The 72089-nt window shown below is 32.0% G+C and overlaps 1 protein-coding gene and 2 non-coding genes across 3 annotated transcripts; 1 reads left to right on the top strand and 2 right to left on the bottom strand.

Annotated features, from left to right (window-relative positions):
* Positions 1–39078: 39078 nt before the first annotated feature.
* Positions 39079–39160, bottom strand: TRNAL-AAG (transfer RNA leucine (anticodon AAG)). Its single transcript has one exon. It is a non-coding gene; the product is annotated as a tRNA-Leu (tRNA).
* Positions 39161–43345: 4185 nt separating this feature from the next.
* TRNAI-AAU (transfer RNA isoleucine (anticodon AAU)) lies at positions 43346–43419 on the top strand. The gene has a single exon. It is a non-coding gene; the product is annotated as a tRNA-Ile (tRNA).
* Positions 43420–46691: 3272 nt separating this feature from the next.
* On the bottom strand, positions 46692–60200 carry LOC137921757 (uncharacterized). The gene is made up of 9 exons (XM_068764575.1): positions 60083–60200; positions 59296–59451; positions 57566–57676; positions 57031–57164; positions 50671–50815; positions 49937–50202; positions 49481–49606; positions 49126–49413; positions 46692–49055 (listed from the first exon to the last, which is right to left on the bottom strand). The coding sequence occupies exons 1-9, from the start codon at positions 60198–60200 to the stop codon at positions 46692–46694; spliced, it is 3708 nt and encodes a 1235-aa protein (XP_068620676.1).
* Between the last annotated feature and the right edge of the window lie 11889 nt (positions 60201–72089).

Genomic DNA, 72089 nt, shown 5'->3' with positions numbered 1-72089 from the left:
AATTAGTATAAAAATATACTTAATGTTTATATATACAGCTTTCATCAACATTTTACTTACTAAATCAAAATGCAAAATATGAATCCGTGCAATGAGGCTTCGATTATATTGTTGCACTCCGAAGCTCGTTGATTGATTTGAACGTTAATTAAAATATCAAACGAGACTACCTTGTTATTGAATTTGATTAATGATTGCATCTAGTAAACAATAACAGAAAGAATAAAAACCGACGAGCTTCGACATCTATCGTAACAGTACTCGCACGTTTTTGTATTATTTTCCAATGATACCATTGTCTTTTGATTTATTCTAGTGATGTGCCTAATGTTAGATTATTTATTATAAAAATTATCATAGACATGACGAATTACAATTTTTTAAAATCATGTAACAGATACATGCTGCTAATACCAATATTAAACTTTTATTATAAATGAATAATGTCATTTATAATAAAAGTTTATATATAAGTTTAGTTGATTTTAGTTATTCTTTTTTAATTTATTTACACAGTAGTTTATTGTAATATTATATACAGGATGATAGATAATAAGTGTAAAAGGTTTAAATAGGCGAATGCAAAACTCATTTGCATGGAGTCTGAAACAATAAATAATACAGTTAGAAAAAAATTTGAGTCACTACATATTAAAATTAATCATTGTTTAATATATGACTCTGCAAACTACACTGCCAAAAGTTATTCCTGTGTCTCATTCCAATATAACAAATGAACTATATATTAAAGCTTAACCCATAACCAATCACCACGTATATAAAAAAACAATCAATATTTGTACACGGATATGCAAATTTTCATCCTAGTCTGTATTCTGTACGTATTTTAAATTGAGTAAAATATTTAGTTTTACGAAATAGAAATCGGATGAACGAAAATTTAAATTACTATTTATACTGTGTTGATTACAAAACGTTTACAGGTTCATTGCACAACACTACAAGAGAGTTATTAAATTCTGCCATTGGGATTGGCGTGTGAACGTTGGTTTCATCGTGACGTATTAACGGGGGCAATTGTGAATCGGTTGTTGGGCCCGGGCCAGAGACGAGGTTCCCATGGTAGCACACCGATTTCGCAGAGACACGTGACTTGGCGGTCCATCACTTAAGAAACGCTTATTACTTAGCACCGCAATCTTTTATCGATATGTTGATTACGTGGGACCTGACGATATTATTCTATATGATTGTTTTAGAAAGGATAAATATATATTATGTAACTAAATATCATTTAGCAATGATTTTTGAAAAATCCTTTTATTATGAGGAGAATATTTAAGTGACAATATGACTTGGTAATGAATTGCTTTCCAACGGTATTTAAGATGTAAAAGTGACCACAAACAAAATCTGTCTGAGTCTGTTGTGGGCTCTTCTAGCTTTAAGAAGAAGGATGCCAATATAGTGAAGTTCAAACATAAATGGTTTGCAGGGATTTCTCGAGTAGTTTGGTTGTCTTGAGTAAGGCTAACTTTGACACAGTGGTTCCGGAAACCAGGCCGCATAGACAAGACAAGAGAAGACAAAGGGGAAATCTAGCTAATTAATTCGAGCTTCTGTCACATTGGATTCCTCTAGCATGGACCTGATATCAATGACGTACTCCGGTGGACATGATGAATAAAAACTTGTTAGCAATATAAAGGTTTTTATTCGAAATGTTTCTAGATAATAACATACTTGTTTAATGGTTTTTTCCCAATGTTAGAGAAACGCATTGAATGTTAAGACCTATTAAGCGATCTAATTTTAATTATACAGTGTTTCAGCCTTATTTCATAGGTTGTTTATTTTTCTTTTAAATATTTCATTCGAATTCGAAATAAGATAAAAAAGCTTGATAAGTTTTTAAATGAAAAGATTGTACGTATAACTTTAAATTAATGTTCGTTACAGTGTTTATTATGTTACAACACCATTAAAATATTTATGCCAAGAGATTGTTAACGTTTGGAGTTTAAATATTCCTTAATTACTTGATGTCGTCGAGTGTGTATTGCTACTTCAATGTTTATTTTAACGAATAATTTTCGTTTATTATATCGGCGGTGGAATCGACAAACGAGGTTTTATATGTTTTCCAGTAGCTGATAATTTACAACCATTGCATGTTACGGTTTGGGCCATCGATAGAGGGAAATAAGTGTTGGCAGCCGCCGTAAAAGTAAGTGACAACTAACTTTATTTACCGCTGCAATCAATTGACGCGATACAGAAGTGAATCGTCTAAATTCGGTTGCGGCCAATTTAAAATTGTTGACATTTTTAAAACCTCAATAAAAGCGAATACCCAGAATATCGTATTTTTAAGCCTATTATGAATATAAATATTCAACGTCGATCCCACCGGAGAATTGATAAAGATATTATTTACTTTACTAAATTTCGTGCGTTTTCTATAAGCTTATGTTAAAAATACACAGGTGTTTGGTTATAGGTGTATATTTGTATCTTTAAAGTTTAAAAAATTTACTTCCAGAAGTTATTAGTTACAGAGTGATTGCAAATAATTGTAAAAACATTGGAGCTTTTCGCTGACAGTGAGCTAAACATTTAGATAAGTAATATGAGAACAGATTTCAGAAAAAAATCACCATTGTATTTTATTAGCAATAAAAATTTTGTTACAACGTTAACAAATGTAAAATAAGGCCAGAAGTTAACTCTGTAAATTTATACATCACGGGAATTCCAAAATCTATTTTATTATGTTTGGAATGTGTTAAATCAAATATAACATTTCACAGGTCAATGACAGAGAACTTAATGAAGGCGCTACGACGTGAATGGTTCTGATTAGGGCGGGTCACACATTTAATTTTTAACGTGTTTAGAAATACCAATTTTAAATTACACTACAGAAATCCGTGTAAACTCCCGGAATGATAAGTTTTTTAACGTGAAATTTCAGGTGATGTATACACCTAAAATTTCCCTTAAGAAATCAAACATATTTATTTTTAAAACCCAAGGGAGGTTTAAAAACCTCCCTCGCCCTCGTCGTCACTATTACACTTTCTGTGATCCCTGCAAATGTTACATCATCACTACGTCACAAAAGTAAGACCTCTCTCTGAAAATGACATACAAAATTTTGATTTTTCAATAACAACCAAATTTAAATAAATGTCTAAATAAAAAAATACATATCTAAAATTAAAAGTTATAAATATTTTTTTATTGCCCCGATGTTCAAATTATTGTTTTGATGTTTAATTATTGAAATATTTACGAGAATTAATGATAGATGAAAAACAAGGCCAACAAGACCATAGATGGGCAGTATCTCAGGTTAGATATCTTCCTCCCACAGATATTCCCGACCTTTATGTACATATTGAAAGGCAGGGGAACATTATAAAGACTTGCCTAGCTCAGGCTTGGGTTATACCAGGTGATGCGGTACGTCCACCTTGTTTAGTACCAGCCACAGTTTCCCCCACGATGCTTTTCTAAAGTCAACAAAACACACATAGAGGGTGACGGTGAACTCTTGAGCCTTTTCCAACAATCGTCGCATTATAAGCCAGCATTTTCGGGTGCGATCTCTTTAAACAGATACGCTTGAAGTCTTGTATCACCAATACTAATTATGATATTACTGGCGTGGGATATAAGAGAAATCAGCCGGTAGTTACGGCACTTATGACATCTATAATAAAATTTAAAAATAAAGTGATACTATTTATATAGTTTATTTATTATTTTAGCATTTAAAATAACGCTAATAATTTTTTTTTGAATAAAGCGAATATGGATACTATTTGGTAATACACTTCCAATTTAAAAATGCTTCGACTACATATTAAAGGTTTAAATATTTACTTATCATACAATACACATAAATTATGTCAGCTTCTATAACATCGAACATGTCATGTCATTTAAATGAATGAAAATTCGACTTTTTGCCTCGACGTCTCGCTATTATATGAAGCCAAATGTTTGGTCAAATTTGTATTGGGCATTGTATAGCTCGCCTCCGCAAAGCGGTACATTAAATAATTTTATAATATACAAAGATTACATTTAAATAGGTGTTCTATAGAGGACAATGACCAACGTCAAGCAAGTCTCTCGACGTAAATATTTGATAACTAGAAATATTACGATTCTCGAAAGGTTTTTATGCTATTTTTAAGACGCATAAAATTAATAATTTAATTGATACTTATAATTTTGTATTATTTCGTAAAACGACAAATGCGGAGATAATTTAGAAAAGCGAAAAAAGATACGACGGAGTCAGTGAAGACGAAACAACCCAAACGGAAAAAAATAATAAATAAAGAAAGGATAATTAAGCGCAGCAAGTGGACAAGCAGACTAATCGAATAAAACATCAGCGCTTGTTCGTCAAGTGGTCAGTTTAAACCAACGTAGTTCAGCTGTGCTCTCCCTGTGCTCTTGGCAAATCTAGTCAGTTCCGATAAAATTAGTGCTTCCCTCTGATCCCGAACCTTAAAGTCGAAATAATACTATTCTGCAAAACATATAAAAAATTTACTTTTCTCAGTTTTGAAGATCTTGAAAAATGAATAAAAATCTCGGCCTTGAAAAGCTTTGTCGGGATCGATAACAAGTTCTTAATTCATTCATACCATCCTATTCTCCGCTTCTGCTTTCCTAAAGAAAGTAATGAAGAGTTATAAATTTGACTTAATCATACCAGTAGGTCGCCTTTCCATACAACCCGTAGTTTGCCAAAAATTATCTGGTTGTTTGCGATGTGGCCATTATAACTCAGCTAGCATATTATGGAAAGTTTGGTTTTAATCCTGAACTGAACTGAACTTTTTTTTCATTTCATGTATTAGGTAGCAAACCAGTACGGCGAAGGACAGTAATATTAGTATTGTAATATTAGTACGACTTTATAAAGAAATTCAAATTTTCGAAATAAAAATAAATAAATTTAAGTCTATATAGCTTGTGTTAACAACTTTATAGCATAACATCTTTCTATATAAATACTCTTTTGTTATATTTTAGACATGAGACATTGAAAAAAACGGTTCTGTTTATGACTTTGGAACTAGCTTATAAAGTAAAAATTTAGTAAAAGAAAGAAGAGACTACTTTTTAGTATTGTCACAATATATTTTTCTTTATTTGAATGTAATATCGTCTGTTCACGATTAAAATAAAAAAAAATGTCAGTCCATAGAGACATCTCTCGAACAGTTTAATGTTTATTATTTAATATCATAACTCACTATTAAATCCTCGAGTAATCCGCAAACTAATGCGTTTACAGCAAAAATACGAAAGTATTTTCTGCTTCGTTTTATAAACTCCGCAATTTCGCGACGCCTTATTTCAATCGTTTTAATGACGAATTCGTTTCGCTTTTGAATTTTGTTACGTGTCATTATTACCAGTGTTCGTGTAACGGACATGCGGGTCTGAGACCGACGGCATCAGTTCGATTCCTCCTTCGAAAAGTGGTATAATAGCTTAGGACATCGGTTCTTAAACTGTTAGTTACATTTGATCATGAATGTAAATCCAAGCTTCAAAAGTCGCAAACTAAATCGAGATACAAATGTAATTGTACCTATTAATATAATTGTTTTTAATTAGTTTAAGATGATAGGGTAAGCTTGCTACTTATTTGATAGTGAATTATATGTTATCCGCATTATAATAAGATAGCCTAGGAATAAATAAAATAAAATAGAAATCGCTCGCTGGTTGCTCGAGAAATGATCTTTCAGTACACTTAAACTGCTTTTGAACATCACTTAAAATACTTTTGAACGATGATAGGTTTATTTGAGGTACTGGAGAAGAGATCATGGATCAATAAACGATCTTTTTAAGCTCTTCAGACACTGGATGAAGCCGCTTCCATCCGATCCTTTTGGAATTGGGGGAGCCGATGTTCAGTAATGGACGTCCTACGGCTGAATTGATGGTCATCATGTTAGAGATATATAACAGAGCAAATCATAATAATTCTTACTAGTTACTAAGAATAAGCCTTACTTTGGTGTGACTATAAGTTAACATGACCAATGTTAAATGAACTCTATGAAATTTTAATGATTTTTTTAAATGTAAAATTCAAAAAGTTTGAGAAACACTGGCTTTTATTACACACGCACTAGATCACGACACGTGATGATCGTGGCGTCGCTTGCAAATGATGTCCGTGATAGCTGAAATCTCACTGTATTTACATGTATCTATATAGAAAAACTTATTTCGTGTATATATAATTACAATTAAAAATATAAATATATTCAACAATTGAATGGTGAACTGAAATATCGATCACCTGTGGTTAACTATGTAACAGAAAATAAATAAATTTAGATTACTTAATAAACGTTTGATTTGTGAAGGTCACAAATATCTTGTTATTGTAAAATTACTTAAAATTTCCAGTTCCAGTTATTTACAAACTTTACTGTAAACGGTTTAACTTTTTTTTACGTGTAACATTATAGTAGTTTGTCGTTTCAGCGCATTGATACCTATGTCCCCCATAGGATATACCATAATCGCCATGCTTGGCAGGCGGGTCAGCGATCGCTGCGTGATGTTATGGTACGCAGAGGACGCTGCTGCCCTTGTTCTGGAAACTTTTTTCGGAAGCCGTGGCATTCCTATAATTAATGCACAAAGTGTGAAATAAAGTTTAAAAATAATTAAGATTGTATCCCGGGAATGGAACTCGCGATCGAGGACCGCAAGTCGTCTATTGCTGAGCAAACACTGCTCTCATATAGTTATTTAGCTGTGCTTAATACAAACAAATACCCCTTTATGAAACTTAAAAAGCAAAAGTATGTTATAAATGGGGTATAGTTTTTTTATTATTCTTCATATCTTCGATATAAGATCGTTTGTATAAAACAACGAAATATATTCATATTATCAAGATAAAAACAAGATCAGTTACCTCGGAATCCGATGAATTTTATCTACACTTTACAAAGAATCACTATTAAATAAAAAAGTTATATTGTTAATATTCGAGGATGAAACTTGGGAGTTAGCCTTTTTATAGAGGTCATGTATAGTAGACAAAGTGACAAAGTGATAAAGTGACAAAGTGACAAAGTGTGAGAGAGAAAGCGAAGTAATCCTTCAATCGCTTTCCTTGGGAGCCTATCACGAAGTTACTGAAAACGAGAACTGGAATAAGCGCTTTCTGCGTTTGACCTTTCATAAAAAAAATGTATCTAATTGCTGTCTATTTATTGACAGATATATAATATATTCGTCTTTTACATTTTCCAAAAGTTAAAAATGTTATTTCTTTTCAACGGAATTTTAAAGTAACTAACTGTGAACAAATCTACTGTAGTTTTTACCAGTCAGATCAAAAATAACAAATCTTCATTATTTTATTATTATGTATTATAATTTAAACCTCATAAGAAAAAAAAATAATGTAAAAAATATTTGTAGCTAAATTATCTATATGAATAATAAATAAGCGTATTACATTCCGGATATAGGAGGGTCTAGACCTTTTATAGTCCTCATTAACTTATTATAAAATGCGTTATAGTATGATGCCAAATTACTTGACCTCAAATGAACTATCGAAAACATAAAAAACGTTATTCGTAATGAGACGTTCAAAGAAGCTTTCATTTGATTTTACTAATAACTATTTACAGTATGCGTAATGAAGTGCCTAAAAATTGATTACGTAGCCGTGAATCTTACCCGTTAAATGACTTTTTGTTATTCTCACAAAAAGATAAGTATTTAATGATGGTTGATTTCGTCAATTACTGATTTTAAATTGACATAAAGATTTATCGAAACCATTCTATTTTATTATATTTAAATATTTGTATATTGAAAACGGACAAGAATATTATTAGAATTGTTTACGTTATGTATCTTATGCTCGTCTCATAACATGTCAAGTCTCATAATACATAAGGTGTTTCGAAAAAGAACATTTAAACATTCCTATGTTAACGCAAGTTTTAACACTAAGTGTAAGTAATAAGTGAGGAACAAAATAAGTAGGTTTAAACACACTACACTTAAAAGCATCGCTTTGTTTAAAGTCAAAAAATTAAAACCTAAAATCTCATATTGAATATTGTTTTAGTTACTGAAATCCCTCCAAAGACATTTTAATTTAATTTTACAAGTCGCGGCACATCAAAAATTTTGACATAAGCATAAAAGAAACCTTATACTAAATGTTAAAACTAGTAATAACGTTAATAATAAATGTGGACAAAATTTTATTAATATTATGAAAACTAAAACCGGTTTTCCTAATTAATTCTATAAATTAACATTTTCCCATATGAAACTAAGCCTACTTCTTTCAAAATATAATAATTTGAGTATAAAGTACAGGTAGAATAATAAGATATACGTATACGAAATATGGTTAACTAGTACTGACTTATTTTAATAAAATAGCATAGTTCAAGACGAAAAAGAGATTTCGTGTAGTGAAAAAGCTTCATGGAAATGGTTCTGTAGTATTTCACGTTGCTTGTCGCCCTTTTTGAATATATGCAATATCAGCACTTTATCCTATTCTTTTGAAAAAATATCCAAAGCAACAGATTAATTAAACATGTAAGTTCCGGTTTTTTATGATAATACAATATTTAAAAAACAAATTGAAAAACTCTTTTTTTAGATGTAATGCATACGTTTTAATGTGAAATGTGAATTCATGAATATTTGTCTCACCGAGAAAGTCGCATGAAACAAATTAGAGAGATCAGAGGCAGTTTTAACAGTAGATTAATTTCAAGCTACGCGACTTGGTGCATGTTCATAAATGGCGGTTTATAACATAAACCTATCTGAATAGAAGTGCACTCGCTAATTCTGTAATTAAGTAAGATTGCTGGTCTCTACCTCTAGGCTCCATTAGCAATCTTACAGTCGATCAACGAGCCACGGAAAGGGGTTTGCTCGGGATTTCTCTATAAGGAGATTTGTAGACGAACCAAAGTAACCAAGACGGATTAGCGGATTGTCAAGATGGTGGGCAGTCCACATAGCATGCAAATTAGATTGCCGCTGGTGCCTTAAGGTTCTGGAGTGGAGACTATGTACCGAAAAGCTTATTGTAGGATATCCACCCATAAGGTGAATAGACGACATAGTTAAGATTGTCGAAAGACGATATCTCTGAAACTAATCATAATTTTATTCGAAAAGATGTTTAAGTTTCTAAAAGTCCTTTTACTTATAGTGCTTAGTTAAAAATCGAATCAGTTGTTTAATGTGATCAGAGGGTGGGCTGGGCTGCCTACATCAACTTCCATTAGATTTGCAACTAAAGAGCATTAGGCCCGTGACCTGCAAACTAATCTAAATGATAAATGATAATCAGACCGCGCACTGTATCAACATACCTTATGCATGATGCAAGCGAGGACATTGGCACTCGCTTGCTTTCATTACTTAGCTATCTATCAATAAGACATACCAATTGGAAAGTCTTTACTTTCCAAAGTTGCTAGCATCTTTTCAATATTTATGTTAATTTTTTTTTTTGACGCAAAATAAGCGCATTGCTTCTTGGTTGCGGAAACCAGCCCGCTGGGACAAGACTGAGACAAAACTATATTTATATACAGACAGACTCCCTTTACTAGCCATTATGTGATCTAAGATCGTACAAGTTAAAAAATCTGGGCTAAATTGGCACCTTGTTAAGGACTTTGGAAGACGCTGGATGCAGGCTGCTTCCTATTAGATTGATGAAAATGATGAACAGTGGGCATCTACTAGCAAACGTGATGATGATGATAAGACGCTGTTGTTATATAATGAGTAAAACATAGTTTGCAATAACATATATTATACTTACATTCTTGCTTCCTATTAAAAAAAAGTTTCTTCGAAACGATTATATGAATGACGTGGTCATATAAAAATAAGAGAACATTTTAAACTATTACTGTAAGTGAACCAAAAACACACCACTATCCAAAACAAACTGGATAAATTCGAAAGGATACGTCAAACCTTTCTTTGTAGCACATAACCTAGGTTTACCCGAGGCCGGCAGTAGATCACAAATGTCTTTAACCAAACGTGGTTAGCACGCATAAGTGAAAACTTCCAGCGCTTGGCAAAACAAACGACGTGTTAACATAAGGGAAAGACGTGAGTGAGAAAAGTTATGACCTCAGAGGTAGATTAACTGGCATTATTCGCAATGTAACCGCTAGAAAGAAATGCCGCAAAATGATTGTTTTTTTTTTAATACAATAACAACAAAGTTTAAAATATATGTATTTTATGTGAGATAATTTTTGTTTAACGTTGTACATTTTAAAAAGGAATACTTATATTTCTGACTTAATTAAATCTTTCTCTTTGAACTACGCCTTTACATTGAGTGTAGGAATTACAGTGTAGTGCAGGATGTGAAAATGTGAAATCTATTCAAAATCGTTTTATCGTCTATATTTTTCTGTGAAATTTATATCTATCAGCGTAACACTGGTCGTCGTGACAGTGGGTGTCAATGGACTGCAACGAGGAAACTACTACATTATAATGCATAAAAAAGTTAAGCTGTTAAAAGTAACTTTTATTAATAACTGGACCAGGCAGGCAAATCAAAATAATTTTATAATGACAAGTTATTTGTGACTTTCACAAACGAAACGATTATGGGCATGCTTTGCAGTAGGAGTCTATTGGCCGACATGATGTTTAAAATATATATCTATAGTTTTCAACATTGTACTCGTATAGTTCAAAAGTTTTTAGTTTTTTAGGCAGAAATGTGAAAAATCAACTGATATTGGAAACCGTAACCATGTCGTTAATAATAATCATTATTCATCATTAGTTACAAGACTGATAATATAAATAGTGTAATTGCTTTAAAAATGTTTGGTTACATTTAAAGAACGGTTCATTATTGCTTAGTTTTAATAATATCATAACAATTGATGAATTACTATTTATACTATATAGATTCATAGTGCTAGTACATTTTGAAATAAAATAAAAAAACATTTGCTCCGTATAATTAATGAATAAGTAATAAAAAAATATTTACATTGAATGAAGTTAAAATTCCATAGATAAATGTAATTGAAAAAGTTGTTATCGTTGAATAGTTGCTTGATTGACGTATCATATACCATTCAATACACTAGAATTTAAAAGTTTGCAATTGACTATAATGATTACATTCTTTTGTTAAATATCATTTTGTTACGCGCACACATTACATTCGATTGTGAAGAATGACAGAAGATAACTGGAGATTAAGGAAGTCCAAAAAAAATGACCCGCATCGGTGAACCTGATAGAAAACTATCATGTATTCAGTGAACATGATTTTAAAATAAGTAATATTTTCTTTTGTTGTGAGTAACCAGTTTGTAGTAACCAAACACCTTGATACTGCTAACGAGGCTGTTGGAGAAGAAAAAAGATTAAAAAAGAATTGTTACAATAAATATTAATATTGCTTCTTATTCAATGAATAAAACAGTAAATTTTATAACGAAAAATATTATGTAATGTGTACTAACGTTTGTAAAATGTTTTTAGCCGTTTTAAAAAAATAATACTTAAGTTTTATGAAACTGTTACATAGTATGAAATCCTTTAAAAATATAACAGATGAATTAAATATATTCTCACATAATATTTATTTATATCTAGAAATAATCATGTAGGCATATAAACTATTGTATGATATAGCTTTACTTGCATCCAGAAATGACGTGGAATAATTCGCAAAAGCGTAATAAAGGCTCATAAATTATAAGGTATCTGACAATTTCAAAGCAAAATGGAGTCCACCACCAGCGAACATCACAGATTCATTAGAGCTTTTAATTGCAATTAGTCTGCCTCCGCCGTACGCCACGATAAGTCGGATAGGCATAGAAGTGACAATTAATGGTTTATTAATCTTTGATACTATTATATTAAAAGTTTATGTGTTGACCTTAAAATAACACGAAACATTCTATAGATTATATTTATTAAAATATTTTCTGTTAAAAATTTTCAAGAGACGTCTCGTGCTTAATATAATTAGGCGTACTGATGTTGCACTAGAAATAGTACAAGATTTAAAGGGTTGAATATATTTAATATAGTCCATCCATATGTTTAGGTATACATGCATATGTACAAATATAGACTTTTTATCAAGAAAAAAGCAGACAGTGTAAATTTAAAAAAGTTTGCAATTTCGTAGAAATTTTCACATGTGCATTGTACACGCAGATGATATAATAGAAATAGTCGCCACGTGATTATAATCGCGTGCTCTTTGTAATGAACGGTTAATTTTCATAATCTGCTGAGAAACTGCGAATGTCGCTTTCAGACACCTTGACCTACCCTCATTTATCTTCCCACTGTGTCATGATGCCTTTATTTTGGACATTTTACTTAATAGCTAACACAAGACCACTTGACGTAACTAACAATTAATTTATGGCCATAATGAATATATGTATATAAATAAACAAACAAGACAGAAGAGCCCAATTTGATAGGAACTGAAATCAGATTGGGCTTCCCTGTAATAACATTGTTCATATTAAAGCTAAAAAGGCTAAAAATGCGGTCAGTCACTATACACATCAACTGCAAGGCACAATCCTCCGCCAAAATATCAAGTTGGTGATATACCATGGTGGCGATCGCTATTTGGCATTATGGTACGCAGAGAACGCTGCTGCCTATCCTCTGGAAACTTGTTTGTGAGCAGTGGCAATCCTATATAATTAATGCACAAAGTATAAATTATACAAGGTTGTATTCTGGGAATCGAACCCGCGACCTTCGATCACAGGGCTAATACAGCAGTACGACAACTCTTTACCAAGCTTTGTTATCACTCCAAAAAACCATCACATTGTTATAGGATTTTTTAGAAAGTTTTTTTTTTAATAAATTTTGAATCCTGGAAAACTTTTTTTTATTCAATACTATCATAAAACATACATTAAATAAGATATTTTTAAGTATATAGCCACGTTAATCATTAAAGAAAAACATTACACATAAGAGTTGTAAATATTCATCATATAGTTAAAATTTAGTGTCTAAAATACTTTAAGACAAGAATATGACTAAGTCCACACCATCTATTTGAAGCTAATGCAATATGCGCGGGAGATCATTACGATATCTTACATCCATTAACATTGATCGATGAACCCGCCGGGAACTTATGCTTTTGCAAGATTGTTCAATTTTACAATATCCCGTACAAAAATATTTACTCACTAAATTCAAATAAGTTTTTATTGGAAAAATAAAATTATAATGGGTATCTTTTTTGTTACTGTTTTTTGTGTTATTTAAAATTAAACCTAAAAAATGACACAAATTTAAATAAAACATGAGACGTCTAATTGGTTGTTAAAATTTGAGTGTAAACAAAAGTAGTGTAAATAAAGCTAATATTATACAGGATGATTAATTATAGATGTAAGAGTGTTGAAGCGGTGAATGAATCAGCAAAAAGCTTTAAAGCTTAGAAACCTATTTTAATATACCTGTATAAAGCGATCATCCTGAAATATGTGATAATAATATATTTTTTTATATTGGAATGCGACAGGCCATTAATTTCTTGCAGTGCAAAGACTGCAGGGACAAATAGTAAACAATAAATAATTTTAATATGTAGCAGTTTTGAAATCGCGTTTTCTTACTTCAATTTTATTACGTTGTTATTAATCCTGATATTATTTTGGATAGGATGTACCACAAATTGACAGCAAGTAAGCTACATTTATCCTTTTAAAGTTTTTACAGACAATCAATCTGTATAACATAAATTTAAGGAATTTTGTTTTGTTTTTTTACTAAGTTTGTGATTTTGTTTATAATAATATGATATTTATCAACCTGTATGTTTTAAATAAATTCATACTGAATGGAAATCAGTTATTTTTGCTATCATTAATCCTTAAAACCAGTTTCATTCCACGATCTCGCAATGATATCCTAGCAACCCATTGTAATAAGGTGATAGTCGTTCAATCAATATCACTTTGCATGTCTGCCAAGTTGTTTCAATAATATCTACAAGGGTTAATGTACTTCACTGAAACAGAAAAATGATATATGAAATACATTGTGTAAGTTTCACATTATAGATAAAAAGATATTATTTTTAGTTAATCTATAGCTTTTTTTGCTGCGAATTTTTCTGTAGTATAATTCATAGATCAATCTCCGCTTGCTAAAAAGAAGTTTTAGTAAGGCGTTTTTGGTTTTAGATAACTATACAATGATGATCACGAATTACAATAATATACAAAGTTATTGGCTTTAGATATAAAAGCTTTTATGTGGTGAATAGTACATTTGTTGTGAATCGATGTATGGTTTTCTATAAATTCAAAAATTAATGGAATCAGAATAATAAAATACGAAATTATAATACAGAAAGAAATATAGTTTTCAAAATTAAAATTACTACATATTGACATTAAAATTTTGCTACCTGTCTCCGCAGATTTTGTACTTCCAGAAGTTATTGGCCTGTCGCATTCCAAAAAAAATTGAGAGACGCTGATAGAAACTAGTTTTAGAAGCTTTAAAGTTTATCGCTGATAAATAACTTATTTAAATTCAATCCTTTAGAGCTGTTAATACTTATAACCAATTACCCTGTATAGATATGATGTTCTTTATGCTCAAGCAGGTTTGTTTTTTGAATATATATATAAATATATATATGTTTACTAAAAAGTTGTATAAATCTCCTATAGTACTCGTCTAAAGTAAACGCAATAAATCACTAATCAATTATTAGATAATATTGAAAGACTAACAATTAGTTATATAAAGGAAATGTAAAGATATTAACTTTATTAACTCTATTAATTTTCTCCTAGTTACGAATATTTTTGAACAAAAGCCGCAGGCACGAACCACGGGCTAACAGGTCTGTAACCTTTGGCGCCGACAAGCTTTTGACAAACATGGTTAAGTATGCCATCAGAGATGAGTAACAATAGAAATATCGCTACGCGTCCACATAACTGACGCTTTAATACCGAAGACTTTCCGCTATTCTAATCATTAACGTAGCGACCAAATCGTTAGTCTTTTGTACACCATTAACAATAACACTCCATTCTGGGTTTAATAAGACTGGAACTATTTTACCCGATCTTGCTTTCTTTTTTAACAATTACAACATCTATAATATGGACACACTCAAGAAGTATTGTTAATATAATTTGTACATATTTGACCGCATTTCTTGACATAATCATACACAAAAACTACGGCTTACATACATTTGTAAATATGAAATTTACAGTTTTAAAACACAATCGCTTTATCTGATAGCTGACGGCGATATTCAAGTTCGTATTGAATTTTATTTGAAGTACCATTGCACTTCTTTAAAAAGTATTTCATTTCAATCATTTTCAGCATTGATTTTTCAAAAAGATGTTCAATTTATTTTTTATATTAAGTTACCAAAAACGTAAACATGCGATGGCGCTAGAAAATAAATATCTTAGCATAAGTGGACTCTGTGCTTTGATATCACGTTACCCTTGTCAGTATGAATAGTTACCGTACATAGCATGTTGACATTGTGATTATGATACTTTAACATAAGTAATATTTTAGTACATGGCTTAAGTATGTAATAAATTTGAACTTAATTTTGTATTTGCTTGTATTTTTAGTCTGTTATTAAAAAGTGATCAAAAGTAACAAACATACATGAATATACTGGCTTTATATCTATATATTCTCCAGTACCTAGAATGTGACAATTAGAGAACGAACGCAATATTAAGGTACGTATTTGATGATTCTGCACATAGTTTTCGTAACAATGATCTAACTAGTCTAAGGTCTAAGATAACCTTCTGCCACGCGTTAGATTTGTACATTTTTTCTCTTGTTTTTTATTTGTATTTACACTATTGGCTTTTTGTATTTATTTATAATTAAATTGTAACTGATTGTAACTATGCTGTAAGCGGATCTTTTTACTGTGTATTTCATTTAACTAGATATAACTGGTTCGTGTTCGTCACCAAACATAACCAACTTTTAAACAATACAACGAGACAAAAATTTCACGTGTTCAGTCCTTAGTGTGCGGTACAAAAAGGCGCGTAATGTAAACGAGCTACCGAGAAAGTATCCTCGTTTCCATTAGGAAAGTATTTAAAGTGACAAGAGTCACGGTGCCAAGTTTGCGACTTGATCAAGTTTTAACGGAGAAAGCCGTCACTGTCAAGAGCGGGGTTGTAATGCATCAACATTTCTTTTACATGCGAACAGGTTTTTGATTATGTCAGAAAGAATACATTTAAACTACTTTTAATTTCAATTTACATAGAAAAAAAAAACCGACTCTTATATATGTGTTGCTTGTGTGTAGAAAATGACATATCTGGTGTCCTATACTTCGATTGAAGCTTTTTCTCATATCTAGGTGTATATATTTTTATATTTATAAGTATTTATACATAAGTTTATGTATATATATATTTATATTGGTTATAAGTGTAAAATCTTTAAAAGGGTGAATGTATAGGTCATTTTTCGGTATAAACCTTTATACCATTGATATCTATTTCCAATTACCCTGTTCACTATGAATATATTTTAATATTTTCTAATAAAATGGATAGGCTAATATTAAGACGTAAAAGATCAGCTGGGACAGGCAGTAAACAACAATTAATTTTAATATGTAGTGAACTGTAACTGTAACTGTGTAAAAGTAGTTATTTATTACTATTTATGAAAACATTAATTTTTTGATGTTTGCACGAAACTAATCATAATACATTTCGATTGATATACTCACTCCTCACCATATCTCTGTAAACATAAGGACACATGAAATTTGGCAGGAATGATTCTTTTGCTGAGCATAAGTCAGCTAAAAACGTTTTATGAAATTCCACACACATGGGGTTTAAGATGGTAATCATTAAGTTTGCAAGCTGGCGAAGGATAGCAGGTTTAATACAAAAAAATTAAATTGTTATAAATATTAAAATTGTTATAAATATTTCACGAATCCTAAATCAAAAATATTAAAATACCAGGGTAGTCTGTACTTAATTTAAGATCTCGTCGAATAAGTGTGAAGATTTAGTTTTTATTGCCAATTCAATGAAAATTAATGAAAAAAAAAATTTATTTGGATATCAAGTTTAGTTACAATCACACAAAAAATTACAAATGTATTACTCGTATTAGAAGATTTTGCTAGTACGCGCACATATATTGTATCCCTATGCAAAATAAAGAAACCATTAATGATACGTTGCCTCGTAAATATTAAAATAGATGCATTATTAGCTTTACTTTAGCTATGGTTAATAATTTTGTACCATTGCTACAATCAGGGCTAACGTGAGTGATGCACATCACGCGATCTGAGATTTTGTCGCCAATTTGCCGCATTCCCTCGCCGTCATACGGCAGACGGCCAGCGCGTAATTGACTGCACTCGACCGATGACGATGTCGTTTCGATATCGTCATATGTGATTAAACGGGAAATGTCTTATAATGAGAAACATGTGGGAATAAAGTTATTTTCTATTGCTGCGGTGCATTCTCGTATATATTAAAATAATTGTTTAACTTAAACTTAAAATACTTAAAATAAACTTCAGTGATGCCCAAGTCATAGGCTTCTTCAAAAGATCGACACAATTATCGGATTTGAGCTTTCTGCATCCAGCGACTTCATGACGTTATCAATGTCGGCAGTCCACCTATTGGCCGCCGATACAAGCAGCGTGGTTAGGCACTTTCTACTAGGTTGTGGTCACCACTCGAAAACCTTTACCTTCACCTCCACCACCACCACCACCATCACTTCAGAAGAGCAAATCTTTTAACAAAGTCGGTAACATTAGTACTTCCGCAGATTCTTTTATTATGTACCTGATACATACAGTGAATGCATAGGTATTATATCATTATATCGTAAATGTACATTGCATAAATGTGACAGACATTACTTTTATTTTTACAACAGCAATCAACCATTACATAAATATTCAAATAAAATCATAGATTTTAAATTCATGGCTATATGATATGATAATCTAAAAAGATTAATACAAAAGCTATTAGATAGATTTTGATAAAATTACTTATTGATAACGCCATAAATATTATCACAAAACGTATTAATTTTAATAGCAAGGCAGTGAAGTGATTACTTCCTATAATATTTAATTGTGTCTTTAATAAAATATAAAAACTTTAAATTTTAAAATATTACAAGACTTAAATTAAAATATAATAGTTAAAAGGAAAATAACCGCTCGCTGCTTAAGTAGGTTTTGATATATCAGATTGTGTATTAAAACGCAATCAAAGCCACGTTACCACGAATTAATTATTGGAGAACAATTATAATAACAAGAAATTGTGCTGCGGTGACTTATGGAATGACTTTTGACCTCCATTTATCTCCGAATAACTGATCCATAGACTATTCGACGACTAAAATGTGATTAGAGAGTTGCAAATCATTCTCGACCACGATGAGAACATGCTCGAACTGTATATAAAATAAATTCCTATGCCGATGGAATGTGTATCATCTACTCGTCGATTATCCGTACGTCGAGCTATGAAATAGCGAATGGTGTAACGCAGTGGCTACTATCATTTCCTGATATAAATATGACGAAGTCGCATAGTCAGGTCAATTATTGTCCATCCTAAAGGTAGACGACATAAAAAACCGCAGAGACAGTCCGCTTGCGCCGCGTTCACGCTTGATTACCAACTTGCCGGCACGGAAGGTATGTACGATCTATCGCGTGCCCGGGAGCACGCGTGGCTAATACCACACTATTTGCGGTTGGCTACACTGCTCATATCACTGGCATAACGTTATGTCTCTTATGTGCTGCGAAATATGTGAAGTATTCACTAGGCATCCATTATCATTACCGATATTTTAAAACGAGTAAAAACATTCGTATAGTCCTATGTTCGTAACAGTCTTGTATGAGTTATAAAAACAGTATAATATTGAATATGTTTTGTGTAATAAATACGAGCCTTATTAGTCCTTGACTTGAAATTCGGATGACTGTCCAAAAAAATTCTTAACACTTTTAGCAAACAAGAAAAGTTAGTAATAAATTACGCACCTCATGTGAGAGAACTGAGGAGTTCTTACAATAGTGGCAGGAAAAAAGCTATGAATGACATCTGTCCGACCATATAATATGTAGTACGAAGAAAGCGCATTTATTAATAAAATAATATTTCCTTAGTAGTTTTTCTTTAAATTAAATTATATTTCTTTTCTTAAATCTAGTTCCAAAAAAATCTGTTAACGCATATATATATTTAAAATAAAAAGAACAAAAGGTACTTGAGCCAATTATAATTTAATTATTATAAGTAAATACAAAAATATAAGTAAACCCATAAAACCATGTTTACATACATGTATTTTCCTATTTATTAATTATAAAAATGTTGATATGAATTTCTTTATAAATTATAATTTACGCCGCCTAAATATAGTTTTTTATTTATCATTTATATTAAATTACAGAATACTTATTTCTAGTATGTCGATGGCAGCTGTGGTAGTTACAGCCGCCAACTGTGTTACAGGCTGAGCGTCTTACTCCTACTCCTACTCATGGAAGATTTTCCGCATCTCTAGTTTCAATATTTTTATCTTCCTTGGTTTCATGACAGCGATGAATGTAATGAATAATTTCATAATTTTTCCCTCTGCATTATTACTTCTAGATAGATGTTATTGCAAAAGTCCTGTCTCGCTATCTTGAGCAGCTTTATATATTAAAGCGACTGCGCGAAAGTTTAAACCGTGCAGGTGTAAAAAACAGCATGTTGTTGGCTCCTATAATGGTTTATCATTTGATCCAATACAAAATCTGTGAGATAAATAAGAGTACGTATATTTTATATCCAGAGATACACATCTTATCGTTTAAGATCTTTTGGACGCAGGTTTTAAAATAATCTATGGAACACTTCAGTTGCACTCGCCACTTCGAGCCCTGAAATGGTAAGTTTTATTTGTCCAGTGATTTATTTAATAAACCACAATGCAATAACATTTAAACTTTGAGGTCAGAGACAGAGAATGCTGTGGTATCTGAGTGACCTTTCGCTAAGAAGGCAATTAGGCATATAGTATAGTACAGTTGTAAAGTTTTTTGACAACAAAATTTGAAAAGCATAGAATCGAATCATGAATTGATATAACGCTTTGTTGTTTGAGGTTATTTTCATTTGCAAGGTCATTCTGCACGGATAATATTCTTTAGGATGACTTATCGAATGGAAACAATCTCTTAAACTTTCAAATTGATCTGTCATTCGTGAGTGTGAATAACAATCAAGTATCAATTACATTGGAGTCTGTTAATGGACTCTGTCAGGTGTTATTATATTTAAATGATTGTATGTTCTTCTTGTTTAGCGTGTTCTTTCACTAGACTAACATTCTTTATAGTTGTGTAGAGATGCTCTTATTTTAGAATAAAATAATTATAATGAACCAAAACTGGTTTGTGCTTTTAAATTCACTCTATGGTAATTTAATCCTCGATGTTAAAACTCGATACATAAAATTAATTTCTGGAAATTATTTGTATACGTTAAAAAAATAATTTACACTAAGATGTTCAAAAGGCACTAAATTACTTCAACAATAAATTAAAAAAAGTAGTTAATAAATTAGTTCTTTTAGGAATTGGTTAGTTTAAGATCAATTTAAATTATTGACATTAAATTAAATATCGGATTATGTATTAATTGATTAGATCAAGATATATGTGTACATATTAATACAATTAAACCATTCTAATCAATGTATAAACTGTCTCCTGACTGGTTCATGGATTCAAATCTAGCTCGAAGTAAATATTTATTACACAACAGTATGATTTATTTAATAAACTTTTACATATTAATATTATGTTATCATTACGTTGCAACGTATATTGGTCTTTCACGATTTTTTTATATAATCATCAGTGTCAATATGTTCTTAATAAATGTATTTATTATATTACAAACATTATTATATTTTATTAAATTTAAATACGCCATCATAAGCCCATTTATTCCATTTATATTTCAATTATTAAAATCATTGCTGAAAATCAACCAGCTGTGTTCAAATTATTTACTTTCTTTTCATCGTCAACAAATTAACCGATTAAATTAATTATTCTAAAGCAGATATGACATGAAGCAAGCTCTTTAGTGATAGAATTACACTGAATTGAGTGAATGCAGAGAAACGTGGGTTTTAGTCCAAATAGATTATAAACGATAGCACACGACCTAACATTCCTTTTCAAGTCGATGGCAAGGCAAAAAATATGCAAATATCCAATTAACGAGTTTTTTTTTTTTAAATATTAAGTGGCTATCGAAATGAAAGGAGGTTAGGAAAGAGACAGTCCACTCTTACAATTTTGCATTTATTTAGTGGCCAGCAACATGTAATAATTGGTGCCTTTCGTTTAATATCTTGTTATATTTAGAAAACTTTTCAAATCGGAACAACTTTCTTAACAGTTACGATTTGTTGCATTTTAAACAGGAAATGTTAAAATTAATTCAAAACTCCTTTAAACAAAATAATACATTTCGCTATTCAAATAATCTAAAAAAATTATTGTGGGTTTATTTTGTATATTAATACTTGAAGGAGAGTTCATTTCAAATGGTTCTCCATCTCACAATGCTCTTTATCGTATATGTATAGTATCGTTGTATTATTGACTTTAGTATTGATTTGGTATGGAGATGTATAATATCATCAGTTTTGACTTTTAACTGTTCAGCATCCTTCCCTACAGTACTCTATATATATATGCTGCTTTACGTGCTAGTGAAATTACCTGCTAAATTGACTATTAAAAAGTTATGTACACTATTTATTCATTTTTTTTTATGATGGCATAAACGTCATACTTGGACAGATAACCCAGGAAAGGTACACTGTTCCATTCCTTTTCTGTTTGCATAAAATTCGCCAAAGTAGGCCTATTGCGTGGTATGACCATAAAACAATTAATAAATCTTAAACAATAGCTAAAGAATACGTCGATCGTGAAGTTGAAAATTTGCAGATAATATAATCGTTTCAATTCAGTTATGAATCAGCATTTTTCGATGTTTGTTTCATTACAGAAACAATTCATATATGCCCTCATATTGTTCCTTATCCGTAATCTTTTGATGAATAATACTAAATGTGTCAACATATTTACTATACAAACTAGCTGAAGTTGCAGTGGCTGGGTCAAATTATGGCTGCTGGCATTTGAGGTTCTGGATTAAAGATCATGGAACGACCCATGTCTATCAATTTCTTTTCGATTAGGTAAAGGATATCACTTTGAGTTTTCAATGCAAGAGCTACATAATAAATTATATAGTCAGTAAAGGATTCATCGCAAAAGTGAGATTTTATATACCAAACAAAGCATCCTGTATTATTTAACAAATCAATAAGGAGTCAGGAAATCCGTAGACGACAGTAACTATCATAGCCCAGTGGATAAGTAAGTTGAAGCGGCAATGGACCGACCATATTTCTCGCCGAACAGATGGCCGCTGGTGCATGAGGGTCTAGAGTGACGACTACGGATCAACCAGCGAAGCGTACGATGTTTGTTAAAAAGACCATGACCGGTTAAGATCCCTGCCACCAAGTGTAGTCGGGATCGCGACAGCCAGAGCAGGGAGCCGGCAGCTTATGGTAGGCATTGCTTCTTTTGCTTGTCGGTACTCCCTATTGCTCATCTACTGTGTTGACTCCCAGTACGCTCCGATACTAGAAATCTGGCCTTACCCATTGGTAGTGGGATGAGGAGCTCCGGACCCTAAACTTCCGGGCTGGAACCTCTCCGGGCCAGCTCATCTGCAGCATCGTTGCCCTCGATCCGCTATAACTTTTTATCCACTGTAGTGTAACAAGGTTGTTTATATATTTACCTCCATTTGTGACGCTCATATATTAGCCTAGAGTATATAGTAATAAAATTATGAAGATAATGATTCTTACTTGTCATAAGCACGTATACCCTTTCTATGAATAAACTTCGACGACGCACAATTGTTTAAGGTGCTACGCACACCGTACCTGCGAATTGCGTATAGTTCATTCACTTAAAACGCAATTACCGGGACGATATGATTGAAGCATTAACATGATTTTATAAAAAAAACTCCACAACCCTTATAAGTATAAAAATAAAGTCGATAATGCTAGAACATTTATTGTACCTTAGCGCGTGCGATATGGTAGGATGACCATCGCTCAAGCGTGCCAAATAAATGCCCAGAGAAATGAACTACATAGCTAGTATAAGGCGCTTCCTAGTTTTTTTATTCATAACTATTAAAACTTCGACTCGTCGAGTGGAACTACGTCTATTTTTCTATTCTACTTTTTATTTTTTATCGTGTGCTCCATACATTTAGCTTAGCTTTAAAAATTTATAGCTTTGACATCTATTTTCAATCACCCTTATAAAATTCTCACTCTGAAATATATTACATTTTTTCTATTGGAATGTGAGAAACCAATAACTTCTGGACCAGAAGTCAGGCAGTACAAAATCTACAAAGACGTAGTAAACAATATTTCTAATCACTCCCTACAAAATTATGTACATTTTGTATATAAAGAGTTGAAGGAATTTGTCTTAAAGAGTAATTGTACTAATATATTGATAAAAGGCAACTTTTTTAGTGAATAGATAAACAAAACCCAATTTATAAATAATTATTGTAGATTATTGCGTATCCATATATAATACGCGATACACTGTACTCTAAATTTTATATATGCACTAAATATTATACATCTTAAATATTATATTACTTAACTGAACATATAGACCTAATATTACTTGACTATATTTTTATGCGTTTACGACTAAAATAATGTGAATACATACGGATAATACATTTAATTTATACATTGTTCGTATCTTCAAAGTTTATCTGCACCTTGATCTTCCAGTTAGCCATCAGTCTTCGCGAAGTCGCAGATTCCCACAGTAGAATAAATTTGAAAACCGCAGACAGTTGATGCAAAGGGCAATGTATTGTCGTTTACATACATATGGTACATACGTCTTGAATTTATGTTCCATTTTTGTTTTATTTGTTTGACTGTCAGTTTTATTTTACCAAAGGGATACTAAATTAAAAAGTTATTGGTTGTAGCTATTAAATAAAGTATATTACATTCTCTCCGAAAATCAAAGTTACAGAAATAATAAATATCATAATGATAATATAGTAAATGAAAGGTTTTATTTTAAATTTGAATTGCTACATATTAAAATTAATTATTGTTGGTATCTGTCTTTACAGACTTTATTCTGCTAGAAGTCATGAGCCTATCGCAGTAAAATGGCGTTTTAGAGAGATCACTTTACATAAATAAACAGGTGTTAAAATTTTTAAGCTTTTTGCTATTGAATGAACCATACGTTCACCCGTTAAAAACTTACTCCTGTACCTAATCACCCTATATATAATTATCGGTATTATAAAAAAATGAAGTTATTGTACCTAATTTAGTCGACATTAAAAAAAAGGAATATTGCAAATTATAAATATCAAACTAATAACAGTGCTTATATTCTATGGCATAAGGAAAAGAAGCTTTCGAATCTGCACGACATTAAAGAGCAAATTTATTATATATCATTTAAGCGCAAGGGATACAAAGTGAGGGATTCAGCTTGTTATATAATAAACATAATGAGCATGCTCATCGCGTCTTACATGGGAATTTATATCTACGGCCGTTCCAGTGCCCGGACAGGAGCTTAGTAGTTGTCACTCTGATGCCAAGACACAGTGTAACTAAATTGATATTACGTTATATCGCACGTGTCGGGAAAAATCATAAAACATACAGGTTGATTGGTCACTTGTCAGCAAAAAGCGAGATCATTTTGAAATATGTTACATTCTTTTTTTTCTGTTTAAATGCGCCCGGTCATATATATAATTTCTGTTGGTACAAAGTTTACAGGGATGTAGTAATCCAAAATTTAAAATGGCTTTTGACGCCTTACATTATTTAAACCATTGATTTTTGGATACGGTGCTCCCGTACATTAACTGACGTCTGGTGAGCTATAAATTTAACTCTTTTACGCTTTTACACCTAGCAATCACCTTTATTATCATCATAATGTCAACCAATAGACGCCCACTAAAGATATAAGTTTCCTCCAAATATCGTCTATAAGGATTCTGACTTCATCAGATTAGATATATTAAATGTTTCATTTCATGTCATCTAAATCATTACAAATACGGGTCGGCAATCAATATCATGTTCATATCTGCAGTTAGCGTTAAAAAGGGTATCCCATGCCCTTAATAATATTATTTTCAAATAATTTAAGTAACAATTATCATGCATTGTTTCCTTAATTTGTTTTTAGATAAATAGAGTGTACTTTTGCAGTAGCATTTAAAGATAATTTTTTATATTAGGAAAGGTTCATGAAAACGTTAAAACGGTATTACCATTTTAAAATACAGAATTAAATTCACTTTTAGTTTACAAAATATTATAACGTGGAATTAATATAGTAAAGGACAGCTTCACATATGTTTGTTAAGAAAATCTCAAAGTATTATATTAACGAAATGTTGTTGTTTATCATACAATTGAGTGACCTTGAAGTTTTTTGTTGTTATATACGTATCCAAAACATTACAAATAAATGCTAATCATAATAATTTAAAAAACTCGGCCTGTTTTAACTGCTCCTCAATATTTTAAGTATAAAGTTAGGACGCGGATCACGCATGAGCTGATTAAGTAGTGAAATATTTCCAAGCCTTTGGTATGCGTATCGAATACTATACTAAAAATAACGTTTTAGCTATTTGCCTAGTCTAAGAATGATGTCATTGTAAAATTTATTTTATGAAACTCAGTATACGTGAATCACTTAAGTATCTAGAAAACATTTCGATTATTTTAATTTATTGCATTTTCTAGACTACTCTTAACGAAAGGCATAATGTATAACAATATATCTAACAGAAAACGAAAATCATGAGAAAATATTCAAGATAACTGGTATCAAATGGTTGCACGTTCCATTGCGAATCGAAAACGAACCAAATAAATTAATTGTGCAGATTCGGTCGGAATTTATCTAAATTTGGAAAGAATATACACGATCAAGACATAATGACTGCACAGTGAGTTGTATTTCGACTCTGTCTGCATTTTAATAAGACGAAATAGAAAATGCAAAGGCTTACTTCTATTTATCTAAATATGTACAGCATTCTTTACTTTTTGTACTTTAACTCGTAAATGTCCCTTTTCCTTTTTCATTGTTAATTAATACGCTAACTTTAAGTTACTGTAAAGTAAATACACATTTACGGGCACATTTCAATAAACAACAACCCTTGTTTATTTTAAGTTTAGACGTCATCATCAATATTACCACTATTATGATAGCAGATTGAAGCCGACTGCACGGCATAGGCCAAAGACCGCCAAGATGATCGGCCTTGCACTGTCCGTATCCAGCGACCTTGATTATATGCATGAACATAGTGGGCAATCTACCCACGCCATGTATACTGGTTGATCATCACCACTTGTGAACATTTGGTCACAGCCACATTTTGAGTATATACAGGAAATATTTGTATATACAGGAAATGTTCTCCCTTACATTTAGTAAAACGTCAAACGCTGGTAGATGGATGTTAATCATGTCAACAGTAATGTCTCATATATTTCAGAAACAATTCTCGAAAAACGCTTTCATTTGCTTATATTTTGACTAATTATTAAGTTAAAGATTACTAAACCATTTTGGTAGAATATATATATAATACATATACATAAACATTTTTCCTGTGAAACACCGAATAATTATGTGTATATTGAATTGCTTGAGTGCGTAAACGTTATTAGTTTTAGCGCTTGTTTTACAAAAAACGATTTATATATATATATATATATATATATATATATATATATATATATATATATATATATATATATATATACATATATTACGAGGAAGGGGGCCGTGATCATCTAGTTCAATGTCACAACACTCCGGTCTCAGCCGCACCTTGGCGATCTTTGGTGGAAGCCCAAAGTTTTCACTGGGCGTCTATCAGATTGAAATGATGATGATGATGATGATAATGATGGGAGAGAATATGTCCAGCAGTGGACATCCTACCGCCGAAATTATTGTGATTATGATGATATACTTACAAAAAAATCAATAATTCTATAATTGTTTGAGCAATGTCACATATTCTTTAAGTACTTATAAAATACCAAGTAAAAGGTAAACTAATTAGTGTGTAATTATTACTTAGTATTGTACGGACCCTGTGTGCAGTAATATTATGCGAGCCGCGTGTGTCGTGCCCACGTTATGTCTTTCTTAACTCTAGCGTAGGTTCGAACGTGATCGCACATTACTGTTGCCACTAAATCAATACTTTAAACAATTATTAAACACTAAATTATTAGTTTACTTAAATGGAGCCGCGTGCCGGTCGAGCTGTAAAACTAGTCGTATGTTACTTCTTGTTAACCGCTTTACTGTCGTCATAAAATCCATCGATGTATGTATTTTTGGAACGGTGTTTTTCAAGTGAATTATGTGCTGATTTATGAGTATAGTGTATATACTTATAATATATTAACTGCGAATTTTTAAAATACTCTTTTCTCAAAATTACTTAATGGATATTAATATCAGAGTGCTAACTTTAATAATTTAAAACTGGATAATTTTACATTCTATTTTAACAGCAATTTAAGACTGACGATACACGATGTTATAGCTCACTAGTTCAATTACCGAACCTTGCGTACTAAAATCCTCTTCACGTACTAGGGGCTCCTTTGAAAAACCAAAACAAAACTCGTTCTGCTTCCAAATGTTCCCTTAGAAAGAAATAAAAAGGTAAATACCACCTAATTTTTCTTCACTCCATGTATCATCATCGTTATTTCTGCGTTGACGTGCATTGCTGGAGATAGGCCTTTCCCATAAATGTTCTATTTCTCATTCCTAAGACCAGTTAGAAGCGGCCTACCTTCAGTGCCTTCTGATATATAACATTCACAAATCGGATCCCAATACACAATAGTATACACCGAATCGTACACTATAGGGATATTACAAGACCAAAGACAAGATTAATTACATTATTACCTATTTCATATATAAAAGTTTATGTTTTAAACACAGTATTAAAAATAGTCAACTAAAAATGTATTGATATAATATACGTGCACCTGAGCATAATGACTAAATATTTACAGTTACAAATTATTGTCAGACACTCGATGGTTTTTGTAAAGTTTATTACACGTAATATACTGACTAAAAGAGTAGATAATGTTACTATATATTGTTTAGTCGCATCATTCCGTTGACCGTTGTAATGGCATTGGAGATATCTTTCAACAAAAGATCTTTCTTCGATTCGACGTTGTCATATGATGTGACCATTTATAAAGATTTATTTTCAATACAATAAATAGAACGTAAAATTAAATTTTCTTTATGCTTTATCCCATTGATATAACATTTACAGTACTTTACTATAAATGTTACTATATATTGACAATATAAACATATAAAAATATATACATATACATAAAATTGTTTTAAGCATTACGTAATGTAAATATTACTACACAATATGTATCAAAAAATTAATTCCAAACAATGAACTCATTTTTACTATATTTATTATATACGTATGTGAATATCGAGGTATCCCAGCGGTAGAGGATAGATACTTGCTATCGAATCCTTCATAATTAATACTTTGTGCATTAATTGTTTAGGATTGCTACTGCTCACACAAATAATTTTTCAGAAGATGGGCTCCGTACCATGATGGCACACTGCGATCGCCAACCCGCCTACTCAGCGTAGCGATTATGTATCTACACAACATAAATATATTTGGAGGAGTCCTATGCCTTACAGTAGGCATCTATAAGCTGAAATGACGTATACGTGTGTGAATTGTGACGTTGAATAGTACTATGACATAATATTTAAATTTTTCAATTAAAATCAATTTAAATATCAACTTTTTAATAATTTCTTCAAGTCCTGCATCGATACCATCTTATAATACAAAAAGGTTTTAGCAGGAAAAAAAAATTAATTAAAAGAAATACTTTATTGATGATATTAAAAAGGACTTTATACAATATTAATAGAAACATTAAGAGTAAAGCAAATTGTTTTACCTCTCTTTTTTATTATAATAAATTATGTTAAATAATAATTTATTATAAATTGCTTTTAATGTATTGAACTTTCTATAACCGATAGTTTGCTTTTAAGTTTCTTACGAAACTGTCAAACAAACACATTATGAATTATATGATAACAAAAATATACTTTACGACAGAAGTTATTTTAGAAATAATTTATCTTCTTACGTTTTGATTTTTTTTTGAAAATACACTATAAAAAATCAATATTACATCTAATAGAAACTGAATATTTTGTAACAGTTATGTTAATAATGTCTCGATGAAACTACAATTACACTAGTGCGAAATGATAGACGTACCAACAATACTATAAAATTATATCGATTATTATCGATTCGTTTATTGTTAATAAAATGCAAAGTACAACAGCTTTAATAAAAATATGACGGACTACCGCTGCTAATGGGTTCATTACGATAGGTTTAGAGTACGGAAAATCGCGTGTCTTAACCCTCCGTTATCCGAGTGCGCCTACGAGATTCCGTTACCGAATTGACCATAATCGCCGTACGATAGTAACGGACAGCGCGCGTGCGGAACGTTCGTTTTAATTATTTCATGATAATTTGAATAGCGCGGCGGGATCAAGCGCGTTACACGTTTTTCCCGGTTTATCACCTACGACTAGACTTCATCGAAATAGTAAATCTTTTTGCAGACGCCACCAGGGCCTGTAATAAGGTTTAATATTCAAATTCAAAATATTTTTTTTCAGGTACGCATTTACGCGCACTCATGAATCGACAATTATTTTAACTTTAAACTAATCTGATAAGAAGAGCCGGTCAGACACTCAACCGTTGATCTTTTTAATTAAAATTTAACAATGTTCAATGTATACATTATAATATTAACCATGTAAATGAGTCAAAAGACCAAGTTCCATACATTTCGATTAACTAAAAACTCCTGAATTCTATAATAACATTTATTTAAAGTATAGTTTTCCTTTTGGAAATCCAAGAATAATGCAATTTACTGTAAATAAAAAATCAAAATCTGTATTATTATAAATAAACAATTTTAATTGACAAAATTTAAAAACATATATGTTTATGTCGGTGCCCTTCAAAATATATCACCCTTATTGCCCGCCCTTTTATCCGGCGCTAGGTGCTACAGTTTTACAACAGGGACCCAGATAAATTTGAGACTATACTGCTATATTTAAAAAAATATTAATATGAACGTTTGTGTTCTAAGTATCACCACATTGTAAATAGCGTCGTAGAAGGAAACTTTTAATACATATATATATATTTGTCCCTTAGTCTTTTTCAATATAAATTAATTTGTAATTTGATATTATTTTAAGAAACATATATTCTGGTTAAGTTTCTTTTGCCTGTTCTTCTCAAGTCACAGGCATTTTTTATCCGAATAGGTGCTAGAATCATCTTCACTTCAATGAGAGATGTAATCTATTCTATGAGGAATGAGGATTATTTAAAACTGATTGTCAATAAATTACGAAATATATATTTTAATATAGTCTAAAAGTTTAGCATTGCACAGTATAGTCATACAGTCTAAAGTAGTAGATCACATTTATGAATTATTTATTTTGTATATACACATATTGGCCTATCCAGTTTTTAATGATATTACTTAGATTTATTTAGTTTACTCATTTGCAGGGGTGATATTATAATTTACTTGAATAAAGATTCGAAGATTTTTTTTAAATTTTGAATTATTTTAGAGAAATTTGAAGACACGGGCTTGTCGTTAATCCTGTTGGATACATTTAGCTCAGTCCTTAAAAAAATCTTTTCTTAAAAATTGGTATTACGCTGTATGTATTAAAAAAGTTTAATAATTTTGCATATCATTTTTATTTTTCAAAATAACTAGTGATATGTTTATTTTATAATAGGCCGTATGATAATCTTATTTGTCCGTTAAGCATTAGTTCGCGACCATTATTTTCCGGTTTAAGTAGCGTATAGCTTGATAAACTCGACTAATGAGACTAAACTTCCCAAGACGATGAGCATTTTGTATCCCAATGTTCTGCTTCATTCGTATTATCATATCATATTAAAATAACTCGTTGATAACCGTTCTGGCACAACGTGTGTAATAATTTCTTTTAAACTTGAATTTTAAAATAGTCAGTATTGTAAAATATGTACAAATGGATTCTTTCCTTATATAAATTAGCAGTCAAATATTCCGGTACTGTGGGATTCTACTTTTAGCAACAAATTAGAATTCATGTAACCAGTTTATATTTTTGTATGTCCTTCACAGTATAAGAAAAAAATTCTTTGAAATATCAATAGAAATGAATTTTAATTAGAACCATATTGTGACTAATGAAGTACTTATATTAAAAAGAAATGTAATTTTACTTTACTTAAAAAATTAAAATCAACTATAAATAGGTTATCATTAAATGAAATTCAATTATTTATTAATTTCATCAACATTAGAAACAAATTAATAATGTCTTTCCTAAGTTTTGTGAGAAGAATAATAAAAACAGCGCTTAATGTTTTTAATAACACTTTTTTCCTCATATAAAGAACCAATCATATTTTTCGCAATTTAAATAATATTAGAATCATAAATCTATCGATTCTGGTTATACGTAATTACCCTGTTAAACCTTAATAGATATGCATATGCAAAGATATTTTAAAACCGCGAAAGTCGATTTGACCTGATACTAAAATATTATAGATTGGAGTTGTAAAATTAATTCAAAATTTCTGTTACTTTTAACGTTATTCTTTTTTGTGTTAAATCAAAAATATACATATACGGTTAATGTTCTATTGCAACTGCGAGGAATAGTTTGCTTAACATTTTATATTTAGAGAACTTACAAACCAATCCCAGATCATTTTGACATCGCTATCTTAAATGACAAACGTACGATCTTATATAAGATATCCAGTAACTCTTCACTTCAAAATTGGTTCAGAAAACACACGTTGGCAATCCTGTTTCAATTCCTATATATAGGGTGTTTGAATATAGTTGTAAAAGTTTTAAAGGAGTGAATGTAAAGCTAATTTACTGTGAATTAATGTATCGTACTCATTACGTAAAAATCAATGATTTCAAAAAATTTAATAACGTAATGATAGTATAGTCAGCAAAACCATTTTTTTAAAAGGATTACTACATATCAAAATTAATAACGACTTTACTGTATATACTTTTATAAAGATCGCAATTATTTATTTAGGAAACTATGAACGACCTACACTTTGCAGAGAAATGTATAGATTAATAAACAATATCGAAAGCTTGATTTACCGGGACAGATTTATTTATTTATTATTTATTTATTATTTATATTTATCCAGAATCGAAAATTCCTATAAATTGATGGAACATCAAGCTATAATAAACTACAGTTATTATTAACGTGAGCTCACAGTTCGAAACTAACGATTCATTTTTTGTAAGTTTAAATCCATAGATACCTCAGCGATGTATCTCAAGTGTTTAACTAGACGGTCATTAAATTATCCACCCTCTTGGCGGCACTTGGCATTTACATGAGGCAGTCAAGTTAAGTGGGGAGTGCGACACCTCGCGACACCGTTATGCTGGCCACATTGGTCGAAGCACGTCAGAAGGCGGTTACGCTGTATCAAATAAACGGTTAAGGTGTTTCAATTATAAGTGCGTACTTCAACTTATAACGTTAAGCGACTTTTTACAGATATAACTACTTGGTGAGGATGTCTATTATTTCTCAGAAGAGAAAAGTTTCTTCGGATAGTTTGTTTTTAATCATCCACTGTAACCAAATCAAAACTCCTCAGCCTGGGAACTAAAATTTTACTGAGTCAGATATTTCGTATCCTCAAGTCACTTACTTGTCTAGTTGGATTAGGGGACAGATATGCTTTATTGAAGCTTTTTTTTTCGATTCGTGCTGTTATATTTATAATATATCTTATTATTACTTCGGGCTTCATTAGCAAGGTTGCAGTCGCTCAACGAGCTATAGAGAGGGCTATGATCAGGACTTCTCTACGAATTCTAATAAGAAACAAGACCTGTAGAGTGTAAGGAGAGTGCTCCTTACACTTTACAGGTCTAATAATTATCTCAAAGTTATGTCGATGGGCTTGAAAAAAGAAACATTTTAAATGGAAAAGATTTTTTGTCAAAGTTTTTTTTTTGCTATTATATGCTTTAAACAATTTAAAATTTACATATTATTTTATGATGTAATGAATATTGTAAATGCCTCCAGAAAGCATGTTCATCAAAATATATACTAGTTCATTATGCATAACAATATATGGTGCGCTTTTTATAAATAAAACCCAATAAATTTAAAAACAAAAACTTTCCTTATGCTCTTAGTAGCAAAAGCTAAGGACTAAGTTCTATGCTACCACTTTTACAACTGGAGTTAAGAAATTGATTTCAGTAGATCTTTCCCATAATCTATAGGCTATCAACAATCAGTCCAAATAGGTAAACAGGTCCACGTCAAGCCGACCATTGGTTCCTTCTCGTGAAGAAACAAGGACAAGGGAAGGATATGTCCGCTAACTATTACCTCCATGCTAACTACGTGTTATGAATCTGTTTCGAGGCAACTAATTAGCGAAAGTATGCCAAGTGAGTTACTGAATGTCTCAAATGCTAGAGTTCAAATTTATTTGCAAACAATCGCTTCTTTCATAAATTATATATTAAAATTTATAAATGTTAATGTCGTTGTCATGTAAATATTTCAAGAGTCTTAATCACTTCTGTATACAACTGTCACAAAAACGATGTTATCACAGACTTTTTCATTTGTTATAATATTTTTAAAGTAAAATATGCCTTTTTTGGTTGGAATATTGTTTATATTATGTAAGTAAAAAGTGAAGAAATTCTGTTATAATTTTGTTTATATACATGTTTATATATGTTTATATGTGTGTATATATATGTACATATATATCATGAGCGAAGGAGCATGGCGAGTCAACTACTTGTAATGAAAATCTGAATACAAATGAGAGGTAATTTCAATTTGATTGAATTTTGTTTTTTTTATTTTAGCAGCTGTTATTAGGCTACATAGTTTAATAATAAGAGTTGTAATTTTTTAACTATTCCTATTTTACGTGAATCGTGCCCAATAATAATGAAATATAAGTGTATGACTAATAAATATTATTCATAAATTAGTAGCCTAGAATTTAACTAAAAAATTAGTAAAAGTTGTAAAGTTCTAGTAACTTTTTTCATTAAAACCTTTTTCAGTTAAGGTAAAACATGAAAAATTTCACGCTTTGTGAGAAAAATGTGCATCATATGTTGATGAATATACAAAGAATCGAAGTAAAAAAAATCACTGTCGAGGTAATGGAAATTTGGCCCGTACGATGTCGCCATGGAGCAATCTATTTTATTAGAACCTATGAATCGGCTAAACGATTTAGCAGATTGGTGTTACTTCTCCACAATGATTTCTGAATCTCGAACATATATGATCGTCACAGTGGAGGTAACATGTCCAACCCAAATAAAAAGTTCAAACTAAAATTAAATATTTTAAAAAATGTAACGGTCTGAAGGATGGTTCTTATATGTACTCATATATGTCTAAATAGACGATTTCAGATTTTAGTAATTCTTGTAATACATATAAAACAACTGTACTCTTACAGATGCAGCGGTATGCACAAGACAAGATGGCCTTCTTTGGACGTATTCACTCTGCCAACAATATCTTTTAAGAACAGAGATACCGTAACACTGCATAGTCGTATATCAAAATTATGAATATCACATAAAATTATATAAATAATAAATGATGTGGTCTTTGTAATACATTGATTTATCATATTCGTTATTTATTGTTTTATCAAACGGAAATTGTAGTTTTATTTGATAAAAATAATAAGCGAAAAATTATTTAAATAATTTAAGAAATAGATAGCTTAACTAAATTTCATTAATTTCAACAGCAAATCATTCTTGACAATAAATTCGCTTCTTCAGTCCGCGCGTCCACCGAGTAAGGAACACAGCGGCCTTGGTATTAAGCCACTATTCCTCTCATAGAGGAAATTAGTTAATTGCCCTTGCCAATAATCTACAAGTCGGTACTTCGCTCGATAATGAGATACGCAAGCCCGGTCTTAGCGCATGCTTCACCGCGTACTATATCCAGACTACAGGACATAACATATTCATGCAAAGAGCCATAGGCGCTTCGTGGTTTAGTCTGATTCTTTAAACAGGCATTACATCGGAACTTGCCCTGCGTGTCACCTAAACTCTGCGTCAGTTAAGGCCTAACTGAAGCTGATTAGCAAATTTTAAATACGATTCATGAACTTGCCTGACTGCTAAGGGAGACACATTTTCGGCATCCCAGTTTATGTGACAACAGCATAGAATCTAAATAATAATAGCTCCGCACTCGTGGTAACTTTTCCCGCTATTAACGAAAAAAGCCATGCTGAAGTTCTTATAGTTTTTATCGCAGTGCTAACGTTTTCCAAATCGATACTAATGATAGCTTTAAAAATATCTTCGATAATTCAATAGCAATAACCAATAGAACCGTAATTCAGCCCCTCAATTGTCAAAGCTACACGCGTTTCAAGTCAAGAGTATCTGCCTAAGCGATCTAAAAGCTTAGGAGTCTTAAAATCCACTAATAAAGGAGACAACGGCCCGAACCAAGGTTCTTAAACGAACCTATCGGTTAAGCTCGGTTCAACCCCTTAATTCGTGTTCATTAGAATAGGTCTAAGGTCTCACCTGCCTGTCGTGAAAAGCGAATAAAATGGGCGTCTGGCTCACGTATATCGAGGGTGGAGTCCTTCATTGTCCACTTAAAGCGGGGAGGGCAGCAACGCAAAAGGATCTCGTGTTGCTGTGTCACAGGTAGGATGCCGGAGAAGATTTAGCTTCCTCCTGTATGTAGACACATCAGCATGCAAAAGCATATAAAAAGACTTTTATATGCTTTTGTATGTGCTTTCATCTGCGAATTCTGTAGGAATTCCGGCGGCCCCTTCAAAGATACCAAAGATAACCACCAAAAACTTTTAGTGGGTAGGAATTCCACATAACCTTGTCCTCCCTCTAGAGCAGGGTATCTAGAACATCTAAAAGATTTTCCCCGAAACCAAAAAACAAAGATAAAATTCTGCTTAAGTTTAGGCTAAACACCTTAGGGATTTGTCGTCTCATACTCGGTAAAGTTAAAAATGGAAACGGACACAGAGCATTTTAATACGCCAAAATATAAAAGAGGTTATATTTTAAAAACGATTATTATGACTTTTTTTAGATTAAAACGCGGTATGCCTCCATCTAACATAAAAAAATACATAACTGCAAAGTTCATTTTCAATTTTTTATCTTTTACATATCAGAATGTTCTTTGCTCAAAACACAATAATTAAATCTCAACTAAAAAAATTTGGAAATAAAATCACCTAAAATCTAATTGAGTTTTCGTAATTTAAATACGCTAAACTGTTATCAAAGATCTAATGTAGACGGAAATATACATTAGACAATTTTTTACCGTAAAATCTACACAAAACGTGAATAACAACGATAAAAAGCGCTACATTGTATAGTAAAGAATTTACAATTCACAATCACTGCATGTGCATTCTGTTATACGTAGCGCATCAATTATCTCTACTTATTATAGAGAGCTATTCTTTTTATTACGCCGTGTTGTGGGAAACCACTGGAACAATATTATCGGGAGAGTTCCCAAGTATTCCATACACAAGAGTGGGACAAGCTCTAAACAATTATTTATTTATTGCTAATGGCCAATACACACGCTTATAAGGTTTTAAAAAACTATCTAGTTATTATTTAAATGAATTATTAATGTGGCATATAATAAATTCTGATTAATATATGAGTTTGCCTTTCTCTACGCCGTAAAATCAATTTTTCAAAATTAGTTTTAAATTGAAAATTGACATCACTTTCTCTTATCTTTTCGCATAACGTTTAAAATTTCACCAAGAATTTAAATTTTAAATTAGCTCATAATATAATAAGCAACAGCGATAACAGTACATTTCTAAATGAAAGTGTTTATTTTTTTTTTTTTCCGCATACATAGATTTAATAAAAATGTATCTTATATTTTAATAAATAAAAACGTATCTCTTACCTAAGAGACTAATGTGGATTTGACGGTGTTCTGTATATTCATTTGGAAATGTAAAACATGTTGAATATAAAATTCGTACATTCTTTAAATATCTTCACATAAGTCCACTATTCCTTGGGTCACAAAATGTCATTTAAATTTGCACTATTTAATTGCAGTTACTTATTTATTTATATTATATATAACTGTTATTTATATGTGCGGATATTGGTTTGCCGGCGCGGATTTTCCGTGAGGACGTGCTCCCGGGGCGTACGCGTGTCGCCGTCGCCACGCGTGTCGAATAAATGACGGCGAACGCAACAGACACCTGCTCATCTCCGGGCACATATCGCACGGGGATACGCCGCCATTAAATTCAATTCAACATACGCGGCAAATTAAAAATATCTACGAATTGATGGTGATTGATGCCCGTCATATCGTTTTACCGTGCCGTACAAGATGAAAATTAAAATTCAGTTGTTACGTGCGACAATGCTCAATGCAGGTTGTTAGAACTCGTGTTGTATGTGAATAGTTATTGATGTGTTGCAATGATTTGAGTGCAACGTTTGATTGTTCCGTCAAAAATAATTTATAACTTTAAAAAAGATGAATCGAATATTTCTATTTATATTTGTTACAGCAGGAATCCTTTTTATTACATTTTAAAGACATTTGAGTAATACATTTTCTGTTAAAAAATTGTCGAATAGTCTAACGAAGAATAGAAAATGACCGACTTATTTTCTATAGTTTTAGTTTTTGACGCAAACAAAAGACTAAAAGGTATGCTAACACTTTTAATATGCAGGTGTCCATTGAATAACACATGCTGATCTTTGTGTATAATAACCTTAACTATTTCATACCTCGTTTATAAAATAATTAAGGCTCTTATTCATTCATTCATAATATTATCCGCTTAAGATTATTAACAGACAGAAGAGATGAGCCTAATTTGGAAAAAGTAGAAGCATATTAAGCTCCCGTATAACGGCATACTTCTATTTAACTGAAGGTTCCATACGCGCCCTAATTTAAGACAAGCCCACATCAAACGCACACCGTTTTTTTGTTGTCGTTTGTAAAATCCTTCACTCTGTAATAGGTTGTTCTTACAAGTTTTTGTTTAATAAATTTCTTCAATGTATTATATGATAATTTAATTTATAAATACATGTAGTACATAGTTGCCTACAAAAGAGTGATTTTAAATAGCTTAAAAATTCGTTTACTAATCACATATGTGCATGTATCAGATTATCCTAGTCATGTATCGAATTTGTACTGTTATAATTTTTACTTGATGTAAATATAGGAATAACAATGGTTAATATTAATAACAAATTCATATTTTTTTGAATCATCGTAATATCAAAATAATGTTAGTTAATTTTAATTTTAAAATTTTGATTATTAACAGTTTTAATGCATTAAAATATGGAACGATTACTGCAATACAATAATATATTTAGAGACGTAACATTGAACTATACCTCTTGTCAACGAGATAAAAACATTATCGCCTTTTGTATTAATTTTGATTAATAAAACATTATTATCAGTCGAAAGGTGTAATTCTTTGCAATATTAGCATACTAGTATTGTAATAAAAATTAAAGACGTACTATGATTTTCTTTCAGGAAGAAAAAGCAATTGGCAGCGGTGGGATTCGAACCCACGCCTCCGAAGAGACTGGTGCCTTAAACCAGCGCCTTAGACCGCTCGGCCACGCTACCCATGGAAATAGGTTGTGAAAATGTTAATAGATTACATACCATCAATTTATTTTTAATTAATGATATTAACATAATTAATTTCAAACATGTTTTAAAATTAGACAGTGAAACTACTTATATAATCCAAAAATAAAAAGTGTAATAAAAACCAAACTTTTTTTATTTACACTTTCATGTATTTTGCACTTTAAAAAATGTTATTATGTCTTTGTAAACTGTCCGTCTTCACAGTGCATGTATAGTATTCTCAGTAAAACATGACCACTGATAACAAAATTGTGTTCAATTAGTATGAACAGTTTAATTTTTTGGTATCACAATATTTTTTTTGGCGGGCTTAAATGAGCAGAGCGCGGAAAGCGCTAGGCCTAAGAGAAAGCCTCTCGGCCACCTCAGTTCAGGCCTACATACATTACACATATATACATTATCGGATTAGAAGGCTGTTTAGCTCTTAGATCACTTAGGCGGACGCTCCATGGAGTGACCGGACGTAAGTGATCTAGATCTTAAAATTCTAGAGGGGAGTTCGGCTTTGGCTCACTCAATATGGGTTTAGCATTCTAACGAAGCTTTTCGTGATCGGTTGTTATTATCTGTAACATTACCACCCCTTTGGAAAGCGTTACTACTAGGAGAAGAAGGGATGATCGAGGATTGTTCTCGCCTGTATATTTTAACCCTTCTCGCCGGCGAGTAAGGCTAGTTTTTGATTGACTGCAATTTGCTTTATAAGCATAAATTTGTATTATTATCGTCCGTTATCCGGATGGTCCAGTGTGTCAATTTTCCCGGAGGATTGGATTACAGGTGGTGGCACCCAAGTTTGACGAATTTTATATTAAATTATATATTAACTATAAAAATTTACCTTTATACTTCGTATGATAATAGAAAAACATTGTTAAATGATAAAATATGGAAAAATGCGTTCCTCGATTCCATTATAAAGAGTCTAATCTCGTATAATTATATGTATAATAAAATCACTTCACTCTTTAGAGCAAACTATCTTGAAAAATTGCATGTAAACTTGAATTGTACATACAAGGGAAGGTCAACTTGAAGCTCGCGAGCCCCATACGGCACTGAAAGATTATCTGTGACTCGATAAACGCACAAATTTCCTTTTCATTTTCGTAATATTATCGTAAGTGTTTACTGTCACTAAATATGAAAAACTAAGTGTAACACCGTAACAAATACACATATTATTATCTTACTTTCATTTGTATGTTTTCAATAAATAATATTTCGGTGGAAAAAATGAATACCTTTTTGCAGACCTTTTAAATACGCATTCGATTGCTACAGGCAATTGGTTATAAAAAAGGGTAAAACCCGTAGCAGCGTTTCTTGCAGCTCGCACAGTTACAAAATTAAAATGTTTTATAATTCTTCTGCTTAGCAAGAATGTCACGATCATGGAATAAACCTTTTTCCTCCACCCTAACTTATTACTAGCTGCTCTAATGCAAAAGGCCTGTCGCATTTCAATAAAAGAAAAAATGATGTTTTTGAGTGATTACTTTATACAAATATATAAAGTGATTACTTATTAATTACAAACAGCAAGCACTTACAAAAACAAGTTTTCTATTTTATACACTGTAAGTATATCAGACACTGAACGTAATCCTAACATGCCCTTTTTTTGATCAGACTGCTGCCTGAATGGCATTTGCAGCCACCGCGGATTTGAGACGACATGGCGTCAACATCTTTTGAAATAGCGAAGCTCGATGGCTTGGGCCGCTACTATTTCACCAGATTGGGAAGCCTAGAATTTAGGCTAAACGGACAAATATTTGTGCGGTTTTTATTTTCTAATATTTTCAAGCAATTGCCGAGGTCACGTAAATAATTTTTCAACATTTTTATTTACAAAACGCCGATATAGTAACCGAGGTTCTATATTATAAACACAGGTTACGAATAATAATGTGAAAGTTATAAAACGAGACTTCAAAACTAAGTCTATTGTACGCCATTCTTAAATATTAGAAAGATTATTAAATCTATATTCATTTTAGCAATCAATGTCTTAGCGCGAAACTAATCAAATCAAAGAAAAGTAATTTGAAAATATTAATAAACATAAGGAAATATTTTTAGTATTATGTATAGTCTTTATTCATATGTGTTCCTAGAACGGCTGGTTGTAAATACTTCTATGTTATGACGCAACGCTTAGATTGCATTTAACGTCTCTTAAAGAAAGTTGTTAACGTACAAAGGTGTTAGTTTACGAGTAAAACGCGACGTGACCGCCCTGTAACCAGTGACACTCGTTTATTATGTATGGACAAATGAGAAATTTTGCAAAGCGGTGCACAACTGGTAATATAATTTATACGCAATACTATACGGACAAACTTTTCGAAATTGTAATGTTTTTTTTTTAATATATCATAACTATTTCGGCAATCATTGATTTCCAATAGGCTCGGTATGAATCGGCCGCCATTCAATATTTTTCGACGACTCAATACGGCTTAACATGTGTAAACTATGATCAAAAAGTAAGATAAAATTGTCATTTAAAACTTCTGGGCATTAGGAAGACAGTTATTTTCTTTCCCTAGGTTGGCAAGACTGTCAAATATATATATAGATAGCATAAAAAGTTATATATATAGTACATATACAGAGGTTCTCGTTGATAAGATTGGCATGACAAAGAATAAACCGAACAACACAGTCTTTTTTCTTTAATTTTATGGCTAGAAAACTCGATTTCCTACCGTAAAAAGGAAATAATTAATGGGCTGTAAAAACTTTTTATAAACTCTTTTACTAATACAAACTTCTTTAAGAATAAAGTGCACGCGCTATTTATTTCTTATCATGATCATGCGTATCTTAACCAATGTCTTGGGTTTAATTATTTTGTAATTTTTGCTTGATGTTCTTACTATTAAGGAAGAGAGACCTTTTTGGACATTTTTTGTTTTTTAACATTCAAAATGTTTTAAATCAATTATATAATGTAAAGTCGTCAAAGTGATAATTTTATTTAAGTACAGCGACATCTTTCGGTACTTATATGATTTAGAATAATAAACGAAGTGATACAAATTATATAGCTAAATAAATGCATTAAAACATGACTAAATTAAGTATATATCCTTATTAACTGGATATTAATGATAGGCTCATAAATAAATAAACATTTATCTTCTGTACAGGAAATTACAGCAATAGACATTGAATGATGCTACCGTACTGTTATTATGGCTTACGATGTTGTATCTCAACAATGTAAAAACTCCGCCACCACAGAATAACATAATCGATAAAACGAACAAGACATCGATACGTAATCGTAACTTACAGATATGCAATCGGACAACTCTCACGACTATGATAGCTCTTGTGAGCAGATTATTATTTTACTTGGAGAAATCATACGGAAATTAATAGCTTTAAACATATAATTTTAAGTAATTGTTTTCGAATGAAGAAATTATAACATTACTCATTCGTTGACATTAGATTCATTCGTTCGATCAGATCAGCCGATAGACGCCGCAAGAGAGGCCTCCCCCAAAGATCGCCGCAATGACCGGCCTTGCGCTGCGTCCAGCAACCTTCGTGACTTTGAATATGTCATCGGTCCAACTAGGGCCTATTCACGCTATTCAACCACGTTTCGACACCAACAGCCGTCAGCTGTACCAGCCATAAGCCGGCGGGGCTTTGCCACAAAAAATTTTCACGTGTCAAAATTTTTAAAAAAATTATAAAATGTCACAGTACATTTTCTAAGACGCAACCGTCATTTGACAAATTTAAAATTATAACAGATTTTTGATTACTCAATTTTATTGCATATGCATTTTTATTCTCCTTTTGACGTGAAATAGCAAATGACTGGTTAGTTGTATATCCTCAACATAAGAAACAAACTTATCCAACAAGACGCTAAATTAAAATTATATTTCTTTAAATGTTTTTGATATGCTATTATTAGATTCCTTTGCTTTGTTGGAGAAGCTTTGTGGTTTTTCAATAGTTACTCAATAAGATAAATGATAAATTTAATGATTTTGTTACAATTGTATAGAAATAAAAATCAATATAACATTGTTTAATTTTATAGTATTTAATGTTATATATTATTTAAATAATGTAGAGTTTACAATTTATAGAAACTTTATTAAAATTTTCATTCCGATTAACATCGGCCCATTAGCTCAGTTGGTTAGAGCGTCGTGCTAATAACGCGAAGGTCGCGGGTTCGATCCCCTCATGGGCCACAGTTTATTTTATAGTTTTCGTTCAAGATTTATATATAACTTTTCATAATATCATATTCCCTACGATATTTTTATAAATGATTTATTTTATTTATCTATACATTATTTATCATATAATTGAACTTTTAGTTCTGTTTTTGTTAAATTTGATGAGTTAAGTTGATGAGAACTTCCTTAAGTATTCATCTCTTATAGAAGTAATGTTTATGTTTCAAAAAAATACCCGGAAACTAGGAAAAACAAAAATACTTCTATTTTTTCAGTCAATAAGTACATTTTAAAGAACTATATACATAACAAATGTTGATTTATTTATTCAGAGAGTAAAAACGTTTTGACAGCAAATATTCAACTGTTTAATAGCTCGAATTATTTATTACTAATCATACGTTTTAAATCGTTACTATAGTTTTATGTAAAGCATTATAAGGCAAAATTTATTCCAACAAAGTTTTTGTTGTCACAAGGCTATAGAATAGAAGGGTTTATAGTTGTTACATAGCGCTAGTAACATTTTGATGTTTGTATATAACAATACCGCAACATTTCCAATGATTTATTCATTTGCCGTTTTGTCTGTCTGTTCAATTGCCTCTTCAAACTGTAAAGGTAAACTGTTGTTTGTTGGTTACATGTTTGTTTCTTACGTAAATATTTCCTAATTTTTTATAATGTTCATCTCTTCCACGTACTTATGTACTTTTAGGAGAAAAGAAACCTTTTTGAACTTTATTTGACTACCATATGCCAGCTTCAAGGTGCATTCAGAAATGTCCGAGAATGTATGACGAGGCGATGTGCTTGATAAGAACTCACTATATAACCCCATCTCATAATTATTATCATTGCAACCGTAGTACATCCACGGCTAGATATACGCCTCCTCCGTAAATTTCCATAATGACTGGTTGGGTTGGGCCGGCATGTAGTGTTTTTGGATTACTTAAACAATGTAGTGTGTCCTCCTTTTGCAGGGACGTCCAACGCTGCGCTTAGCGGTCCTTACTACTTCAGAACGTTAGAACCCCAGCGAATTAAGACTGCGTGCTGTGTGGCCTGCCCTGTTTGTCTACAGATTCTCAGATTCAGTCTACTGATTCGATCTCGTAGAGGAATCCCGAGCATAATTCTCTCCATAGCTCATTAGGTGACTGTCAGCTTGTCAAGGAAGCCCAGAGTAACAGAACACATTTCAACGCCTATTTACTACATTTACTTAATCTTTATCAGCGTAGCTGTATCTTCCCGCATCTCTGATGAGCACAACCTAATGCCAAAAAAAATTAATTGTATGTACAATACAAATTATTTTTTAAATTGAATCATTGATTCGATATGTATTTAAACTATTCACGATAATGCAAAAAATATTATCGGTAAAAACAAAAGGTGTGAATGATAAAAAAATGCATCCCACATAAGACTGCGTCCCAATTAACATCAACACTAAAGTAAAATAAATAAACGGAATAATTTGTGGATGGCGGCAAATTCAAAGACATTTTTGAGGATGTGGATATTTTTATTCAAGAAACTTGAAATATAGTTGTTTTAATAAAGCTATTCGCTCTACTCTATAGATTTAGAATTTTTTTACGTTGCTTCAATAAAAATATTAATTTGTTTTCTAATTACATTTAGTTTTAGGAGTTTTAGGGTTTTGCGTAATTTGACACTTTTCTTGGCTTGGTTCGTAAACAACCTCCATTAAGACAGTTCGCAAGCATTACTTAGATTCTGTTTGAATGCGTAGACAGTTTTACTGTTTAATTATTTCATAACGACGACGCGCGTTTATACGCAATGCACGGAATTTTGTTGTTCAAAAGCTCGTTTTCAGTAATTGATTTACGCTATTACATCATCATCATCATTTATTCTTTAAGATATCCACTGCCAAAGATAAATCTTCCCCATAGATTTCCAATGAGACTATTCTAAACACTTTTTGCCGTTTTTACGTAGTAAAGGTTGCAGAGCGATGAAGGTGCTTAATCTAAAGATCTTTTTTGTAATTTAGGTCATAGGCTCACGTACACATGTATATAATTCAGATTTTGCCTAGTATTATTTGACTACATTTTTGGATTTGCAGTTGATATTTGTCTTGGCTATGAATAATCAATTCTATTTTTAAAAATTAAAATATATTTATTTCGAAGACATAGTATTTATTTTAAACCTTTTTTATGTACTGGTACACAAATTAATAATATAGATGCTTTTCCAGAACGGGAACAGGTTATGGCCATGTGAAAAACATGGATTTGCAAGATGTTACAAACACTCAATGACTGCAATTTCGATTTATTTATCGAGAATTGAAATGGAAGCCGCACCGAAAATGTATATTTTTCATAAACAGATTCTTACAAAAAATATATATATGTTGTAAAATTGCTTAACAATGATACATATTTATAAGACAATGCAGACACCCCAATTAATTAGCTATTGTTAGGAATAAAATTTAAAAACACTTCAACAATTTTATTTATAAACATAAGTTTATGAATAGAATTATTTGTTCTTATGTAGGCCTTCTACAATTACGCTAAAGAGACAAGTAAAAGTTAATATAAATAAATAAAATAAAAATAGATTCACGTTACAATTGTAAATTTTTCGCTTAATAAACAATCCTTGATTTCGTAATAGCGGTATCTACAAATGTTGAAATATTGAGTTTTAGAAGAAATTTCTATGATACTAATTGCACAACCGGCCATATAACAATGTACAAAATGTTTAATGACAATTTTTTATCCTATACTATTTACATTATTTTAATTTAAAAATTACATAATAGCCAATTTATGATTTTTAAAATAAGATTATTTTATAGTTATAATAATATTGAAATCCATACTATATACATAATATTTAATAAAATGACCATACGTTTATGAGGTGGGATTTTCCAAAATTACGTTAGCGTCACTTTGACTCCCATATACGATAAAATATAGTTACGAATATCAAAAATCCGAATTTTAAAGCAAGCCTTATAGTACAGCCTATAGTCCATTCAAAGTACTAACAGTGTTATAAATAGGTATCTACTATTTATCTTCACGACGCACTTTAAACTTATGATACAAAAAGTTATATAAAAACGTAATAATAATAAAAAAAACATTAAAACAAATTTAACGAAGATTATTTAACAAATTATATAAAAAATACATTGTTGTACAAGTCGATGGAATAAGAAATTAACACACTTAAATCATAAATAATTTGGCAGGTACATTAATTTACAAGAAAAAATATTAACATTCAACGGACTGTATATATGGCGGATCATCTAAATTATTCGTTGATGCAACAGACGAACGGCCATCGTGGCCCGTAATTATAGATATAACACTTCTATGTTCAGAATCACTGTCTCCACTCAACGTTATATTTGTTTCGCAGGCGAAACCCGAATCTATTTGCTCTTGACTCGGTGCCAAAATATTTTGTGTTTCGAAACCACACAATCCAAGTTCTGCATATAACTCTTTCGATTCGTCGAAATTACCGAAGAATACAGAATCAGTTTCAACACTTTCACCGCCCGATTCGCTTCGACCGTCGCATAAAGATTCTATTTCGTCAGTATCTGATTCCATTTGTACCGCCAACGTCCTTGCAACAGGAGTTAAGTTTGGTTTCAAAGCAGTTTCTGGTGTTGCGAATTTCGGCCGGAGCTGCAATAGATATCTAGCTCTACACTTGGATTCGTTTGAGTCTGTGCTAAGATAGCCGGAGTCTTCAGTGCGACAAAGTTTTTTCAAATCAACTCTACGCGATCTTGCTCTTGAAGACCGTCTACCAGATTTTCTTATGTTTAAATTATCGCTTCTTAAGTATTGTCCAATATGTTCGTTTTCCTCTTGGCGTAGACGCTCACTCGGAGGGCTATATTTCTCAGAACCTCGGCGTTGTTTAGATGGTAGTGGTGGTTTTGGAACATCGTGATTATCAGTCTTCCGAAGAAATTCCGAAGGGTGTATCGATTTTCTGAATGGCACCTCATGGTTAGCATAAGGTAAGCTCCCTCGTCTTCCATAAAATGGTCGTGCTTCATTTTGTCCCTTTGTTTTAGCCTCATATATTTGTCTCAGACTTCCAATTTTCCTTGTAAATACAGCTTCGGGAGGTGTCTTCCTTTCTCCAGATTCGAATTCATTTTCGTGATGAGCTAAAGCTTTATGTTTGAAGCTACCTCCAGACTTCAATAGTATCTTCTCGACAGATTTTTTCGATTCGCGTTTAGGTTTTCTGTCAAGTGTATCGGGATCGAAGTCTTCATGTATTATTTGCCCCGTGTCCACTGGTGATCCTCGAACTTCTATTGTAAGAGAACCTGGTTTTTCAATATTATTATATACCGGCTCACCAGGATTAATAAATAAACTGTTTACCTGGCAAGAATTTATATCGTGTAAATTAACCTGCGCAGTTTTAGAGCTGTTGACGGCCATATTAATATCCCGCCAGCTTTTAGATAGCCTCTCTTGTGGTTTTTCTATATTTGTATGAATTGCTTGCCCTCTTTCAATTACTCCAGCACCGAAATCTAATGAAAATCTACGTCGGTTTAAAATGTTTCTCTCTAAACTATCAAATTCCATGTACATTTCATTATGCTGAGAATTATCGTTAATATTTGATGTAATATTGTCTTCACAATAATAATTCGAATCAGCGGCAACTACAGGTATTACCAATTTAGGTACGTTAGGCGAAGCAGCATGTCTACGCAGTTCTTCCAATTCACATTCTTCTGTTCGATTACATTTATTTAGTTCTTTTATTACAGCCTCCATTTTCTTTTTAACTTCAGGATAAATTGGCTCCTTATCCTCAATTTTTAACGGACTTTGCTCATTAACAGGAGGAGGAGGTGGTGGGGGTAATTTCTTTCTAAGTACACGTCTTGTGGCATTACTTGAAGGACTTTTTTTCTCTTGTGTTTTCTTGCTAAGAGATGGTGACACTTTTAGTTCATTTCGACCACTACCCTGATGAGTATTAATTTGATGCTTTAGTTTTTCTAGATTTTGCCTGTCAGTAACAATTTCTTTAATGCGTGATCCAGTCACGAAGGGCTCGGTCAGCTTCGATGCTTCTTGTTTATTTGATTGGGGCTCATCGCTTTGGGTATGGGTGGCAGGTATTATTGAACTAAGTTCAACGTCATTTTTCTTTTTTGATTCAACAATTCTTGGCGTTCCACTAACTTTTGCAACCGATTTTACAGGTCTTATAGTTTGAGGGGGCGAAGGGACCTCATCTAGCCATTTTTGTACGATTTTTTGTTTATAATCATCGCTGACACATGTTTTACAGGAGTTTGATCGTATAAGACCAGGTGCTTTTTGTGACTTATCGTTGCTATCACAACCAGGACAACCACCACAATGAATAGCTCTCCTACTGTTTTCTCTTTTTAGACTGATTGCACTGAAACGTCTTCCACGTCGTGCACAAGGTATGTCCCAACCAAGATCCACGGTATGATATAATTCTTCTTCAGGTATATCAGATAACATCGGGATAAATCTTTTTGAAATCATTTTTTCCTTTGCAATAGCCATTATTTCTCGGATCTTTATAAGAAAATCGATAGCTGCTGGCGGTGGATTCTATAACAAAACAAAGTTTAAATACATTTCTATAAAATTAAATACCTAATGATCAAAGTTCATTATTTACCTTAAGATGCTCAACTTCAAAAAATACAGGATTAAAATAGAGCTTTCTGCGAATAACTGGCTCTATATTCGTTGGTGGATTAAGGCTTGTCATTGAATTATTTTCGACGCTACAATCAATAATAGATAAATCTGAGTGCGGGGCTTTTTCCAATTCAGGCGACGCTGAACGTCTTTGCAAACGTTCTGTTAATCTTTCTGGAGTAGGTATACGCTGTGATGGACGAGGCGGCTTTTTTCGATGATTGTGAACCATAGCGGAAACAATGTTCGAATTCATACTCTGAAACTAATTGTTAATATTTGTATAAGGCAACATATACTTAGTCAACTTTCTAAATTATTATAATACTCACTCTTTGCAATTTTTTAGATGAATCTATAGTGTCTTCTGTGCATTCACTAACATCAGACAGACCGGCATCGTTTAAAAAGTCGTTTCTCATGTTATCTAATTTTAACAGTGGATTTGTTTTCATGATCTAAAATAAAAGTCACACAATAATGAGAATTCTTTTTATATAATTATTGGCATATATAGTAGGCATTTATTAATACACTTTGTGATATAATGCATACTCAAAAGTACTTGATATTAAAATTTTATTTAAAAACCGTTACAGACAGTTATCAGTTTGAGCTCTTGATTTCCAGATCTCCATGTTCTGGGCTAGATGAAAGTAAAAAAAGCAGAAGGGCTCTCGTGTAGTTTGAACATGTATGGTGATTTTTTGAGTTAAGGTTTCTCCATAAATTATATATTTTAATTATTTCAACAATAGACATCAATTATAATTGTCATTAAATCTTACCATATTTTCCATGTCAATGCGAGAATCTATTGTTGACATATTTTCAGTAGATGCAGTATTAGATAAATTTAATTCAGGGTCACTTGACTTTCGTCTCTGTTTCTGCTTATAATGTACGTAAAATGTTATCCCGGCTGCATACACGAACACAAGCATCAAGACGCAAACGCCAATGGCTAACGACTCTAAAACGCTGAGACCTTTGCTCGGACTATTCTGCTCGGTATTTACCATTTCGCCCGCGTGGAATGGTATAGATCGCACATCTGAAAATATGATAATTTTTAATATTTTCTAGAATTCGTTATGAATATTTTAATATAAATCCACATTTAAGTTATTATATAAACTAATCATATTCTAATTTATACAACTCTGCTCTAACAGGTACATTTGTTAAAATAATATATTAAAAATGTAAAACTTCTTAAAATTAAAAAAAAAACCTACAATATTAATTTTAGGTCTAACTAGGCATATATCTGTTCGGGAAATCTAATTGGGAAAATTAATCAATACCGATCAAATTCATGTTTTAAAATAAATTATAAAACGTAAAAACAGTGTTTCATCTAATATTATATATTTCACATAATGACCTTTCTCTATCTCCATATTTAAAATGACTAAACTATTGAGATGTATCGTCTCGAGTTTAGTAAAGGACTTGTTCGTATACTTATTGGTGTAATTAAGTTGTTCATATAAAACTCTTTAGATTAAAATTAAATTACCAAGAACAGTGTTTTGAGTGGCTCCCGCTACTCTGAAAGCAGCGCACGAGGCGGCCAATCGTGTAGGCGTTGCGGCCGAGCAGAGCACATGCACTGTCACCAGCCGGCCTTCGAGTCGATCATGAAGAGTGGACGAACCTCGCCACTGTCAAAAAGCACGATGGTTATTCAAATGTCAGATTATTGATACAATTATTTGTTGATGCCACACTAGAAATGTCATATGATCGCATAATTTTTAACCCGCCAGCCTCGACCGACAGCGTGCTTTAGCGGCGGGCCGCCTTGTTGTTTAAGATGCGACTCGCCCTCAAAAACGTTGCAACAGGACATCGCGTTAACAAATGCCATAACGAGGAATTCGTACTCCGCGTCACTTTCGAAACCCTATGTGATATTATTCCCGTGGATGTAAAGAGCTATTTAAATACAAAATTTTCTATACCAAAGTATTCCGTATTTAACAGATATGTGGCTTACTTTACACATAGAAGTTTTATTTGAATTAGAATAGAGGAATTTCTCTACTCCCAAAGTTTTCTACCGTAAACTTTATATGGTCTCTTGAAACTATTATGTTGTAAAAATTTATCAGAACGGTCTAATTTAGAATGTGCTTGTTATTAATGTTAATTCATCATTCAATCATTATTAATGAAATTTCGCAATACAATACATTTCCAAATCTTAATTTAAATGAAAAGAAATGTAAATAAAAAATTGTACATAAATGTATATTTTAATAATTTTTATTGATAAAACTTCAAAGTACTCGGATGACGCTGTTTTATTATATATGTATTATATATATTTATTATATATATCATTAGATATAGGCAAAAGAAACAATCTTTACACATAGAAATTATTAAACAGAAATAAAAACTTTTCCCTATTCTTTCTTGACGGTAACGTAATACCAGTAATGTTTATTGTGGTGAGTATTTGTATATCACAAATTTGCAAGATGTAATAATAATATTTTTTTAATCATCTAAAATCAGAATTACAATTCGTTGAGTAAGAAAGACAATGCTAAAGAAGATTAGGTAAAGATAAAGATTTAGGAAGAGACATTTGACACTAGCGTAGGCAATTAAAAAATGTTTAAAAAAGCAAAATAAAGATCGTCATTAACAAACATTTTTTTTTCTTAAACGAATTCGATATTATAGCTACTTAATGTTTTTCATGAAATTCTCTACGTATAAATCATACAGTTTTAAATATTTTTAGTTTTCAAATTAGCTTAAATAGCAAATTTTTTAAATTTATTTTAACATATAATATAAATAGGTCTTAAACCGATAGAACCTTCGTAGCTTTGAGAAGCAGGGTGCCATTATAGGGGAGTTCAACCTTATTTTAGTGACTATCAAATTGGACTTTTCTAGCATTTTTCGCAAGACATACAAAAGTGGTCATAATGTATGTGCCAATGCCAATCAAAGTTCAGACTTTGATTTGAAGTGTGTTAATCTGCATTACTATGCCTTATTACCGACACACACTTCACTTTAACATAATGTTATTCCAGATCTCTAAGCGTAATGTATCTAACATTGGCATGCAAAGCGGTGTCGATCGGAGGGAAGTCATACTTGCGTTGAATGACATATGTGACTCTCACCGTATCACATCATCCTCGCTATCTGTTTAAGCCGATCTCGCACGAGATATGCGGACGAATTAAACAAATTGCGACTTTTACGCCCCGGTGTTTATCGTCCACTTGATCGGAACTGTGTCAGATTTCAACAACGTATGCGCGCGCCTTGATATACTCCGAGACGATGACTTTGCGTATTTTTCGTCGCATTGCGATTTTATCTAGAATCGTCCAATTTTATTCGTTAAAAGAAATAAATAAGCATTGAGTTAATATTAAACAACTCATTCTTTCATTAGGCTAGCCAAGAAAGCTTTATGTGAAGTTTTAATAGATAATTTAAAAGCATTTGTTTTCTACCAGTACGATAAATCATACATGAAAGTACTTTTTATTTTTTTTATTTTATTATTCTTATTTTAAAAATGAATCATTTTTTCATAGTTAAATTAATCGCTTAGATTAATAAAAAATAACAATAAGATTATTTAAATTAATATGCTTTATAACAACACTTCTTTTTATATTACTTATAAAGTTTTAAAAAAACTTTGTGATTGTCCTCTGGTTCTGTTAAGTAAAATAATATTTTTATAATGAAGTAATTGTTTTAATTGGAACAACTTATTTCAAATAGAAAAAATCAGTTTAACATAATTAACAGGTAAAATCAAGAAAATCGTTTGTTTAACAGCAGGCGTTTATTTCGAAAAACGTATACTTCAACGGTTCGCATTATTTCTTATCATACATTAATTTTCGTAATTACTAAAACTGGATCGAAAAACCTGATCACTTATAAATAAAACAAGTTAATTCCCGGGTGGCGCGGTCCTATCGAGGTTTTTAAGTCTCTGACTTTATTAATAAAACAATTACATGAAAGACAAAAACGACGCGTGTCTCCAGACAGTACGGTAAAAAGTGAATAAAAATCGTACTACATATTAACATGTCCATAAACCATAGACAGTTCCATATACAAGTGTAATTTTATGATACCATTATGATATGATACCATCTCGGCAAAGTCCACCCCGTCGGGCCAACACCGCTGTCGGTGATGTCGTCCGATCTTGTCGGCCAAACCATTTGCAACTAGAATTTCAGGAATAACGAGTAGACACGACGAACCTAAATAGATGCCCTGATATACTGAAAGGCGCATTCCGCTTCTAACGCCGTTTTAACGCCTAACTCTTTAAAAAGCTTACGACGTTTTTACATTTTGATTTGCTGTTTATTAACAAATAAAAATTTTACGATCACTGTTGAATTTATAATCACTCTGCATTATTTGTAACGCATTAATTTCTAAAATTTCCTGTCCCGCTTTAAAGTTTAAAATAAATACTTGAGATCTTTATTTTCATTTATTATTAAATTTATTATTAAAATATTTTATTTGGATGTGCGTTGACATTTTTAATTTTCGTTTAATGACTTCCTTGAGGTGCTTAAGTATTTTTTGATGTTTTATAACTGAATTATTTTGTTTACTACTATTGTAAATTTACGAGCAATAAATAAAAACCTTTATTTGGTAACACTTAATAAAAATTGCACCTCATATATATTAGTTTAATATTTTGCAATACAAATCACTCAAATCGGGTATTTAAAGTTTTTATTTTTCTATAACACAATTTTATAATTACACTCGTATCTCGTCATCTCTTCGTTTTCGTATAAATTTTATAATGAAATTCGGTAACGTACTCACTGCATTTATACACTGAGTTTGTGTGTGTATTGTTGGCCCTACGATACATTTTCTTATTGTGAAAATGTTATAAATGTTAGACAAGTGTTGAATAATAGAGAATGATTTATTATTATCCAACACTTAGCTGAAAGCTAAACTTAATATGGCCAAAAGTCTTAATGCAATAATAGTACGATTGAACCCTTGTAGCAATAGAAAAAAGTAAATTTCCACGGAATATCACAAATAAACATTGTTTCTCCTGGTAATTTCTTTTTATTTTCTAGTGTCTATTGGTAATTGTATCAAGAATGGGAGAGGACATACTAACGAAGGTAACCCCATAACGTGTAAAAGGATTGCCGCTGAGGCCTTAGGATTCTGGAATCCACCGTTCACCTACAAGGTTGACAGACGATCTCGTTAAGATCGTCGGAAGATGGTAGGAGTAAGGCGCTTTCAATCGAGCTCATTGGACATTAATGAGAGAGGCCTATATCCAGCTTTGGCCGTTTTATAGCTGAAATTATGACAATGAATGGTGCAACACTACGGCTTTAATTTCTACAAGCTATCAAATTTTATTACGTCCAAGTTTGAAGCTAATAAAGTCACTGGACTAGTAATACTGCGTATGATTTTGGCTCTCAAAAACCTACTTCCCGATATACTGTATCTATTTAATTCTTTGTTACTTTCGAGTTGATATAGAAAAAAAAACTACGTTAAGCAGAATCTACAGTAAGCATGGAACGAACATTACAGTTGTTAGCAGCCCATATCTTGTACGGACTATGTGATTTCTGTGTTACTGTCACTCGAGAGTATCATTTCTTTCGCTACTTCAATTAATCCTGAATGAAGATGATAATGAGATAACCATACCGATCATGCCGTATTCACTGCTTAAAACGAAATAAATTTTACGAGCCCGTTGCAGCACGCAACCGCATTATGATTTGGCATAGTTATCCACGGATATAATGAAACGTTATTTTACTGGATGCGTCCATCCTTTTATCGAACTGTCTACATCAATCTATTAGATTTACGATTATACAACCACAGATGTACACATCTTTGTCTCTTGTTCAAAGATATTATTACCGAGCGTTCACCTATTCTCTGAATAATAAATTACTCTTGACTTTTTAAATGGTTTAAATTTAATTCATACTTATTGTTAAAATTCGTTTGTGGATACGTATAGTCACAATATTTATAACAATTATAATACAGAGTTTTATATTTAATGTTTTTAATTCACATAGAGAACTAGGAGATATTTATAACTAAATCACGGCAAAAACAAATTGTTTCTTACAGCGTATCTATATAAAGTGAATAATCGTATTCTTTTCATTTATAATACAGATCTAATTTTATCCAATTTTCAATTTCGCAAGTAAAACCTTGAAGGTTAAAGAAAAGGTTAACGACACCGAACATTAACATATATGAATGAATGTATTTTCACTCCATTGATATGCAATTAGAAAAGTAAAAAACCGTGTAAAAATAGTACTGCTTATTTAAAAAAGCTCTTTTTGAAACTAAAATAACATGTCGTCTAAAACAGAGATGTCAAAACATCCGGTGACCCGTAGCAATAATTGACTCTAAATTTTAATTTTTTTATACATTTTGAGCTTGAGGTCAATTTATATTTCATTCATAATAATACCATCGTTGATTAATCGATCAGACTTGTGCAATGTTTTTCATCTTAAAGTAATTGGCGATAATCATTATTTAAAACACATGGAACACGTGTTGAGTGGTTTGGCGGTGGCAGTTGTGTGATTCGCATTGTTTGCCGCATACGCATTTATCAGCGGGCTGGCGGGCGGTGCACTTTGTTGCACGACTACCTCTGCATGTGCGGAAGTGGCTAAATATTGGTCCTTTTCTTAATCATTATTTAAGACATAGAACGTCCACCGCTGGACACTAATCCTTGGTTTTATGTCTAATTTTGTGTTTGATTACAATTTTTTTTAAGCTTGATGATCTAAATTTAAATTCAAAATCAAAATGTCATTATTCAGCCGTGTAACAATTGCCATTTCCTGCTACCATTTTCTAGTGCTGATCTGCTGTGTAGAACAGCCCAGAAAAACAAACAGTACCTCTAATAAAAAATTATAATGTTTGAAATTAACCATGTTAATGAGTTAGCGAACCACACTTTCGAAAAAAAATAACTCTGGAATGCTAGGATAAGAATTATATAAATAAATAAAATTTTTATTCACTTCAAGTGTTTCAACTTGCGTGTACATCGCAAGAATTTCGGTTTGCTCTGTATTATACGACCGCTCACTGATAACGATCTCTTTAAGCTCACGTATCACAAAGTTTTATAACATTACAATTTAATTGCCTATTTTTACTGAAGAAATGATCAATAAATATGTGAAAATAATTACTACATTTCGATAAATATTGGGAGCCAATAAACAGAATATCGGAAAATTATAAAAATCTTCTTGGGTGGCTGGTTCTTTTACAAATGTTATATATGTGCCCACACACAAACACAAAAGTTGAGTCCAAAACATTAAATTAAAACAGACGTTAAACAATAAAATATGTTAAATAATTTCGAGCAATTAATAAATTCCATTAATTGACGGATGTAGGTAAAAAAAGATTACTTTTTTTACGTCGTTTTCACGACTTTACATTTTAGGTTTTACGTGTCATGGGGCATTGTACCTCATAAATCTTTGTTAATTTCTATCGATCCCATAAATTAATCCAAATTGCAACTATCTTATTAGTGCTGCAGTTTTGTTTGCTCATCTTTAGCATGTCAGAAGTAAAAACTTGTTATCAGTCGACTAGTTTAGAATTAATTAGGTTTTAATAATTTTGCAAGTCTTAAATAAACACATAAAAGACTAAAGCGAACTGTTGCAGACATAGTCTTTTCTTAAATTTGCAACTATACTAGATTGACGAAGATCTGTGAATGTCCTCATAGTACATTATTTATTTCAATAAAAAATAGATAATTTTTTTAAATTTTAAAGCGCCAACCTACCTGTAAATAAGTGCTTCCCTCATCTCTGTAAAGTCCGAAGGGCACGTCATTGTCGACAAGATCTCTGACGGTCACCCATCCAGATGGCGACAAGTACTGAGCACTTGTCACCGCACACACAGCATCTTCCACGTCTGAAATAAATGCATGTTATAGATAATAATTACTAGGTGTCCCCCGCCAGTTTTGCATAGCATAAAATATAAAGAGAAATATTATATTTTCTTATTTAGCTGGGTTTTCAGCAGGGATTATCTGCAACCTTTACTCTCCTTGCTGATAGAATTTCATGAAAACCCTTCTTAGCTGATCGTTACTTGGAGAAGGAAAAGGAATATTTGTACCAAAGTTTAAGTCTCTTAATCTTATGGCTCGAGAGATATCGTGATGAGTCAGTACGTAGGCGGAAATTTCTTGTAAAAAGGTTAATAAAAATTATTTAAATACGCTCAGACGAGTAAGAGAGGGAGAGAGAGAAGACAAAAAAAACATAATTTTCATTTTAAGTCACATTTTTAAAAAAGATGACTTGTACCTGTGAAAATAATTTCTTTGGACGGATACACAATTTGTCCCTTTAGTGGTAAAAACACGAAAGGTATCTGCGGTTTTGTTGCACCTCTTCCGTAGCTCGCCATCTGGCACTCTAAAAAGTAAATTCAGTTTCAAAACATGGAACATTTATTTCTTTATATATTTTATTACTGCATATCGAACCATCTTTAACGATAAATTTATATATATACTAGGGAAGTATGTACATAATATGTTATGATCAACATCATATGAACCGACAGACGCCCACTACAAGGCATAGTAACACCACGATGGTCGGTTTTGCGCTGCCCGCAGCTTGCGACCTTCCGCTAACTTAACGTCGTCAATCCACCCAGCATGTTCGGTATTACAATACATTCTCGTTTAACTTCGGTGAATTATGACGACATAAATTTAAGAAGGCCATTACATTGTAAAATATTTTTAGGTGATCATAACTTCGGGAATGAATTGCTGAGCAACTGAAATATCATTATTGTGAAAGTAACCGCATGGAACACATTTGGAACACTCGTCGCATTGAGTTAAATAATGTCATGACAATAGAGCTCAATCTGACTCTAGGTTCTATTAAATCCGACTCTTGTGGCATTCTCATTTGTTTATTTACTTGAATAAATAAATAACAAAAAAAATATAATCTGTTATGGTGTTTGGCGCTGAAAAAAAATGAATATAATTGCTTTTATATTTGAAAAACTGTCTTTCAACCGACACCTTTTTTTAAAGAATGATAACAATTCAAATAAATAAATGAATACACAGTAATATAATAACGATAATCTTTAAAAATATTTAATTATTTCACCGTGCTCTGAATGGCTGAACAGTTACGTGGACAAGGTTAAATTTAATGACATAATACTAGTGACAAAGACCAACATAGCTCGCCTTGCATGTAATTATCATTGTTAATAGTTACATATAAAGCGTACAGGAACAATGTAAAGGTCAAAGGAGCATTCAGGTCAAAGGTTAGGAATTTTATGAACGTTGCTCAACATATGTATGTATGCGAGATGCCTTTAAATTATGGTATGATTTGGTATATGTTTTTATTTAAATTTTGTTTGTTTTTATTTATAAACATTGTAAAAAAAATGTAAAATTTTTGACAAAAGATGGTACAAAAAATAAGCCACGCTTATATTTATTCCGGGTTGATATAGAATAAAAAAAATAATTATTAATAACATTAAGACTATGGTAATGAATAAAGGAGAACTAGTCCTCGTTCGTATAATAACTTTGTGTCTAATGTTATTTATCGTAAAATTATCTCGAAATCTTATGTTTCATATATTTACGTAATAATATAATAATTTCTTTATTTATAACTACTCATTGTTTTAGAAATACAACTGGATTTAATAGAAATAGGAAAACTTAAATATAAGAAAACCATTTAACCGTATGTTTAAGTATACAATATTGCATTTTAAGTATAAGCGGGACCAGAAAGTAATGTCGCTTTCTGAAGGTAAATTCACAAGACTACATTTTTAGCAAGTTTTTTTATTTCTAATCAACAATTTATTCACCTCCGTCATCAATAACCTTTTGCCATCTAGTATACAAATTTATTGCTTTGTCTTTTTTCTATGGTGGTATAAATCAATCGGCTTTTCTTGAAATATGTCGAAAAAAATGACACTACTTTCCAGTCCAGTTTCCCCTAATATGTTAATATGGATTCTAAAAACTTGCCATCAATACGATTTATGCAAATGCGTTGGTCTTCCCGAAATGCTGGAGTCTCCTTTCGGCATTGGCAAGCGCATCCAGCGCCCCCTACCGCACCCATCGCTGCCAAAGCCGTGCCATGCGACACTTCCATGCATCGAGTGAGACCGCAATCTGGACCTAAAATATTGATCAATATTTTTTATACTTGTTTTCATAATACGAGTATTTAGGAAAATTGCTTACAGAAACTAGTATTCAACTGTATTTGGTTGCAAATAGGTTACAGAACTCTCATATCTAATGCATGTAGCATACAGTATCAGCTATTCCCCGCTCACTTCGCGAACATAATAATCGTCACTTCAAACCTGTTGCGGCTGGAATTTAATCCAAGCACATTCCGGCAGCAGTTCGTAGCTGAACTCTACTATGCGAAAGAAATCATCATCATTATCATGTCAGATAGATGCCCACTGCAAGGTATGAATGGTCTCCCTGAAAGTTCTCCACGAAGACCGGTCTTGCGCTGCCCGCATCCAGCAACTTCTGACTGACCTTGACTCATGTTTAACTTAACTGTCTTTATACACAAGCAGTGCCTTTATATACAACCACCTAGCAATTAAAGTAGTATACAGTACCATAACTGCTACGCGCCTTTCTTAGCTGCGTAGTGCCATCTATTGCCATAAAAAATATTCTTCGTGGTTTTCCTCATAAAACGGAAAAGACATTTAAAATGATGTCTAATTTTTAAACATTTCCTCGTGCATATATTTATAACAAATAAACAACAGCAGTTTCTTACCCACAAGAGAAAACAAATCACCAGAAGCGAACCTTGTCACGTTTGCTAGCGCCATCTCTCCGCCAGGATTTGCAACAGTTGCCGGTATCATTACCATTAAAATTAGTTTAAGCGCCATCTTAAACTTATTCCATAACCTCATGTTCAAAAGGTTTCATGTCATTTTGTTCATTGCAGGGAGATGTCGTGGTTTAGGCTTTTTATTCCGGAAGAAATTTTATTATTATTGTAGGTCATTTTTCGTCTAAATTTCTCGGTTTAAGATAATTGAACCTGAAAAGAATAATAAAATATCAGTACTGTAGGAATATATTAGTAATGTAGTAATTATTAGTATAACAAAACCAATGATTTTGTAATAATAGATTTTGTAAAATACAGATCATTTAAAATTTTTACATTAAAATGAATGTCAAGTATGAAGTATTCGTTTATGCATTTAGCTATGCAAACAAATATAATAGACATCCGTCCCACAGGTGGTTGCGGCTATCTTTATTTTTTAATAGCGGGAGTAAAATGTCACTCTTAAATAAAGTGACCTGCTTCACACACGCAATCCCGTACTCTGCGCACTCTAATCCGCACATTATTCAGACTCCAGGTAATACAGTAAAAGTTCGCAATAAAGACCAAACTGGAGATGCCAACGATACTCAGTTCCCTAAAAGAGCATCGATTTATTACTTTGACTCTGCCGCTCAACACACACGTTTGATGATTGTAGGTGTCGCAACCTTCTGAGATCGAACACGTACTCGTGCTTCCGGCCAATACGGAAATAATAAGACAAGCCACATGCACTTAACACATTCATCGGCGCCATTCGATAACCATCAGATATCGTCGGAAATGAAGCCGGATCGTGTATCACAGGGGAACACCTACTTCCTCACCGTACTAGATAGAACCCTTGCTGGAGTTTCTTCCGCCACTTCTCCCAGCGCTAACGCCTTCCCTAGTGGTAGCAGTGTTATTAGTTAGGCAATAGAAACCGCCAAGTCGAGGTTCGACTCTCTCGAGCGCGCTTATGACGGAATGTTATGCGGGTTTTATTGACGAGGGATAGCTTAGGTCTAAGTCCCCTCGTGGGGACCCTGAGCCTCTCCTCTCAAAGCGATCTAATATCTTGACGGCCTCCCGAACCAGTAAAATAGTTGTATGTTGTAAAACCGAAGCTAAAAGAAGTCAAAGCTAAGCGTCCTCTGCGTACAGAATCCCCGGAAACTGCAAATGCTGTTTGGCCAGCAGTGAGTCCAGCCAAAAATAAAAAACAAATTCTGACATGAATAATTTAAAGTTATTTACATAAAAAATATTCTAACCGTCTAAATTAACAGAATAGTTGCTATTATGTAGTCGAAATGTAAATGATACGATGCACTAAAATAAATTTATTTACAATAAATAAAATAAAAATTGCAAAATCGATGTATCTCTTATTTATGTGTCTAACTTGTCAGGAAAAATATTTCTCCTAAATTTTTATCGCTTTCGAAAAATACCTATTAATTATGTATTCTGACTAAAGAATCGACTACATTTTTTGTGAATATATTAAAGCAAATTGGTACAGGTCACGATAGTTATGACAGTGTTTAGAGGTAAAACTTATCTTTAAAGCATGTATGTATATCCCTTTGTTACTAATTTATTATTTCTTCTTTACTTGCTTTTGTGTCAAGCGCAGTGTAGAACTTCTTACAAGGTGAACAGACGACCTCTCTAAGGTCGTTGGAAGACGCTAGATGGCCGATCTCAACCGGTACTATAGGAGATCTCAGGGAAAGGCCTATGTCCAAAGGACATCTTACGGCAGAATGACGATATGATAATGACTTGCTTTTGACTTTTTTATGTTTACAAGTCCTCGTTTGTGGAGGATGGAGATCCTCACCAGATAATTGTCGTCCTTACCCGATATGTTATATGAGAGACGATGCAAACATGATATTAAAGAAATAGAAAGTCGAAGCGCTTCGTTCCGTCCTTTTTTCATTATGGAACCATCCACTTTTTTCGTACTACTAAGCCCGAGATTTACCACGGAAACATCGACTTTTAGGCTTAAATTCGATGCTTCACCGGATTGGGAGGCCGTCAAGCGATTAGCTTGCTTGGAACAACGCGTAGAGTCAGTAGGTAGCGGCTTGCCTTGAGCTGTCATTACACAGACTGATTGGATATATGTGTAAACGCTTTAAAGTAATAAATGTTTTCATTCATTTGCTGTCAATAAATAAATGGTGCACTTTGTAAAAATCAATGGTTTTTGAAATAATAAATAACGTTATGTAAAAATATAGCAATAAAAAGCGTTTCCATAATTCATATTACCAAAATTAACCAGTTAACACCTTGCCTTGCAGTAGGTGCTGTCGGCTGACATATGATACAGGATGTTCGCTAGGTGTAAAAGCTTTAAAGGGGTGAATGTATAGTACATCAGCTGTCAATTAATGTATGGGCGCGTCTTATCCAAAAATCAATGATTTCAATAACGTAAAGCGTAAAAAGCCTTTTTAAAATTCATAGTACTACATATTAGAATTAATTATTGTTTATTATTTGTCCCTGTAGACTTTGTACTTCCAGAATTTATTGTCCTGACGCGTCTCAATAGACAAAAATATATTTAATTAACATATTTTAGAGTAATGACTTTAAACAGTTGATCGAAATTAATTGTAAGAACTTTGTACAACTACTTCCATACATATTTAGTATTTCATACCAAGGGTGCCCAACACATTAACATCGCCATTAAAAATAGTACTGTAGATGTGTTAAAACTTTAGTTTGAGGATATAAATCACAAGATCAGATGTTAATTAGGCATTTAAAAGACAAATTTCCCACGAAAACGCATCGTTACAACTTCTGCTCATAATACGTAACTATATAATTTATACACTATGCAGTAACATGAAAGGTGTTTATCGGGGTCGAAGTTCGGCGGCTACTTCATTTTATCTCTTTTCTTTATAGTTTTCTCACGTCATTGTAATAAACGATTGGCAATCTTCAGTAAGGTGTTAACTTGTTTATTTATTATGATGATATATTTTTAGAACTAAAAGACTTAGAGAACTATTTAAAGATTTTTTAATTATCGTTAAACATTCATGACATGGATTTATCACATGGAGTTCAAGTGTACATTTTTGTTCGACTCTAAAAAACAAACGTGTACACTGATCATATCCATAAAAGTAAAAGCATTGATAATTGGATTGGTATTAGAGGTGTTACAGTTTCGCCGATATACAGAGTGATTGATTACAGATGTAAAAGCAATGAAAGGGTAAATACATAGCTCGTTTGTTAGCATAAAACTAATACACCCATTTTCAATCAACCCCTATAAAATGATCAGTCTGAAATAAACTGAAATAAACACTAATTAAATTTTTCTAATAAAATGCGACGAGCGATAATAACTTCTGGCAGTTCAAAGTCTGGAGGCTGTCCCTCCAGACTTTAACAGAGTAAACTATAATTAATTTTAATATGTAGCAATCCGAATTTTGTAAAAGCTTATATTGCTCTGTTATCGTTAACTTATTTATTATTTCTGAAAGCATTGACTTTTAGTATTGTAGTGGGTTGTATCCTATTACTTATTAATCGTCAGCAAAGGATTTAAACAATCACACCTTTCAAGCTTTTACATCTATAACATATCATCCTGAATAACCTTATTGACTTAATAATTTCACCCTCTGTATTTAAAGCTTCTCGGTTTAAATTAAACATTTTAAGCAAACATTTATTTATAACACTAGCAGACTGGAGAGTAATTTATTTTCTTTTTTTTATTAATTTTCAGCCCGGTCAAACGCTATATGAGGCGGCCAATAAATCTTCGAGACCCGTTAGAATACCTTATTTTTACCAACACACTTAAAAAGAAATGCGATCCGTACAAAATTTTAAACGTTATTAATGTATTTTAGCGTACCGGTTCGCGGAGATTAGAAAACATGTAAATAACATTTTACTCTATTTGTATCGTCATCCTCTAGTACCACATAATTCACATACATATGTTAATATAAATGTAAAATTTTATCCCTGTATTTTCCATATCATAAATTTCTTACGCCAAACCATTTTTTTTTAATCTTGATATGAAAATTATACAGTAAAAATGTTATGAAGATCAAACTAGTTTTAAACGTCTTTATTTAAACGTTGTTATGACGGAAGTATATACAAAATATTTTAAAAACTATACCGTTATGTAAAATTTTTATAAAATCTGTTTTCTATCGCAGCTTTTTTATTGCTTCTCAAATTATTTTCTGTCTACTATTATTACGATATTCAATTTCAAAGTACGCTATAGTTAGTGTATTTATTGAGTGTTACGAACTTATTTGTATAGAATACGATGGTAAATCCAGAAATTTTTATTTGAAACTTCATAATGTTAGGGTAAAACTACAGTGTTGTTCTCTAAAATATACGATATTCAGGTACAACACTACCCGAATTTTGTAGCACTACATTTGAAGCCGCGAAATATTCGAACGTTTTTTTGCCTGTGGATTATTCAGAGCTTTATTTTAGATTCCTATTCTTATATACATATATTTATATATAAACATGTATATATATATATATTAGACGATACGTATTAGATACTATAGAGATATTTTATAGACTGGTGTTTGAACACTGAGCCATGAACTAGCCAGATTTGTAAGATCCTTAAATGTTAAAAACATTAAAAAAAACTATGCATTAATATCAATCGTTATGTGCCTGTTTCATCTTTATCATCAGTTTACAAGGCCGTAAGATGTCCACTCCTGGGCACAGTCCTTCCTTTAGATTTCCAATAGAAATGGTTAGAAGCGATCTGCATCTTGCTTCTTACGTCTAAAGATAATTATATCAATCATATTAATTTTTTCATTTACATAAATGTTGTCATTCGTATATTTAAAATTACTTTTACAACTTCCTCTTTGACTTGTTTTATTTATTTCCGTGTCTATTTCTGTTATAAAACTTTATCAGTTGAATGAATGTAGTCAATTAGCGGATAATCTGTGGTGGTCTATGTGAAGTGACCTTAATCAGTGTAGAATATTTAATAGATAGAAAGTTTGGTGGCCGGTTTTTTACTGCATCTGTGTTATGATATGAATATATAATTAAAGAATGACAGAATGGTCTAAGAGTCGTGCCTTACCAAGCCTTCGCTTTACAAATATTAAATATTTGTTAATTAATTTTGTTTATCAAACTTTTTTATCAACGATACGTGCAATAGGTGGACTTTAAAATATACTTTGTTATTTAACGCATGAGATATTTATAATTAATGAACCACAGTTTAGTGAGAAATGTATTTTTTATTTATGAAAGCTTTTCGTATGACCGGCGGAAAGTTTAGAGTAGCCGCGTTACAATAGTTATAAAAAAATATTTATCACTTTAAAGCCGAGTAGACAAATAATTTATGACAATTATGTGTCATGTATACAACATAAGAATAACATTTGAATCTTATTGTGTCGATAAAGTTTTTACGAGCGTGTTTATCGTGTTTATTTTCTTTTAAAAGGCCTAATGTGATAGCAATGTTGTAAATCTTTTTCTACGTTCTTTGTGATGTTGGATCGATGAATGATTTTATAACATCGTGTCGTTAATGTAGCCATTATTTCATCATATGAAAGATGCTTTGTTCCGTCTTTGCTGTGGCTCACGACTGTCTTTTCCATTTTCAAACGCTTCCTGTCAATGAAAATTAAAACCTGAGTGTAAATATTCAGATATAATCGAAAGCTAATTATATAAGTTATATAAGTATATAAGTTATGATGACGTTTACATAACATTATCAAAACATCCATCGCTTATGTAAATAAATATGTTATCTGTTATATTCATACGAAGTTAAATTATCTTTCACCGTAAGCTGTCTGGAGTGAAACATCGCGTAATTAATAAAAATAAAACATAGTCAAATGTACATGTACCTGAAGTACTTGAAAGGTTTTATTGTTAAATATTACAAATGGGAATTATAAATAATATTAATTGTAAGAAAACTCAAAAATAAATAATATAAAATAAATAATCACTTTTGCGAGAGTAATGGTAGTTATTTTTAATATAAATTTGTAAATTGCTAATTGAACTTTCACCCGATGTATAAGAATTATATGGCTGTGGGATTCCCCTTTTCGATGCGCCGCTGACGATGACGTAAGTAGCTCCTGCATACTAATAAGATTGCACATAGAATTGGAATAGCGTTAATATTATTTTTCTTCATATTATGCAAAAAATTTACAACATGGTCAGGCGATTTCTACCGCGGTTGCTTAGCACATTTCACAACAAGGAAGCAAAACATGTACAAATTATTATTCAAATGAGACAGGTCATTGATGGATCTTTATAATGTTACATATTTTTCAAATATGCACAATATATCAGCCGATAGAAGCCCACTGCAAGGCATATACCCCTCGCAAAGATCGTCATAATGACCCATCTCATACCGCTCGTATCCAGCCACTTCCCGAGACTGCGACTATTCACAGGTCTACTCAGAGCTGGGCCTATTGACATCGCATCTACCAACTCATGGTCGATACTCGAGAACCTTATGGCTCCAACGGCTTTCGGCTGCATGAGCGATGTGCCCGCCTTCTGCCACTTGAGATCAGCAATTCTTTGAGCTACCATTACTTTAAGATAAGGAAATTTTTAGCGTATAGTTATCATTTCACATTTCAAACTTTCTACACGAAGCAAAAATATAAAGTTGCACTAAAAAAATATTTAATTAGTAGCAATATATTCATTACGATATTTTAGAGCTACTTCAGATGCAGATTTAATCATAGGAAGTAATTGTTTATTCATTCGATATAAATAGTTTATCAGTTATGAAAAACGTCATTAAAGCCAACATTACTAATTTTATTCAATTAATCACTTTGATTTAAAAAAATACAACCGATTTGATACTAACTAGTGTAAATTTTAACTCCTCTATAATCTCAATCTTTTACTTGATGCTTAGACGGTTCGATTCCCGAACAGATTTCTGACTACTTTCACAAACGTTTCGGTACAATATTCACAGCATATTATTTCAAACCTTTTTAAATTATTAACACAAAAAACTTCTTCACCCTAATAGGTGTTATACCAGTTTTTATTCCCTTATTTTAAATTTTATCAGAATCATCACTTCAGCCAAAGGACGTCCACTTCTGGACATAGGCCTTTCCGATAGATTTCCACTAGGACCTGTTGAAAGCGTCTTTCGTCGACCTTAAGCATTTTTCCACCTTATGGGTGCACAGTTATGATTATTAAATATTAATATGACAATTATAACGTATTAAGTGGGAACTCATTGCAAGCAAATGTAATTATCAGCTGAGGTTACCTAAAATTTTTTTTTAAATTTTACAGTAATTTAAATAATAGTAATTTCTCTTTATCACCTTGTATTTTTTGTTGAACGATTTGAGAGTATAAGATGTGTAATGTTCATTAGGCGATGTTATGTAAGCATGTTTCTTAATTTTACGATACATTCTGATAAATCGCAATCCAGAACGGGTCGAGGGCTATTATTTTGTTCCCGCAAGTGAAGTGCAGTTAGTTTTACTCCTATATTACTGGAGTCTGTTTGGTGTGATTATCCATGGATGCTTCATTACAAGTGATTGATTACATTTTTATGCTAGCGTGTCAGCTCTGCTTCCGTAATCATTACCCGTAATTAACTCATTAAAAAGGGGGAAGAAGCCCTCTCTAGGCCCCTATTCATACACGTGAACGGCCTAAGAGCATGAAAACCTTCTAATTTTGGGAAGTACACAATTTAACCATCTAATTTGAGATGGTCTAAGATCGAGGCTCCTGTATAAGGCTAGCTTAACTTGATTGCTACAATGATATAGAAGCTGAGCATCTTCAGCGCTTCATCGCATCAAGCCCGGTGAAGTTATAAATGCCAACGACAACCATTATTTAAAAAAAGTGCTATAAAATTTTCTAACCTCAGGATTTTAAGAGTGAATATAGTATAGTTCATTAGCAGTCAATAACTTTATAGTTTACCCTTTTCAAAATCAATGGTTGTAGAAATAACAAACACAGTCAAGTTAATATAGCAAGAAAACGCAAATTTAAAATTCTAACTACTACGTATTGAAATGATTATCATATTATTTACAATCTGCCCTTGCAGAATTTTTATTATCAGTAGTTATTGACCTCTTGCATTCCATTAGAAAAATAAATTAATCTTATTTATTTCATAGTGATCACTGAATACAGAGTTTAATCGGAAACAGGTATCTGTCTAGTTTTGCTTAAAAAGGATACATACTCATCCAATACAATAGGCAAAATTGGAAGTACAATTGGTAGTATTATCATAAACGATAATTTCGTTCACACTTTTTTAAGATAGCTTTAGTCGACTTGACTCTAGAATTAAAGCTCTTGCCAAACACTGCGTTTACTTGATCTTCTCGTGGCGTGGTGTAGAATGTATCAAACATTACAGCCTATTAATTTTACTATCTACAGCACTCTTCACATTGGAACACAGGCTTGCTTGCGTGTTTTTCGTAGAACACGGTAGCGCTTTTGCACTATTATTTGACAGAATAAGCCTTATAGCTATCAATAGTAGAGATTTCATAGATTGCTTTTTGCTAAATGTTAATCTATTTATATTATTTTTCTACTTACTATTTTATTAAAAAAAATTGACTTTCTGTCCTGTGTTTATCTTAAAATATCTATTAATTCTATTTATCTATATATGTAATATGTGCATGCCTTCTATTTATAACAAATAGAGGGTAAATAGTGTACCACAATGGTTCACTATTTACCTTTAATTAGTATTTCTATTTTTAATTATTACTTATATTTTTTTAATTTAAAAATTCTAATGGCTATTATTTTTCATCTATTTATATAATTTTATTGGGCACATTGTTAACCAAAACCAAACTCTTTCTTCTCTCTCTCTCTCTCTTCTTCTTCTTCTTTCTCTATTACCTAATATTTACTCTTTATAAAACTTATCTATTTCTATTTACTTAACTCTACGTTTATTTTCAGTCTCCTAGCTATCCGACACCGGGCCGGTCACAGTGGCCGCTGTGATCACACCGAGGGGTTCCGTACAACCGGTTCCGGTCAGAGACTCTTTCAATATTTTATGCAAGGGGCGAGGAGCCTCTGGTAGCGTGCTGATGTCTAAACTCCTGTCCATCATTAATTCCAGAACAAACTTGCACCAGCCGTACTTCGGACAGTTCAGTAACAGGTGCTGTGCCCCTCTTTCTCGTCCGCGCCGCACTCACACACACGGATGTCAGCTCTTAAGCATGTTAAAAATGACTAAGAATGTATGAATTCATACCGTAAAAAGGCAGTGTGGGCCACATGAGCAGGTGAGAGATAACTAGTATTTGAATAAATACCTCATGATATGATAAACAAAAAATTACACCCCTCCAACAATCTACAGTTGACGTTTAAATAGTTGGAAATGATCGACTTTTTAATGCCACCTTACTATTGTGCAGTTATTAGCATTAGAACTTTTTTATTTTCTTTATAATTTGGATTCACTCACAAAATGCAAGTGCATTAAAAATAAATAATAAAGCTTTATCTGAGGTGCAACGTCAGTTATATTATTTTTATTTATTCTCGACATCTATATCATCTGCATATTCTCTTTCCTTATTTCCATTTAAAAAATGTTTAATCGAAACAAATGAATAGTTAGTAGCGGGGAATAGATTATATGTTTTACATATAAATTATCCGTGTGTACCATAAGGCTTAACAGTTATGGTTATGACCATTTGACCGCTACGTGAACAATAAATAACTCGAATGTAAATAACAGGAAATAAGATTAACTACATCACACAGCACGCCCGACTTTAATCGTTGTTCACCTGAGGCATTTTGGGGTCATCTTTATAAATTTTTTAATTAATTTTGTTTCTAAAAATTATTTATTTAATTTAGTTTTGCCACTTTACTCGTAACTTAAAGCTAAATTTATTTGTATGTAGTCAAATCAATAATCAAGGTTATTTTTTTAGCCTGGTAAATAACACATAATAATAATAAAACATGTAGTAAATACTTAACTAGCATTTAATTTGTATGAAACTGAATAACGAATTGAGCAATGTTATTGCTGAAACAGTATACACACATACAACATTTTTAATGGAGCATTACCACACGAGTAGGACAAGACCTATTAAACAATGCCGCGCAGATTGCATCTTAATGTAACGCATCCTTACAATCTAGATTCACAAAGAATAGGATCACTTTCTTTCCAAGAATCTCGCAAGTCGTTTTTAGATGAAGTGATAAAAATTATAGATACAGAATGAAACAATGCCGTACTGTCTCGTCATTCGAAAGAAGAATTGTGGCTTCAAAAGGTTTATGTCAATGGGATAGTATGAATTCATTTAATTTGTATCAATAAGAAACAAATACTTATTTATCAATATAGAGGTCTCTTAGCCATTAATTAGTCAAAAAAGAGAGATCACTGCAATCATTTATAATTGTTTAAAATTGTTTATAATATAAATTTAAATTATACGAATACGAAGCTTAAATTTTTTTTAACAAAGATAGCTTCGTTAAAGGTCGTTAGAAGACGTTAGATGCAAGCCGCTTCCCACTGGACCTTTTAGAAATCTATGGGGGAGACTTCTGTCGACCAGTCCAACTTCATATGGCTAAAGATGGTGATAAACAAAGATATGTCATTCCAGACGCTTAAATGAACAAGTCAATTATATAACACTCGAACCTGTAAAGCTTATAAAAGTTCATGAAGATTCTTCTATTCTCGAATATCAGAAATAAGCAATAAAAAACCTTACCGAAAACTAAGTTAATTTTACTTCCTGTACTTCGTCTCGTTTTCATAGGCCAACCAACGTATCAAAGCTTTTAACTATTTGCTCTCCCTCCCATGAATCTTAAGTAAAAACTTTATTATAACGAAAGCAAATATAATATAAAGATCGTTAATCAAATACGATTTCTAAATGATAATGGCTTATAAGGCATCCAGGCACCTTCCATCAACGTGTACATGACTACTACACTTCTCTAAAATTAACATATAATGAGATGTTATGTTAAAGCCATCCGACACCTACACGTCGTTTGTAGAGCCATGTCATTGCACGCGACGTGTACTTCATTGCGGCCGATAATTGTTTCGGTAATCAATATAAACATTAACACGATAATTAAACGCTAATTAAACGCCAATTCTGTAGCAACCATGTTATAAATTAATATTAGATGATGACAAATGATATAAAAATATTAAATTAAGTGGCAACACAAACTAAAAAAACACTATGAAATTTCAATACAAATAGAAAATATCTACCTATTCTTATATAGTAAATTATTGTGAGCAGCAGTAGCCCAGCGATAAGAATTGTGACTTGCGATCGTAGGTCGCGGGCTCGATTCCCGGGATACAATCTTATGTAATTCACACTTTGTGCATTCATGGCATAGCATTGCCACTACCACGAAATAAGTTTCCAGAGGATGGGCAGCAGCATCCTCTATGTATCATACCTCACTGCATTCGCCAACCTGTCTGCCAAGGGTGGCGATTATGGTAAATTCTCTCGATGTCTTTGGTAAGACCTATACCTTGCGGCGGGTGTCTATAGTCTGAGATGAGAATTTATAATATTACTTCGTTCCTCTTATTCTTCTTTTAAAGTAAAAACGCCGCAAGGCACAAGAGGAAAAGCCATAGATCGCCACGATCACATCTCGACGACTTTCTACGATCTCAACTTTATAGTCTGTCCAGGTGGAAAGACTACATAGTTGAGATCGCAGTCGCTAACGGTAGTCTAGGTAGCCTACCGTAAGCGATAACGTCTCTCGTCCGTAAGACCTTCGTGTTAAGGCATTGCGGTATTTTGGACGA

The sequence above is a fragment of the Battus philenor genome, unplaced genomic scaffold (genome assembly GCF_028537555.1).
Source record: "Battus philenor isolate CCGP_79_NKW_IND1 unplaced genomic scaffold, ilBatPhil1.0.hap1 SCAF_19, whole genome shotgun sequence".
In the NCBI taxonomy this organism is placed as follows: domain Eukaryota; kingdom Metazoa; phylum Arthropoda; class Insecta; order Lepidoptera; family Papilionidae; genus Battus; species Battus philenor.
The sequence above is the reverse complement of the archived record's forward strand: the minus strand, read 5'-3'. Positions and strand labels throughout refer to the sequence as shown.

Excerpts from the sequence above, each read along its gene's own strand:
- LOC137921757 (XM_068764575.1), bottom strand. The coding sequence starts at position 60,200 with ATGGCGCTTAAACTAATTTTAATGGTAATGATACCGGCAACTGTTGCA. Across the intron at positions 57,165-57,565 it reads CAAAGAAATTATTTTCACAG|ACGTGGAAGATGCTGTGTGT; the intron begins GTACAAGTCATC and ends CATTTATTTCAG. Across the intron at positions 50,816-57,030 it reads AGGGAAGCACTTATTTACAG|TGGCGAGGTTCGTCCACTCT; the intron begins GTAGGTTGGCGC and ends GCTTTTTGACAG.